General features: G+C 56.3%; 1 protein-coding gene across 1 annotated transcript; it reads left to right on the plus strand.

Annotated features, from left to right (window-relative positions):
* Window positions 1-882: 882 nt before the first annotated feature.
* Window positions 883-40554, plus strand: LOC147600351 (axonemal central pair apparatus protein HYDIN-like). Its single transcript, XM_086751241.1, has 42 exons — window positions 883-955; window positions 4007-4070; window positions 4252-4510; window positions 6414-6557; window positions 7717-7860; window positions 8696-9009; window positions 10619-10766; window positions 11470-11679; window positions 12563-12700; window positions 14378-14555; window positions 14745-14875; window positions 15935-16068; window positions 16550-16686; window positions 17542-17669; window positions 17778-17969; window positions 18356-18505; window positions 19167-19406; window positions 19685-19853; window positions 20396-20581; window positions 21421-21597; window positions 22235-22411; window positions 23585-23754; window positions 24111-24170; window positions 24516-24668; window positions 24968-25151; window positions 25609-25750; window positions 27013-27163; window positions 27926-28339; window positions 28484-28699; window positions 29182-29394; window positions 29667-29869; window positions 30047-30229; window positions 30476-30595; window positions 30968-31127; window positions 31233-31405; window positions 31533-31731; window positions 32659-32766; window positions 33105-33686; window positions 38246-38311; window positions 38886-39549; window positions 39650-40298; window positions 40410-40554. The coding sequence occupies exons 1-42, from the start codon at window positions 883-885 to the stop codon at window positions 40552-40554; spliced, it is 8448 nt and encodes a 2815-aa protein (XP_086607367.1).
* The last annotated feature ends 14959 nt before the right edge of the window (window positions 40555-55513 follow it).

Here is a 55513-nt window from a genome sequence, read left to right on the forward strand (position 1 = left end):
GGGTGAAACGCATCCGTTTGAAGGGAGCCCCGGTGCGCAGAGCGATGGAGCGCGGAGGCCGTGTGGAGCTCCTGGGTGAGGGAGTCAGGGGGAGCCTGGGTTCAGGAGAGAGTGGAGAGCTGTGTGTGTCAGGCTGTGCTTCTCGGGGTGCTTCGTGAGAGCGACAGGGCCGGCTGTGCTGGGCTGTGCGCGTGGGTGTCAGCCTGTGCCCAGAGCCCTGCCACGGGCAGGCTGGGAGGTGCGAGGTGCCAGCAGAGCAGGGCAGCGGGCTGAAGCAGGGTCCAAGTTATCACCAAGCGTGCTGGAGAGAAGAGCAGCTGGCCCCTTCTGAGGGCAGCGCTGGCACCTCTGTGGGCTGTGTGGGACTTGGCTTTTGGCATATTGGGCCAGAGTGGGTGTTTGCAGGTGGTGTGTGGCTCTGCTCACGGTCAGTCCTGCAGGCTAGCTGGCTTGGTCTGAGCCCTGGCACAGGTGATAGAGCTGGGAGGAAGCCTTTGGGTGCTGCCATGAGTTTCTCTGGCCGCTGCTGTGTTTCAGGGTAACACCCCGAGGGATGTGGCTGTGCTGGAGCGGGGAGGCTGTGCTGGCGGCAATGTCAGAGATGCCTGCAGTGGCCATTGTGTGCTTTCCCTGAGCTGCTGTTGCTGCTGTGAGATGAGGCCCTGCTAGCCAGGCGCTCTGGTGTGCCTGCCCCAGCAAAGGAGGGAAGTGCGGCTGGTTTCTGTGGCGCTGGGGCAGCAAGGAGCGGGTCAGAGATCCCTGCTGATGGCGTGCGCTGCTCCTGCGGGAGTGGGTGGGCGCTAGCGTCCCCGTCCCCTCTGCCTCCGTGTCCGCCATGTTGTTCCGAAGCCACCTCCTCCCCTCTCTGTCCCTGCTGTCGCCATGGCGGTGTTGGGATGCCCTTGTTGCTACGGGAACGAGGGCAACAGTCCGGCTGAGAGCTGGGATCAAGCGGGTGAGTGTGCCTCGGTGTCCCCGCGGTGTGGGAAAGGTGAGGGATGCTGGTGAGCACCCCCGTGCTGACGTGGCTGCGTCTTGTCCCCTCTGAAAGAGGGAGGGCAGCCGTCGGTGCCGCTGAGCCCAGGCTGCTGAGGGTCGGGAGGAGGGGCTGGGGAGCGCGGCTGGGCAGAGACCCAGGGCTGTGGGGGAGCTCGCGGAGGGCTGACACCCCCTGTCCCATGCAGCGGTGTGGGGGCACCCCTTGTGTGAGAGGGGGGAGAGAGGCAGGGCTGCGCCTGGGCCAGGGCCACCTCGGGCCTGACAAAGCTCTCCTGGGAGCAGGTTGTGCTCCCCTCCTGTGGGATCCCTTCCCCTGCGACCAAGCTGCTTTTCTGGGGGAGGATTTGAGGGGTGAGGTGGCCTGTGGAGCAGAGTGGGGGCTCTGCTGCTGCCTGAGAGGCACCTGGGGGCGGCAGCGCTTTCCGTGTCAGGGCCTGGGAGCTGGAGCCCCTTCTTCCCCCGCAGAGCTGGACAGGGAGCAAGCTTTGCTCCCCAAAAGACAAACTGCCAAAACTTCTTCCTTTCTTCCCAAGGGATGCCCTTGTGACTGCATCCAGGCTGTGGGTTAAACGTGGAGGGGACAGAGGCTGCCTGCCTCGCGGCTGCTGCTGTTGCCCTCCTCATCTTGCACGTGGCCTTTTGCATGTTCTGGCTCAGCCTGTCAATGAGGGGTGAGATTATTTGTGCTTGCTCTGTCTATGAAATGCGGTGAAGGCTTATGATGAGAAGTGCAACAGCTGGCCCAGCTGGAAGGGACTGCAAAGCTGACTCACCGCGACTCCCCTTGCGTTTTAAACCCGTGGGTGATTTTCTGGGGAGCGGTTCCTGCGTACACCTAGGGAAAACAGCAAGGCTGGACTGCTCCAGGAGGGTGCAGATTTCTCAGACAATCTGATCCCCACAGGAGTCTTCCTGTGATTTCCAGGAACTTGGAATGGGCTCTTGACAGGAGCCCCTCAGGAGTGGTACGGCTTCGCTCACCTGCTGCTCTGGATTCAGCCATGCACAGTCAGCTCTGACCGCGCGTCTGGCTGCTGGCTGCTGCCCTGGGGATCCACTCATAGTCCTTTGGGTTCTGCTCTTCCCTTCCAAAGTCGCCAGCTGCGTGGGAGCTCTGATGCATTGTGAACCAAAATGAAATGTGGGCCAGATGCCCGGCCAAGAGTGAATAAAAAGGCAGAGCTGGTGCAAGTTGGGAAGGCAGGAGAGCAGAGGGAAATGCTGGGAGAAGAGACAGTCGTAGTGTAAGGCCTTAAGGCAGGAGCCATAGCTGTACATGACAGCATGTGGAGCTGTGGATCTCCAGCAGCCTCTTGGAAGGGAGCTTGGTCCACCTCAGTGTCAGCTGAGAGTCGGCGTTTGTTTAAAGAGCGAGCAGGAAGGTTTAACACCAGGCTCCTGGTCATTCTCTCAGCTGTGCTGGAGCTTTTGCACTGAATTGCAGGGTGACAGTGCCGCAGGGAGAAAGCACAGAGGAACTGGAATAAAAGGTGATAACAAAAGGGAAATCGTGCTGCTGTGGAGTGGGCCGTTGGCCTGGCAGGGCATGGTGGTCTGCGCTGGGTCCCCCTGGGGAATGCAACGCCTGGCTCCATCCAGACAGCCTAGCACCATTCCTCTGTAAGAGTTTCTCGGGTGCAACGTCCTGCGCGGCTCGTTGGCAAGCTTTGATAAATGAGCTTTGCCAGTTAGCAGCCTTGCAGATTCACCTCCGGAGCAGAGCCATCAGGTCTCCTTTTCAAGCGAGCTCCCCTGTGTCAGCATGAATCCCAGGAGAAGTTGTACATTAATGTCAATGAAAACCTGCCAGCTGCCAGCTGGGTATGAAGGTGTTGGCTGGGTAGCCCTTGGCTGATGGCAGAGCAGTGGGTGCCTCTGAGGCTAGTGATGGGCTCCGCACGGGATGCAGAGACAAGAGAAGAGGGCTGGTGGGATCCTACGTGGTCGCTGAGGCCACTTCTCTTGTCTGCCTTCCTGGGGTTGTGTGGATCCCTGGCCTTTGAGACAAAACTGCATCTGGTGCTGATGTTTGGGTGGTTTCAGGAGGCTCAGTGGCTGTGGTCTCTCTGTGGGAGCAGGCAAAGCTCTGCTGACAGGTTTTGCTTTGGTTGTCGTCTTCCAGAAACAGAAGTGAGTGCTTCAGTCCTTCAGGGGCTGTTGAGAAGCGCTACCTAACTCTTGGGAAAGAAGACTTTGGTGCTTTTGATCAACCGGTTTTGCAGAGCTGTTCTTCATGCTCTCAGCAGTATCGCCCAGCCACGTGGCTGCTGCGGTGGGATTTGAGCAGTCCTGGCTTCCTCTGCCCTTGAGCCTTTGGGCAAACCTGGCCACCCTTGTTGGGGAGCCAGCAGCGATAAAGTAGCTTCCCTTGGCGCGCGCTCCAGAAGAGAGACTGGAGGGGGAAATAACCTTCTCCTGAGGATGGGCATCCCTTGGGTGGGCAAAACCGGGTTATTGAGGTGAATCTATTAAAAGACACAGTGAGTGTTTCTTGTACACGAAGGAATCCATTTCCATTGCATATTCATTTTGCTTTCTGTCTAGCTGTAGTTATTTATCTTACAATGTCACTGCAGCGTTAATCTCGGGGAAACGTCTGTTGATCCTGTGTTCTCACAGTGCGTCGTCCTAAAGCTCAAAGCAGCTGCACTGTTGAGGCAAAGGGCGGTAGGTGTGGGGCAGTGGCGGTTGGCTGTTCCCTAAGGGATGGGGGGCCGATGTGGATAACATTGGTGCCAGGGCAGGGACCCCACCACGGGGGCCAGCCCAGCATCCAGGTGGGCAGATGAGGCTGCAAACCCTGCAGCTCCCAAATAGCATCTTCAGAGGAAGCCAGCTGAGGCAGCAGCTCCCAAGGGGAAGGTGAAACGGCAGCCAAGCTGTTCCGCCATCCACTTGCAGCCAGGACAGGCCAGCTCGGCATCCGAAGCAGCGAGACCTGCAGGAAGCACCTTGGAAAAATGCTCTGGGTCTCAAGCGCCAAAGGCTGGTGTTGCTCTGTCCACAGCAACTGAGATGATGTTCTTCACGCAGCTTTTCTTCCGTGAGGCAAACAGACCAGCTAGTGGATGGTGATGAACTTAGGGGCAGCCAAGGTCTGGCTTTTGCTGAAGCTCTGAGCTGGGTCAGCCTTTTTGGAGGTGGCTTTATTGCGCAGTGTGCAGTGCGCTAAGGCCGTGGGGGTGCTGAGGCTGAGGGACTCCTTGGAAATGGCAGCTCCCATGACATTTTCCATCTCTGCTTCTCTTCTAGCTTGGTTCCGTGCTGCTGTTACTCTTTCAAGACAATGAAGAAAGGAGGACACACTCATCATCTCTGTGGGACAATGGAAGGTTTTGCCCCATCTCACCGGTGTGACCGTCTGCCTGCCATCACAGACACCAAGGGCAAAGCTTCCTTGCAGAGCCGCAAGCCTGCCTGCCCTGTGTTTAAGCTCCATCCTCTGAGGATGGAGCTGATGCCAGGCCAGAGCATGGAGATGGTGCTGGAAGGCTTCTCCAGCACTCCCCAGGTGAGGTTGCCCCGAGGGCTGAGCCTTTCCCATCAGATCACCTGCGCTGGGACTTCTTCTGCAGCCCCTTGACATTTCCCTGAGAAAATGAGCAAGTGCTTTCAAGGAACTGTTGTAGTGGCACAAGCAAGCTGCCACCATGGCGGTACCAGTTGCTTTCCTTGCTGGCCACCATCAGTTGCTAAGGCTTTTTCATGTTTCTGTAGCTACCATAAACCCACCTTGCTGCTAGCAAAAGATGGGCAGAAGGAAGCATTACTAGCTCAGGGGCAAACGGCAGGTTACGAGGTGTCACGTGCTGAGGTGGAAGGGAAAGGCAGAGAAAAGATGCTACACTTTGACTAGGAGAAAGTAAAGAAAAATGCAAAAAAAAAATGCAAAGCTTCTGGGGGAAGCAGCGAATAAAACAAAACACCGGTGAAGGGAGGGAGTGTCTGGGAACGACATTTTTTTCCTCTGTAGACAAAGATGGACAGAGGGCTGCTCTAGCTCTAAGTCCTGGAGGAGAAAAACAAGCACATTGTGCCAGCTCTGGTGATCACAGTGACGGTCCCCACGTGGGAAACTGTTCCCAGGGATCACTGTATTTGACAGCTTGACTTTTGTCAGTGTTTCCATAACTGCCTGCCCCAGTCTCGCAGCCAGCCCCGCTGTCCCAAGGGCAGCCAGGTCTTGCGGCACCCTTGGATGGCAGCTCAGAGAGGGAAATGTCAGCAGGATTGCTGGCTGTTCTCCTCCCAGGCCCCTTCTTTCCAGGGGAAATCCAGCTCCGCAGAGAAGCTGCCGGCTAACCCTGCTGCGCATTCCCTGCCTGCACCATTCCTGGGCACAGATGTTTAAGCGAATGGGAACTAAATCTGCATTAAGCTCCTGCTGGTATGAGTGGTTTGAAGGTTGTTTGAAAGCGTTGCCTCAGTGGTAGCTTGAAGAAGACTTGATTACTCCCCTCGCTGACTGTGATGAGACTGTCCCAGTGCAGCTCTGAGCCCACAGGTTTAGCTGAAGAGGAGACAAAGGTACCAGAAAGGAAATAAAGTGCTCAGGGCACTGGTGAGGGTGTCTTGCCTGGAAAGCTGAAAGGGCATCTGTGGGCACAGCTGTGGCTTTGTGGCTCCTGCAGTCAAAGCCAAGACTCTGGGAGTGGGCTTTCCACCTTCCTTGGGTCTTGAGAACTTAATACTCCTCAGGCTGGTCAGAAGCCCAACTCCCTGCCTTGCCCGTGCGACACAGATGATTTGGAAGGCTGTAGGCTCAGAGGAGGAGTTGGGTTGTGGTGTTGTACAAGAAGGAAGAGTGAGAAACGAAAGGAGGAATTGGAGAAGTGAAACCATGGGAAATGAGGAAAAAGTCTTGAATGTAAGAGCATCTGGCTTAAGCAGAGGCTTTTCTTGTGAAGGGCAAGACCTCTCTTTCCTGGGGTGCTTTAGGAGGGCAGAGTACACGAGTGATCCCCTCTTGACCTGAAAGCAGGCTGGCTCCTTGGGTTTTTCCATGGATCCTTTCCACTAAGCTTCCAAGGCAGGGTCTGCTGGCGTTGGCCCTTCCAGCACCTCCTTCCCTTCATATGGTTCTATATTTTTAATCAGCTCCAACAGCTCTCCGTACGTATTGTGCTTAGCAAGGGGGCACATCAAAGCAATAATCCCTTGTGGCAGGGATTATTACGGCTGTAGGCAGCAGGTGACTCACAGGTGCCTTTTGTGGACGTTGGGGTGTAGCATTATGGACACTGGCGTGCAGAATAAATAGGAAGCAGCATCAAAAGAAAAGGGGGCTCTTGAGGAGACCAGTGGCTGTCACTTCATGGCAGCAGTACGGTCCGTGGCTGGGTGATGGTAAATGCAGGGTGTGTTCTGGATGCCGTGCTAGCACCCGCCGGGTGACCTGCGACTCTTGCACACAGGTGGTGAAGGAGCGGCTGCTGTGTCACGCCATCGTGGGAAGGGAGGGAAGGAAGAGGCAGATAATGCACATGGACGTCACGTGCGAGTTCATTGCTCCCGTCCTGCAAATGTCCTCCAGGGCAATCACTTTCCGGGTGGAGAAGGTAAGTCTCGGGACTGCATCCTGGCATTTAATAGCGTGGCCGAGGCCTGAAAGCCTGTGGGGTGCGTGTGCTTGTGCTCAAGGAGGAAATGAAAGAGCTTCTCCAAGTCAGAGACGGGACTTTTTTTTAACTTCAGCCAAGTAAACCTGAGATGACAGCTGCTGCGCTGAAGGGGATCATGGCCACATCCAGAGAGACACAAGGTTCTGCAGTCAGTGTGAAGGGAGGTTCTTGAGGATCCTCCAAGGCACGGTGAAGTCTGAACAGCAGTCCTGTAGGGAAGCAGAGGAAAACTGAGATTGCTGTCAGCTCCTCAGGGTGATGAGCAAAACCTGTCATCTCTTGTCTCTCTTTGCCTTCTCTGACATTGGTATGGATGCTCGCTCTTTGCATTTCCCCAACACTCACCTTCTTCAAAGGACCTGCAGACGACTTCAGCTGCAGCGCTGAGAACAACCCAAAGCAGGTGCCCTTTAGTCTCTGGATCCCAACTCCTGCGTCAACTTTCCCTCTCCCATGAGATAAACATGGGTCTGACAAAGAGAAGATATTTCAGTGTTTAGTTTCTGTGTTTTCAGATGTCTCCTCTGGTTCCCAGGCATCCTGAGAAGCACAAAATCCTGTGAGCTGGCAGATTTAATTAGAAGCTTTTCAGCTCTCCCTGATGTCTGCCTGTGGTGTGCTTGACGCCACGCGCTCCGATTTATGGAGGGCTATGGCACTGCAGCTGTTTGATATCAGCACGCACAGCACTAGTTTCCCAGACACTGTCTGGTTTCTATAAACCATGCAGGAAACCCAGAGCAATGCCCCCTGTAGCAGGGGCCTCAGGAGACAGGTTGCTACCGGGCAGCTGAGGTTTCTCGCTGACTGTGTGTGCGTGTAAATGTTCCAAACTAACCTCAGGCTACTGCAGGCTCTCCACTACAGGGTAAATCCTATTCCCTCCGCTGTCCCCACACGGGATGCTGCAGTTTCTGAACATGGAGAGCATCTGATAGTCTTAGAGGAAAAACTTTTGGAAGGATACAAACTAATGAAAATCGTAAATAGAGATGTATGCATGTCTGGGGTTGAAAAAGTTGCAATGCGTCAGAAAGGGAAGGAGGTCCATGGCCACTTGAACTTGACTTTTTCCCCTTGTCTTCTGTTTCTGTAGCAACCCAGTGATGTCCTTTGCCTTCAGTACAAGTCTCTTTCTTTAAAAAACGACTCCTCCCTGCCAGTCAGCCTTGTCCTGGCCTTAGAGCAACCCTTCTTCATCTGCGATGCGCACCGGCAGCCCCTCCCTGCAGATGTCCAGGTGAGCAGCCGTGGACCTTCCTGCTGGTGGGTGTTGGAGAGGGAGGAGTGTGGTGGCGCGTTTCTGGTGGGAGGCCCTCCAGTAGAGAAGTTGATACTTTAGAGTCAGCAGTAGACTGGCCTGAACTAAATCAGATTTGAAACGAGCTGCTGAAGGAAACAGAATATCATCTGAATTGGGGAAACACACCTGGCTCTAAGACATGGAGAGAAGGCAGCAGGCAACTAGGTCTGGGCAAGCCGGGTAGTAAAGGCGTCTCTTGGAAGCCGTCCCAGCTCTCCAGCCGCCATCCTCAGACCACTTCTGGAGCTGCTTGCTCTCTTGGAGGGCAGCTCTGCCTTCAGCCTGGTGCCTGCCCTGCTGTTAGTGGAAGGTGTGGGACGTGGACCCTGCTAAACACGTGTTGTTGTAGGCACGGCCACCACTTCTGTGCCGTGCTGGTGACTAGCCCCGGCAAGGGTGAGGACGCAGTGCTGTTGTGCTTGTGTTGAGTGTGAGGATAAAGAAGTTTTTCTAGAGTCAGGGGAAAAGGCCCTGGCTTGCCAGAGTGCTGCTTTGGTGATGTACTCAGCATACAGCTTTGGTGGGTTCCGAGTACAGTAGAACAATATTTCTTTCCCCCTTGTATTGCTATCGATGCAGAGCACAGAGATGTGAGCCTGAGGCAGTCTCAGAGAAGACTGCTATGGTGCTTGCGGTCAGGTGCACACTGTCCAGAAAATGAAGCATGACCTGAAGCCCACGTAGGGGTCACACTTTGAGCATTGACACGTTTTATGCCCTCAGACCTTGGGACTTCATCAGCTGGTGGTGAATGCTTTTCATCTCCTTGCAGCCCATGAAGCTGGAGGTAGGGGAGGAGCTTCATCTCTTCATCAGCTTTAACCCTGCTTATGAAAAGGATTTGAATAGCCGGGTAGCAGAGAAGACTCTGAAGATACAGTTTCTAGAGCACCCGCATGTGGAGCTGGTCCCCGTTAGGGGAGAGGTCTACTTTCCCAGTCTCCGCATCCAGACCACGTCCCTGGACTTTGGCGGCATCTTGAATGACACCGAAGAGGAGCGTTGCGTCGAGATGACCAACTGCAGCCCGCTTCCTGTCCGGTACCACTGGATGCTCCTGCCAAACAGCCACGTGAGCCGGAGGAGGTATGTGCACCTCTGCCCTCTCCTTGAAGCTCTTCTTCCTGATGTCCTGCCTGTCCTTGGCAAAGACCAAGGCTGTTTGCCTGGGACCTGACAAACTGCTTTCCACTTTGCCTTGTGGAAATAACACCTGCCAGCTGTGGTCAGGGGAGATGCTCAGCAAACAGGTGATCTTCACCAGTTTGATGCTGGGAAGGAGACAATGTTCTCCAGCCAAGCAGGGCCTGTAGGATACTACCAGCACGTTTTGCAGAGCCGTAAGCTAGAATCCTGCTTTATTTCTGGAGCTACAAAGCCATGCTTAGGCACTTGGACAAGCAGATGTATCATGTGGCCTCTTTTCCTTCCCTGCCAACTCTATTTGTTGTCGTCTCGTACTAAGAAGCTACAACGGCACTGCCACCAGCACGCTGTGCTGCTGTCCCAGCCTCTTGCTGCTGTTTGGCTGTAGCCTCTGTACTGGTTCCCCTGGGAAGGAAAGCTGGCGTGGAAAGCTGCTTTCTCAGAGCTTGGTGGCCTGAGGCAAACAGCACCTTGGTGAAGTGAGTTTCCATCTGTTAACGTGCACGTCACCTTCACGAACCAGCTCTTGAGTGTTTCACAGCAAACGGCAGGTTCTGCTGTGGCTTCGGGTACAGCTGTAGATGTTGGCGGGAGGACTTGTCTGAGCATCCCTGGCGAGCAGGGCTGTCCAGCGCTGGCCTGTGGGTTCCAAGCCCAGGACCAGTCTTCCAGTTGCGCTGGAGCCCATCTCTCAACACATTGCTAGCAGTTCCTCCCGCTGTGGCCTCTCTGCACAGGGCAAACATCTGGTCTGGACAGTTTTAATTACAGCAGCAAATGGTGTTGCTGTAACGCTGTAGGAAACAAAGCCAAGTTTACCATTGGACATGGAAGTGCTGCTATTGCAAATACAAGAGATCACCACGAAACAGTTTTGTTGAGGGAACTGGGATCTGGCCCGGAGGAGACGAGCTGTTGGAACTGGAAATGAGCTGTTGCTCCGAGCAGGGCTTGGGGGAGAAGTCCTGGGAACTGGGGTAGCCCGTTCACAGCTGAGCCTTACCAAGTAACAACAAGTCTTCAGTGTGGCCCTTCTTGATGCACGGCGCCTTCAAGAACAGACCCTAAAAGGCAGAGGGAAGTCTGCAAGAGCAGGTGGAGGGAGGTGGGCAGGGAAGGAGGAGCAGGGCTGTAAGCTCTGCTTGGAGGCCTCTGCCATCTCCTGCTGAATTAGACTAGGCTAGTTTAAGTACAAGCAGGCTCCATCCCTGCTCCGGCCTGATCGCACTTAGAGAACGCTACCAGCACTGCTGCTTGTTTGGACGGACCTACAGCTGTGGGTAATTGTCAAGGGAAATTTCAGGAGAAATATCCAGTAGAGCTGCAGATTCTCTCACTTAGGCCCTCTGGGTGTGGAAGGCACGGTCTGCAGGGGTGGGTGCTTTCAGGAGGGCACTGGGGGGTCTGTTGTAGCTCATCGCTGTCCAGATCTGCCCCTTTGTGTCTCAGTGTCACCTTTTTGCACAGTTCATGTGTCTTTTCTTGCTGCACTTCTTACCTCCCCACAAGGCGTTCACCTCTGTCCTCTTCCACTTCTCCTTGCAACCAGTTACCAGCTGCCCGCACCAGCGCTATTCCAGCAGCGAGGCACGTCATCCCCGGGCAGCGTGGCGAGGATCAAGACTCAGAGCCCGGTGAGGATGAAGGAACTGAGGCAGCTGGGGGAGGCAGAGCCCCTCGCCTTGAGAGCAGAGGATGTAAGTAGGAATGTGTCTCTCTCCTGCATTTCCAGTGTGGCAAGCAGTTACGCAGCTCCCGCTCCCACGGGTAGCTCTCGACCCTGCTCACAGAGCAGCTTTGCACCCCTCCAAGCACATCCCACAGCACTACTGCAGCGACTGGTCACTGGAGAGGCTGTGCGGGACGTGTCATAGGATTGATGGAGGGCATTACCTCTGCTGCACCCATGGAGGGCATTATCCATCTTGTCTCTAATCGAGTGGTCAGCAGGAAATTTCTGCAGTAGATTTTGCTGTAGCGTCTTGAGAGAGAGCAGCATGCAAATCAGAGAGAGAGTGCAAAGCATCAGGAGTCAGAGGAGCTGGGCTGGAGTCTTCCTAGGGGCTCCTAGGGCTCTCACCTCCAAGTCTTTGTGTTTCTCTAAAGGCAGTAAAACCTGTTTCTAAAGGCAGCAGAGAGAATTTGTTGCTGCCAGGAGACCTCCAAAGTACTTCAGTGTAGTGTATTAATGAATGCCTTAATGAGTGAGCAAGGGAGAAAAATTTTCCCGTGGTTACTGTGCTGGAAAGTGGAATGGATGCAGGCTGAGATGAGGATGATTTTGCCTGTGTTTGAGGGAGAGGTCCCTCCAGCCATGTCTGTCCTTTTCTCCAAGCCACGGCTCCCCTTCTGCACCCATTTCAGTGCTCGACATCTTGATCTCTCCTCCCTCGCTTCCAGGTTTTCGACATCCTGCCGCTGCACGGTGTGCTGCAGCCAGGCGAGAGCCAGCGAGTCACCTTCACTTTCTTTGGCCACGCCAACATTGTTGCCCGCGCCATGGCGCTGTGCAGGGTGGAGGGAGGCCCGACCTACAAGATGGCGTTGAGTGGGGAGGCTTCGCTCATCAGCTACCACCTAGACGTCATGGAGATTGACTACGGGCTGCAGGTACCGTGCACTTCTCTTGGCAGAGGTCCTTGTCACGAAACCACCACCAGCGCGTTGCTGCCCACCTAGGTCCAGGGCTCTCTCCCCTTCCCAGCTACTTTTTGAGTGATACGTCCTGCATCCAGGCTGGGTTTTGATGGCCATCTCCACCCCTGCTCCCCCAAAATTGGCAGTTCCTCCTCTTCAAGGTCACTCATGCTGCCTCCTGGGGCAGGCAGGATCCCAGAGGTGATCTCCAGGGGGACATGCCCCAAGACATCCATCCACTGATCCGCTCCTAAAGCCTGAGGTCCAAGGAGATGCTCTCTTTCCATGCTCTTGATTAACCAACACAGTAAACCAGGGAGGAAGTGAACTTGGGCTTCCCGTCACTGTAGCTGGAGAGAATGTCCCACAATGATCCCTGCTTTGCTTCTTTTCAGCTCAAAACCCCCCAGATATTTCCAGCTGTTGGCCCTGTACATGTTGCACGTCCATCTCCCTTTGTCGCTGTCACTGCAAGCTCTGCAAATACTTGCGTGCGGGTGCCTGTTCTTCTGAAATGTCTTGGTGCCTCCTCCTTTCTTTCAGCCAGCTGTTAGATGACACCTTGAAGTGCAGAGGGCTGGCATCCTCTTTGGTTTCTTGATTACTGATCTGTCTATGGTTGGTATTGCCCCTCTGCATGCCGCCATCACTCTCTGTTCCTGTGCAGGGCTAAGAGCTACCCTGTGGCTGTGGGCTCCCCAGCCTGACCTGGGAGAGTCAAGTGCCTGTATCTTCTCTGCAGTCCCTGCTTCTCTCTTGCGTTGTGTTCATTTGCTCTCATCCCAATGCAAGCAGCAGGAGACTCCCAGCAGCAGACTGGTGTGTGTAACTTCCCGCTCCTCTGCCCTCTCTTCAGCCGTTTCACAAAGTCGCGGAAGCAGAGCTCACCCTGCAGAACAGCGGCAAGGTGGGAATCACCTACGCGGTGCTAAGCCCCAGCACGGCCACTGCAGACAGCCCGCTGCCCGGCGTGCCCCTGGTTGTGCCCAGCACGGTGAGTAGCACAAGCAATGAACCCTGGGCCTGTCTCAGGTTGCCCAGGAGAGGGTGAGAGGGAAACAAGGGAAAAAAGACAAGACCCACAGAAGCAGCCAGGAGAGACAGGGCTGTAAGCAATTGCTGCTGGGGGGCAGAGAGGGTCAAGCAGGTGCGGGCCTGAGAGAGTTCCTTAACGGCCGCTGCTGGCGGGTGGCCCTGCTGTCACACAGCACCCACCGGCGGGAGGCACTAGTGCTTGGGAGCTCTCTGGCCCCCAGCTGCTGAGCTCTCTGCTCATGCTGGCGCTGGAGCCGGATGGCGCAGACTCTGCTGAGGGTCGCCTTCCCCCGGTTGTGTGATTGGACAGGACTTATTCCTGGTGCGAGCCTGCACAAACCCTGCCTGCCCCCTGCCAGCACTAAGCAGGGGAGACTGAAATACTTTCTTGTTTGGGCGTGAAGGTCCTTTGCCAGAAATGGTGACAGCCCCTGTACTGGTCCCTCACTGCTCCAGCTTTGCTGCTCTGCAGCAGCTTTGTGGGGCAGTGAGGGGGGCCAGGGAGGAGCGGGGCTGTGCAATAGCAAGGAGAGGAGTTTGCAGCACCCCACCATCCCAGCTTCTCCGTTCTGCGTGGGTGTCTTTGAGCTGAAGCAGTGTTCCTATCTATGTCCCTTTGTGCAATGGGAAGAGGAAGCCAAATGGCTTTCACATTTCCTCATGCCTGTCTCCGAAAAGGGCTGAGACGCTGATGCCCCCTTCCCGCGAGCTCCCGAAAGCACAGCTCTGCTTGGGCCCGGGCAGTGGTTGCTGTAGTTGCTTCATGGGCCCGGGCAGCTTGGCAGGGCTGGCTTTCGCTGCAGCTGTGTTGTGTGCTGCAGTAAGGGCACAGGAGACCAAGTGGCAGGATGTGTCCCGCTCAGCAGCTTCTCCCTGCAGCGTGGAGGGGAGCCGGGAGCTGAGGGTCCAGCCCAGTGTGCAGAGGGCGAGCTGCAAAAGCTGAGACCATGTCCTGTCACCTCGAGCAGTGGTGCTGTCTGCTTGTAGTTGCTCCTGACCTGGCTGGCGTCAGCCCAGCCCGGGACTCCGACAGCCCTTCTGGAAGCCCAGAGAGGAGGTGGCCTTCCTGGCAGCACCTTCTTCCCTGGATCTCCTCCTGCACTGGGCTCCTGCTTCTCCAGAGATGTACGTTTGCAGATCACTGTGAGTCTGGAGAGACTCGAGCACCCTGGGTGCAACCACACAGGCAGGAGACGTTTGGTTGGGATCTGTGAATACGTCGGCGCTCAACACCAGCCTGGGCACCACTGACGTGCTGGGACAGGAGCTGCCGGCCCGTCTGAGAGTGCGGGCACTTCCCTCATCTTGCGTAGCGGCTGGCAAAAGAGCCTTTCTTCCCTCAGCTTGGCTCTGGCTGGCAGAGGGCACACCTCGTGAGCAGAAGAGCTGTGCTCACGCTGAGCAAAGGGCAGGCAGTGCTGTGGGAATGCAGCCTTAGGAGCCCTCTGAAGGACACAGTGCATCCTGGTGCAGGAGATGTGAGCTTTGGGACAGAAGAAGGCCAGAAGGCCATGTTGTCTGACCCTTTCTCAGCCTGGAGAACATGCCTTCTCTTGGCAGCATGTCTATCGTCTGAGCCATCCCTCCACCAAAGCCTCTTTGGTGCATTCCCTCCCTCTTCTCCCGCGCTCTGCAGGGTTACGTTGGACCTGGCACGCGGAAAGTTCTCAAAGTCTATTACCTGCCGGGAGTGCCTGGAGGCTTCTGCAGGACTTTCCAGATCCGAGTGGCTCACCTGGAGCCAGAAGAAATTTCCCTGAAAGGAGAGGGGAGCTTTCCCAGGATCTGCTTGGACCTGCCCAGGAACGTCAAAGGTAAGCACTGCCCGTCTGCTCCCCAGGAAGGCCCTGGGGTTTTTTTCCCCCATGTTATATGTCCCTAGGGCATCTTGCTTGAGGAATGTGTTTCTGGGAGAGGCCAGTGTTAGGGGAATGGGGCTTCCCAGCTTGAATGGGAATGGCGCTGTGCCCACACTTGTATTTGTGGATGTTCTCTTCCTTCAGGAAATGAAAAATATGAGAAGCTGCTCAAAGAGGCGAAAGAAAAGGTGGAATTAGACAGCCAGAGGGACGAAGCAGTTGTTCTGAGGGAGGCTGCGGCAGCGGAGCCACCCATGGACAACTCGCAGAGTCTGGTGAGGAACAACTGCTTCCCTCTTTGGCACAGGGTGCTCCCCCTGTGTCCTTTGGGCCCCTTGCACCCCACAGCAGGCTTCCTGGGGTCCTGCTGGCACTTGGGACCTCCCTGCCCACACCTGCCCATGGTCATGCATCAACTCAGCATTGCCCATGGGCTGCCCACCTCGGGGCATTGTCCCTCCCGTAGATGCACCAGCTTCCTGACTGCCCCAGGGAGGGATCCTGAAGACCCTGCTCAAGGCATCGAATTGATGGTTCTTTGTGCTGGCGCTGCAGGTCATGGCTGGGGTGTCTGTGGCTCACAACAATCGGGACAATCTGTTTAACAGGGCCTGCAGCATGACAGGACAAGGGGTCATTGTTTTTAACTACAAGAGGCCAGATTCACACCAGGAATAAGGAGAATTTTTTTTTATGATGAGAGTGTTGAAGCAGTGGCCCAGGTTGCCCAGAGAGGTGGTGGATGCCCCATCCCTGGAGACGTTCAAGGTCAGGCTGGACAGGGCTCTGAGCAAGCTGATCTGGTTGGAGATGTCCCTGCTCGCTGCAGGGGGTTGGACTGGATGATTTCTGAAGTTCCTTTCCAACCCAAACCATTCCAGGATTCTAGGATTCTCTGAACCCAAGCCCTGCCAGGTTTACAGAGTTAATCGCAGCAGCCTGACTTGTGCCCTGGTGTTGTGCTGTCGGTGCTCAGCTCCAAGTGGCACCGGCCCAACAAAAGGTTCCCTTTTCAAGAGAGCTTTTGTCCAAGCTGCTTTGGCACCGGCTGGGCGTAGGCACTCGGAGCACTGGAAGGTTCCTGGCTTGTCCGTCTGCCTCTCTGACGAGATCAGCTTTTGTAACAGTGACGGGCAGGCGAAGGCGCTGGAGTTCATTTCCCTAGAGATAAGGTCCTGGCTAAGAGAGCAGGAGGTGTCACAGACACTGAGCAGTGAGCCAGGAGGACCCCATCACCCCTCTCCACAAGAGCAGGCTGGGATCCTGTTTCAGAGACAGGGTTGTGCCTTGGGAAGGACCTTTGCTAACCAGCCACTGTCTTTCCTTGTCATCAGTTGGACACTCGGCTGCAGATGCAGATGGAGCAGATGCTGGTAGAGGAACACGCCCTGGCACAGCAGAAAGCTCTTGCCTCCCATCCCCCGGAGGAGACAGCCTTTGACCAGCCTTCTCGTCAGAGCCTTCTCAAGTCAGTGGGGACTCTCATAGCCTATCTCCAGGCACCCCGAGGGTAACAGCCAGAGGCGCAGCCCTGCTGCTGCTGTTTTGGGGACAGATCTGGTTGCAGAGCGGTGGGGGCAAATCCTATTTCAGGGTCCTGAAGCAAGTTCAGGCTTGGGCTGTACCCCTGGCTCAGCAGTTCCACGGAGACCAGTGGAGGTCCAGTGAACTTGTCTGCAGTGGCTTTTCATAGCACACGAGCGGTGACCAGTATCCATTTTAAAGTAACTTTATTTTAAGGTCCCTTTGCTAGTTGAGGAAGCCTAGAACCTACACTCCCTGGGACTTGCCAAAGTCTTACTACCAGATAGTCAGGCCTTGGGATTCACTGACTAGAGCTGAGTTTCTACAGCAGTGGACACAGAAATACCCACATTTTTTGCATCGTCCACCCACTTGGAAACGTAGCCAGGCTGTGGTTTAAGAACTGTCCTTACTCGTCCTTTCAGGGCTCAGCTGCCCGAGTACATCCTGGACCTTGGCTCCGTCATTCCTGGTGACATCCACACGCACAGCGTGAAGATCACCAACACTGGCCACTTCCCTGTGTCCTTCCACGTCGATGGACAGGTCCTGCGTGACACAGGTAACCAGTGCTGGAGAGACTTCTCGTGGGCTTGAAGGAGCCTTGTCTGACAAAGTAGCTTCAGCTGCTGGCCATGGGGAGTTTTTTGAGTGCTTCTTTGTCTAGTTCTTCCTCCTTGCCACCCTCTCTACCTGCTGCTTTGGAGCCTGACTTCTCCTGGCCAGCAGGACCCAGAGACCTGGCCTGCCTGTGACTGCCCTAACACTTCCCTGGGGGCTAGATGGGCTGATCAGCGTGGTCCCCTCTCAGCAACCTCTGCTCTTGACTGCCAGGAGTGTCATCTGAGTTTCTTTGTGCACTCTGGGCTTGTGTTACAAGCAGACGGACTCTTTGGGGTTTGGAAGTGCTTTGCTTAGAGTTCATAAAGATAAAGGCTTGTGTTCAGCCTTTATTGAGAACGTGGCCTGTGAGGTCCTGTGTTGTATGGAAACAGGCTTCTGAAGCAGGCCTTTGAGGTAAGGCTGCACTGCCATCCAACGGTGACTCGCTGTGTCTGAGGGGTGGTCAGGTGTCTCCTCTAAGTTGTTTTCCAGGGAGCACCATGGCATGGAGGGATCTTAGTTGGAAATTCCCCTTTGGAGAGGTCTGTGCATCCTTCCGTGGGATGCCTGAAGAAGAAATTGCTGGAGGTCCTGAAATGATAGATTTCCTTTTTACCGTGTGGACCTTGGATTCTGGCTGTGAAAACCCTTTGTCCGTGTGTGGTGAGAAGGGAGAAAGAGTGGCAGGCTTCTCCGGAGAAGCCAAGGGGTCCTTCAGAGAGCCAGCAGCCAGGACACTCGTATGGCCTTAAGACGCTTGTGACACATTGATGTGGGTTGTGCCTCTCAGCTGCTTTATTTTCATCTGTTCAAGGTTTCAGTGTGGAGCCTGCCCGTGTGAAACGTCTGCCCTGCTGGGAGACAGAGACTTTAGAGGTGCGCTTCGACCCACAAAGTGCCAAGCTGCCGCTGGGAGAGGTGGACGTGCTCCTGCCCATCAAGGTACCGCATGCTTCCTCACCTCCCTCACCACCTTTCAGGGCAGGTGGCAGCTTGGGACAGCAGCAGATGTCACCTGGGCTTTCAGCGGGATGCTCTGTCCTTCACTAGCTAACAGGGGGCCCCACATTTCACGTCCGTCTCCGTGCCAACGTTGCTGTGCCGTCCCTCTGCCTCTCCAAGGATACAGTGGAGTTCTCCACTGTCCAGTGCGGACAGTGCCAGGAAGAAACCATCCAGCTCCACAATCCACTCCAGGTCCCCTGCAAATGGTTCACCACCAGGAGTGAGCCTGTTAAGAAGGTAAAGCACAGACTCCGTGGAACGCGTAACGTCGTGGTTGGGCTTTCTTTGCCCCTCTTGCCCTTTCTGCGCCTGTGGCTGCCTGAGCCCTTGGGCTACAGCCCACCTGAGGAAGCTTTAGAGGTACAGAGCAAATCTGGTTTGCCTGCACCTGTTCACTAGCTGATGCTTCACTTCTTTGCCAGCTTCACCCATTGCTCCTCTTCTGACAGTGCATCTGCGCACCCTGCCTGCACATTTTCCCTCCAGTTCTAGGCCAGTGGTGGCTGTGGCTGGTTTGGACGTGGGTGCTCGCAGCACCATGACAGTATCTCAGAGCACTGCAGGAACCGAGAGTCTGTCCTCACAGACCAAGGAGACCTCACACGATTGGTTTCTGTGCTCAGGTGGACAAACGTTTGTCGGTGCGCATGCATCGGAAGCTGCTCCAGGAGTTGAAGGCCAAGCCCTGTGTCTTCGAGGTGCTGCCCCCAGCTGGAGTCCTCGCTCCAGGACAGCGATGCCACGTGCAAGTCAGGTTTTCACCTGTGGAAGAGGTGAGATTGGCGAGGCAGAAACACCTGATAGACCAATTTAGGTCCATCTGATAAACAAATATGCGGTTCCCCTGCACACCAGGACTCATCCTGCTCACTCACCCCCAGGAGGTCTGTCAGGGCAGTGTGGTAACGAGAGCCCAGCGTGGGGAGGAGGAGATGAGGTCTACCTCCGCATGGAGCTTTCTGCAAGCCCCGTCCCCACTGTGCCTCGGTTTCCCTTGCAGCACAGCCTTCTGAGAGGGGCTTTGAAATCCCCATGGGGAGCTTGCACAGCGAGCATCAGGGCACTGCAGTGTGGCTACCTGTGGGTGCATGATGGGGAACTCTGCCTCTTTCCCATCATCTTCCCCCTTGCCAGGACGTATTTGCAGGCTGCATTGCCCTGGTGCAGAGCACGTGGCGTGCTCACAGGGGATAACGCTGGAAGGGCCCATCGAGGCTAATCCCGCTGCTGGTACCAGCAGACAAAACAGCCGCCAGACACCCTCCTGGGCACGGCAGGACAGTCACCTGCAGTGCTGTGCTGCCAGCAGTCCCCATGGCCCTGGCCCAGCCTGTCTGCATGTTCCCAGGCAGTCTGACCTTGGGGAAGGCTTGAATGGGAGGCCCTGTCACCTGGGGCTTCATGGAGGAGCTTTCTGTGCTTCTCTCTTTGCAGAAATCCTACAGAAGCAAGGTGAAGATTAACATTTGCCAGAGCAGCCAGCAGCTCGAGCTGCAGATGTCGGGGCATGGGCTGCAGCCACAGCTGGAGTTCAGCCCCTCGGTGCTGGAGCTGGGACCATCGCTGCCGTGCAGCCGCGGGGCAGAGGGGACAGTGGTGGTGAAGAACCCCTGCGATTTCCCCATCGAGTTTTACTCCCTGGAGTTCGACCAGCAGTACCTTGCTGAGGAGCAGGTGAGAGGGAAGGTCTGGTCCCATGGGCACACTCCCGTCGCTTCCTAGCGCTCCAGCCTTCCCAGGCTCGTGCCAGGGGGGTGGAGGCAGTCCCCAGGGCAAAGCCTGGTGGCATTTCAGGGTTGGCCACCTCTGCTGGCAGGTGTGTAGGGGCTTGGATAGTCCGTGCCGTTGGGAGGAAGGAATGAGGGAGAAGATGGGTTGGCTGGGGAGTCTATTCGTGTGATGAAGGTCAAGAATCACATCCCACCTACGTTTTTTTTTCCCTATGCGCACAGATCCTGCGGACGCTGAAGGATTACGATCGCCACAACACCTTGTTGCTGCCACCACGTGCCCCGGGTGAGAAGCTGCCCCCAGAGGTGCTGGAGTACTATGAGGACCAGAAGAGGCTGGAAGAGGAGCAGGCACAGTCCAGGACTGGGGAAGCAGCAGGCCAGGACAACGGTGAGGGATTGGCATTGGCTCTCCTGAGTGTGGCCACAGCAGGGAGCTCAGCCCACACACCCTGAGCTCCCCATGACCTCGTTGTCCGTGGAAAGCCCATGCTTTTAGCAGCTTCCCATTCCCTAGCTTGGTGGAGGAATTTCCAGGTGGAAATCTGTGGCTTGTAACACGCATCCTCTGCCAGCCCTGAGTGCAGCCAAAGCAAGCTCGTATCTGCCTGCCGTGGACTGGGGCAGTAGTCAGGATGTCCCCTTGTGTCCCTCATCCACAAAGAGTAGGATGGGATGAGTTCTTCAGACAGTCGGACCAGGTCTAATACCACTGGCTATGTCCGATTTGTTTCTTCCCAGCAACAAAAGCACAAGCTCAAAATTCCCCTGAGGGCAGCCAGAGCCTGGACAGACTTCCCTGTGCCTTGGGAGTCTCCCTCCTTGGGCAATTTTGTGTCTTTTGCATGTGGCTGTGCAAAGTGTCAAATGGCAAAGAGCAGATGCCTGAGCATGTTCACTCTCTTCTTCCCTCCCTGTGTCCTTCCTGCTGAGCAAACTTTGAAAGTGTCCGGTCTCTGTCAGCTCAAGGAGGGAAGCACTCTGCTGGGATCATTCACACCATCTCATCCCACAGCTCGGTCGTTCCCTCCTCCATTTTTGATGAAAGCCAGTCCAACAAGGTGGACTCTAAAGCTGAATGTGGAGAAGAGGAGGAGGAAGGCGTTGAGAAAAGATGCGGGACAGATAACAACCCTAAGCTCGTCACCTGGTTTATGTCCGTTGTGGCAAAGGGGTCTCAGTGGAGGACTTGAGTGTCACCTCCATCACTTCCCTGCAGCCTGGGGCCACCTTCACTCCTGTAGGCCCGGAATGCGCTCTTCTCTGGGAAGTCTGCAGGATCCCGGGAGGAGTCTGGGGCAGGGACAAGGGAGAGGCCAGGGAGGTTTTCCCCAGCTTTGCCACATGAGCATGTTTGCCCCCAGGAGCTGCTGGGATCAGGATGATGCTGTTCCCTTTGCTAGGCAGGGCAGGGCAGGGCGCTCGCTGTCCTACGTGGCATTGCAAGCTGAGTTGTCTTTTGGTGACCTCCTGAGGTCAAAGGTGGGAACTCTTTGTAAATGCTGTTCTGGTGAATTCAGAGCCCGGCCAGATGTCCTGCTAGTAATATTCCTCAAGCATCCGGCTTTTGGATAATGGCTTGATCCTCAGCTTGCGATCTGCCTTGGGACTGAGTAAGATGCCTGGTTCTGCCTGTGTCCCCTTACTCAGCAGGACCTGAGACCAATCTCCCATGACGACAGTTCATGAAAGATTTGGCCCAGGCCTTTCAGGCATTGCTGGCTGCTTGCTTTGTTCTCTTTCTGCCACCCCATTCTGCCACCCCATTTCCTGTACCCTGAAGAGGCACCTTCACCAGCATCTAGGGCAGACCCTGATCTGCACAAGTCTAAAGGAAGGGCATGGTGAGATCTTGGGTGTGACGTTGGTTTCAGCAGTCTCCTCTCCCAGGACCTGAGGGGATGGGAGGATGATCAGGATGACAGGTAGGCAGGAGACCGACTTTTCTACCTGCTTCTGCACAGGAGAGCATCAGGAAAGCACCGCCAGCAGCAAGGAGGCAGCGGGAGAACTGGACAACAGCCCTGTCACTAAGGCCATTGCCCGCCACCTTGGCATCGATCTCTCTGCAGAAGGGCGCGCAGCCCGAAACCGGAGAGGGATCGTCGTCATCGTCCATGGGGCACCCCTGACAGGTACATGAGCGGCAGGCCGTGGCTGCCAGGATGGGGGGCAGCAGGAGAGACATATATCTCCTGGTGGACCACGGTGCTTGGTTGACCAAGTGAAGTGAAGCAAGGTGAGCCACAGCTCTGCTGGTACATGAAGCAGCCTCAGGCCTTCGCCTAGCTGGTGCAGGTGGTGTGGCTCATCTTGTGTCCCTGCTAGGAGCTGGGCTCTCATTCCCGCAAGCAGTGTGGCCATGTTCCTGTTGCTTTGTGGGACCACATTGCCTCGGGTCCATGTTGCCTCGTGGGAGCAGTCCCTAGCCCACACTGACCCTCAAAGTGTGCCCAGAGGTTGCCTGAGACAGCAGCGAGCAGCACAGGCTAGCGAATAATAGTCTGAGTGGTGGTGGGACAGGGCTGGAAGCAGTGTTCTGGCCCAGGGTTGAGGTCACCACAAGGGACAAAGTCCTCAGCTGAAGATGAGGTGGAGATGATCCACATTTCTAACCATGCTCAGGCTGCCTCCCTCATGGTCTCTCCTTAAGGGGCACGTGCTTTCCCCCTGCCCTTGAAAATGTGAAATACTTTTTGGGGCATTTCCAGAGCCTGTCCCTGACAATGCCTCATGTGCAAGTGTCACCAAGCAGTCTTCCTCTCTCTCAAGGCAAGACCACGGCAGCGGTCGCGCTGTCCAAATACTATGGCGCTGCCTGCTTGTCCATCGATGCCGTGGTGGAGGAAGCCATCTCGAAGAGGAGCAGCTCAGCAGGGCTGTGTGCCCAGGAGCTGTGCATCAGGGCTGCCATCGAGCAGAAGAGCCGCAAGGAGACAGAGCGTGCGGGTAAGGAGAAACGCTGGACCCCCAGCAGCGCTTCAGAAACCCACCATGACCATCCACCTCCCTTGCTCCAGAGAAGCAGCTTGACAGCCCTTGGGTCTCTTGGGGAACATGGCTGCAGCGTGTAGAAATGCAAAGCCGTTTCTTCAAACATCTCTGGGTATTAAAAAAATTCTCTATTTTCCGGGATCCGGCAGGGGCACTTTTCCTGCTCCTGAGCTTCTTGGCACGGGTTCCTTTCTCTAGGAGCAGTGAAGCACACTTGTTTGTGTCTTACTGAGAGTTCTCCTGTTTCCTCAAAGCTGAATCCAGCTTGCTCCTCAGGGCCATCAGGCAGAACTGCTGCCCACTTTAAGAAGGAAAAAGGTCTCTAAAGTGGCTCATGAAGCATTAGACGACTGACTTTGAGTGTGGCTTCACAAACATGAGAGGAAGGGAAGGATCACCTTCTGGGGCAGTTTCAGATGAGAGAGATGCTGCAGATGAGCTCTTTTCTCCAGAGATGTTCCTATACAGGCTGTCAGGTTAGGCAGCTGGTGCCAGTTGTGCTGTTCTCCGTTGTGAGACCGGAGACTTTAAGGAAACTTTATTGGGCAGCTGGTGCTCCAAGCTCTGCAGGGTGAGGCCAGACCCTGTCTGTGGTGGGGGCAGTTTTGCGTTGCTCAGCTTTGAACTTGGCTGGGTTGGGAGCTGGTGGAAGGAAGAAGGGCCTGGGTCCCCGGTGGGGTTATCCCATGTGGAGGATTTAGCTCCAGCAGAGATGGGTGATGCAGCTGGGGCAGGGCTGCGTGTTACGGTCTCTATCTGAGAATGTAGGATGGGGGCAAGGTACAGAAACAATAGTCCTGGAGGACAAATCCTTGGCTTGACCCATGGGGGGAGTGACTGTGGAAAAGGTGTTACTTGTGTGCACGTTTGTTGGGACGGACACAGGGCTGTGAATTAAAAGCTCTCTAGCTTTCCAATCTAGTTTCAGGTGGTGTGCTTTCTCGTGCTAATAAGAGAAGCAGGGAGGGAGCTGCTTCTGGGAGCAGTGCTGCCAGTGCCAGGCAGGCTGGGGGACAAGTGCTGTGTCCCTACCAGGGCACAAGTCTGTGCTCATGGAGGTGCGAGGTGCCTGCTTGCTCCCCACAGCGCCCGTCGCCAGCCCCACTGAGCCGTTTGTCCCCTCCACAGGTCAAAACGCAGATGCCTCCCGCCGCCGGCAGTTCCGGGCCCATGGCAAGCGCAGCCCAGACAGGAGCCAGTCGCCCTCTGCCAACAAAGTCAGCCTGCAGTCTGTCGGTTCCCAAAGCTCTGCAGCGGCCAAGACAAAGAAAAAGGAGCGCCTGTCCCAGAAACAGCATGTAATGGACCTGACAGGCTCCCGGGTGAAGCGTGATCGGCACAGCTTAGTGCATGGCACCTTTCTGTTGCCTTTGAGAATCATAGAATCTTAGAGGGGTTTGGGCGGGAGGGGACCTTTAAAGGCCACCCAGCCCAACCCCCTGCAGGGAGCAGGGACATCTCCAACCACATCAGGTTGCTCAGAGCCCCGTCCAACCTGGCCTTGAATGATTCCAGGGATGGGGCATCCACCACCTCTCTGGACAACCTGTTCCGATGTTCCAGCGCTCTCATCATGAAAAATGTCTTCCTTCTGTCTAGTTTGAATGTCCCCTCTTTGAGTGTAAAACCGTTACGTGTTTTCCTGTCGCTACAGGCCTTGTTAAAAGTGCAGGGGCTGCTTACCGTGGCGGGGCTCTGTGTCACCCAGAGCCTGGTGTGGGGAACGATAGTGCAGAGAGGCAGCTGGGCAGGTTGGGGATGGCGTGGGGTGGGAACAAAAACCTGTGTTCTGCCAGAAAAACTCGACTGAGTCGTATGGTTTGTTGGCAAAGTGGCTGCAGGTGGTGAGCAAAGCTGTGGGACGCTGTGCCAGGGGCTTGCAAGCTTGGGTCTCTTGTGGCCAAGGGATGTGACCCCCAGGGTTGTCCCCTGGAGCTGCTGGCCTGCCCTTTGGGTCTATTGTCTTGCGAGCGAGAGACCTGAGCTGCAAGCCCAGCAGCTGGAAATGTTCAGGGGGTTCCAAGGTGGTTTATTTCTCTCGTGGTGTTCAATGTTGCAGGGCTCATTGAGTTCTGAGCTCAGCTCAGCCCTTCCCTGCGTTCCTGCGCAGCGATGGCTGAGCATCAGTGACAGCGCAGCGGGAGAGCTGGGCTTGATGAGCTGCGTGCTGCCTGAGGACTTGCTGGTGGCCATCCTCTCGGAAAGGCTGCAGGTACGTGGGGTGGGGGCAAATGATACGTTCCTGCTACAGAGAGACAGGCGGTGAGGTACAGTTTGCAGAGGAGGGGATCTGTATCTGCTGTTGGAGAAGTCCTGGGCTGCGTGCAGGCACGCCTGGGTCAAGCTGCAGATGCTAGAAGCCAGCAGAGCGCAGGGAAAGATCAGAGCTTGTCTGAGCCGATGCTCTTGGAACGACGACGCGCTGCCCTTTGCCGTTTGGTCTGACTGAGTAGCTGAGAGCCCAGCGCGTGCCATCGCTGACTTTCTCTTCCTTTGCCACTTGATTCACAGCTGAGCGACTGCTTCCAGGGAGTGGTGTTTGATGGCCTGGAGACCTGCTTTGCATGCAGCACAGCATCTGCGCTCCTCTGCCTGCTCAAAGCTGTGGGAAATCGGCCTCACATCTATTTTGTGAACCTCTTCCGGGATTATGCTTCTTTGAAAGCCAGGGAGACAGCCGCGAAAGAGCAGGAAGGTAAGAATCTTCATCTCCGCGCCTTTCCAATCTTCTCTCAAGCCCTCAACCTTACCCGTGTGTATCTGTGTCACCAGCAGAGCTTGTAAGAAACGGTTTTATGAATCCTTCCGCCTTTTGCCTCAGTGTAGCCAGCACTCAGCTCACAGTTGCTTAAACACAGCCGAGCTGAGGCTGTAAGATTCCCCTTGGTCTCTGCCATTAAAGCTTGGGCACAAGTGCAAGCTGTTGTGGCTCAGTAACTACCCACCCTCCAGCTGTCCACAGCGCTGGTGCACGTGAGCCAGGCAAGGTACAGGCGACAGTTTGGGGGATTCTCTGAACGCTGGAGCAGGGATATGAGCTCCCCAGGATGGCCTGGCAGGATGATAGGCTGGGTCGGGACAGAGCTGTGAATCCTTGCAGCTCCTCCAGAACTTGCAGTGGCTAATGGTTTCACCTCTGGTCTGTGCTGAAGAACGGGAGCGGGAAGAAGCTGCCAGGAGGGAGGAAGCACGTCTCTGGGAGATGGATGAGGAGGAGTACGATGCCCTCATGGAGGAAGAGAAAACTCAATTTAATCAGAGGCTCCTACAAGCCCGGCGTGAGAGGAGGAGGAGGTCTGTAAGCCTTCCATGGACAACTCCCCAGGATAGTGTCCCTCAGGGCCTTCCCTGCTCCAGAGACCTTGGTTGAGCTAAGAGGGCTTTCAGAGCAAACGCCGAAAGTGTCTATTCCAAGCCGCACAAGGATGGCCATTTCCATCTCCCTGGCTCCCGACAGGGGAGGGACTTTGCGCTGGGAGAGAAGAGAACATCTTCTCTCCGATTCAGCAGTGAGCCCTCTGGCGTAGACGCTGGCTGCAGGCAGCTGGGCTCTGTGCTTGCCTTGCCGCTGCACCCACAAGTGTCTCTGAGTTAATGCTGTTGATGGCCATCTTCTTCATCCCCCTTCCTCACCAAACCAGAGGGGCTGTGGTGTGGGCTGGTGTGAGGTGCAGCTGTGCTGCCTTGGTGTAGAGAGCAGTCCTGCTGTAGGTGAAGCCCGTGCAACGCTGATCTCCCAGGGTTTTCCTGACTGAGCGCCGCCAGCCATAGAAGCTGGTGTCTCTTCGGCTCCCCTTCGCCTGCAGCAGCAGGGGCGCCTGGGAGAAGCTGTGATCCAGCAAAGCAGCCCTGTCCAGGAGGATGCACAGGGGAAGTGTCAAACTGGGAGGGGGACCTGCTTCAAGTGAGCATGCGTTTCAGCTTTTCTGTCAGCACAGGCCCCAGTTTGTTGCTCTGGGAGGAGATGGCTAGGGCTGCTTCCAATCTTGATTTCCAGGAGAGACGGCACAAGTTTCCCGTGGTGACGGCTGGGTTCCAGCAGGAAGCCTGGTTGATGAGAGCCTGTTTTGCAGGAGGGGAGTTACCTTTGCTTTCTGACTGATGTGAGTGTCCTCAGTAAGGAGCAGGCTATGCCCAGGGAGAAGGGCTGGATAAGCCTCGTAGGTGTTGGCGCAGGGATAAGGAGGCGTTAGTGATTTGTGAGCTGGTTGAAACTGGGAGAGCAAGAGAGGGCTTCTGGCATCAGTGCGCAGAGATGGTGGATCCGTCCTTGGCAGTGTGCTGGAGGGGTCCAGGTGGACCTGATTGGAGAAGCAGCACAATTTAGACTTTAGGACAGCAAAGCCTAGATCTGGCTGGCCCTGGAGGACCCCTCTCACCTTGCCGCCCTTTGGATGTTCCCAGGCTCCCCAGGTTGAGGGAAGTCCATGGCGATGGCCTAAGAGTTCTGTCTGGCCTCAGGGTCAATGAATGGCGTGCAGGGCCAGCTGGGATTGCAGCGAGCCCACATTTCTGGTGGTGACTCACAGGGCTGTTTTCTGTTTGGCTTCCTGAAGGGCGATGGAGCAGCCTGACGAAAAGCACCGTCAGGAGCTGGAACCCCTGAAGGAGGAACAAGAGCTGGAGAATTCCAAGAGGAGTAGGAGCGAGCTTGGAAAAGACCAAGTTAACGCTTCAGGGAAGAAAATGCAGCCTGGAGTCAGACAGGTGGGTGGCTGTGTTTGTAGAGATGAGTAAAAGCCCTGGGGAGCTTCTTCCCACGGAGCTGTACCATTCCCCGAGAAGCCAGCAGCCACACGCGGCGCTGGGCCCAGGAATGGGCCTGAGTGAGTAACACGTGGGGTTGTGCTGGGAAACAAGAGCCGGTGTTTGCTCATGCTGCTGCTTCGCCAGGGATGTTTTCCCATGGGTTTGCTGGGGAGCTGCATTTGTGGGATCATGCTGCCTTTGAGTCTTGGCTTCACATAACTCCAGACATTCACTGTGAAGCCCTAGATAGTTTTAGTCCAGCATTTCTCCCCACTCTGCACATGACTTACACCTCTGGGCCATGATCCGTCTGGGATGGGGTGTCTTTTGCTACATGCCTGGCAGGAGATCCCGCCAGGCCTTAGGTATTCAACCAGACTTCCTCAAGGGTCAGCCAGGCACAGGGACGCTCAGCACACCAGAATGGAGCCCAGAGGACTGCACAGGAGTACGGAGGTGTTTTAATTTCCCGGTTTGGTTCGGAGAAGCTTTTCTACTTTTCATCTGGTGGGCAGGACTCCCCATCAGTCTGGCACTGGGGAGTTTGGTTTCAGTTGAGCTACCCTGGGTACCAGCTGTGTTCTGGATTGGGATTTGTGGAGCACCCAGCACAGGTCTCAGGCGAGGCTTGGGGTGCTGTTGCAAAGATCATCACTGCCCTGCAGCATCTGAGTTGGTGCTTTGAAATGCTCACTGCTTTTTCCTGCTCCTCCTGCCCAGAACACGAACGCATCCGCCAGCAACACCAGCATTTCCACCAGCAACCAGTTGGATGCCACCAAAGGGGTAGACAAGAGAGGATCTGTAAAGAAGCACTCAGGCACTGTTGGGAGTGACAAGGAAGAGAAGAGAAAGCAGAGCAAGGTTTCCCTGATGGATGCCTGCCCAGCCGTGCGTGTGCAACACTCAGACGCAGAACAGGGGGCTCTGAGTGACAGCGAGAACTTGGCCCTGAGGTTTAAGATCTATGAGGCATCGCAGAAGTATGTGGCGCATATCTTGTCATTCTGGGACAGGGTTCAGGGTATCCTGCTGTCCCCTCTGAACCAAGCGGAGGTGCGGCACAAAGCAGAAGCCCGGCGCCAGCCTGCCTTGAGCCACGGGAGCCAGCAAAACAGAGGGAAAGAGCATCAGGTGACACTGGAAAAGGAGTGCAGGAAGAAAGAGCGCCTGGAGGAGTCTGTGAAGAAAAAGCGCATGGAGAAGGAGAGCACCAAGAAAGAGCGCCTGGAGAAAGAGGGTATGAAGAAAGAGCGCCTGGAGAAGGATTGCTCCAAGAAAGAGCGCGTGGAGAAGAAGCGCACGAAGAAGGAGCGGCTAAAAAATCTGGAGGCTCTTGAGGACTCCGCGTTATCTGAGCTGGAAGGGGAAGGTGCAGAAGGGTCATGCAGAGGCCAGCGTGGCAGGGTGCCCTGCTTGACCATCGAAGCACTGGGCTCAGAAGATGTGACCAGGAAGATCCTGGAGAGCAGCAAGCTGCCAGTGGCAGAGCAGGTAAAGCCCTGTGAAGCTCAGGTGCTGAGCCTGCCATGCTCTGCCCTGGTGCATTGCGTCCCACGGACAAGGGCACAGAGCCTTGTCCAGGCCACTGTTCCACAACGGCTCCGGAGCAGCCCCGTGGCTGGAGAGGTTCTCACCATCCCTCAGACGGGTGCAAAGCGGGAGTGCTCTCTCTTCAAGCATCCTGTCCGTTCAGTTTCCCAGTGTGGAAATCATTCCAGATGGTTCCAGGGCAGGGCAGCTCACGGTCAGTGTTGCCTTCAGCTGAGTCACTCAGAGGAGAGATTTCTCTCTAGGTCTCAGCTGTAGGTCCTGGCACTGCTCTGGAGCCTGCCCACCCCACTGGGCGTAAAAAAGCACTGTACTCCCTATAAATAATAATTTTAAAAACCCCATTGCCAAAAGCTCAGTGCCTTTAAGGAAGTGGGAGGTTGAAGGTGACGGGAGTATAAAGAGAGTTTTCTCTTCTGCTTTAGATCTTGGATGAGCTGGGACTGGGTCCCTCTGGGCCTCCCATTCCCCCTCCTGCTTTGTACTCCGTGATCCGCTACCCAGAGAAGCGAACGGCCCCTGCAGCAGGAGAAGCCCTCCAGCACTTCCAGCTTGTTGTGCCAGAAGGTGCTGTTGCGGAAGGAGAACAGGCGGCGACTGTAAGTGTCGTGGATGCCCCCGCTGTGCCCGCAGTGAAGGTTTCAGGGCAGGGGCCAGGCTGCATGGGGGCACGGGGGGCAGGCGAGATGGAAAAGAATCACTGTGGAAGGGCGGTCAAATCATGACGGGGCCACGTGTCTGCAGGCATCCCTTCTGTCTGTCCAAAAGAGACAGCTGTGCTGTCTCTCTGCTGAGAAATAGGATGGTTCTTTATCATGAGAGAAAAGAGCCACAGCTTTCTTTCCAGGGTGGGATGTCTCCAGGCAGGTCTGACCTCTCTCTCTCTTCTCTCTCTCCCCTTGCTGTTAAGACCTCCAAGAAACAGGTCACTCCAACAAGGGGGCGGTCGAGGAAGGAGAAAGCTGTGGGTAGCCCGAAGACTCTGAGGAAGAAGCGCAGCTCCAGCCGGGGCAGCAGAGATCTCCAGAGGCCGGACACAGGAGCACCCACATGTCCTCCCAGGTTGGACCAAAGTGATGTGGACACGGTTCCATCCCCAGGGAGACCTGTCAGGCGAGCTGTGAGGCAGGAGGTGACCCCTCTGCTTCGCAGCCATCTCGCCAGACAAGGTCCCTCATCTCCAGCTCTGCAGGCACCCTCGGCCGGTGCCTCCATGGCATGGCAAGTCCACAACCCTCCGTTCCTCATTTGCTTCTTCCCAGTGTTTGAAATCTCCTTTTTAATTGCCAGGCTGAGCAGCTGTCGGTGGATAGTGCCTGCCCACGGTGAGGTGCAACTGAAGGTCCACTTCAGCTCCACGGAACTGGGCCAGTTTGAGCAGACGCTGCATTTTGAGATCCTGGGGACAAAGCGTCTGTACCAGCTGCCCTGCAGGGGCACCTGCCTGTATCCCGCCATCAGCCAGGACCCGCGGTAAGGCTGGCGCATGGGAGCCCTCACGCATGGCTCCCCCTGAACTCAGAGCCAGGGCTGCCCCTTGTACCCCTGTGACCTTCTGGCTTGGGCACAGCGTGCTGCCTGAGCAGCCCAGCATCTTCCCGTGCTTGGAGCTGGGAACCAGTCCTGGTACCTCAGCCACCCAGAAGGGTTATGGCTTTCTGACCAGGTTTCCTACCTAGGAGCATCTCACAGCTCCTCATTCCCTGTTTCTCTCCCCAGGCTGGTGTTTCCCCACCAGAGGGAGAGCAAGGAGGATGAGGACATCATCTCCAAGAAGTATGTCATGGACACGGGTGTTTTCCACTTTGGACCGCTGCTGTGTGGGAAGCCAAGAGACGGGTACGTGCTCCCAGCCCTGAGTTAGCAGCTGATGCTCACACAGAAGGTGGAAGAAGCCATGTGCCTGGCATACTGTTATTTTTCCAGGTGCCTTTCCACTTAGATTTTGTAAAACGCTCTTTGAGTGCGTGACTGCATCGTCACACCTCTGGCATGGAGGCACCAAGTATAAGGGCAGACATCAAAGCAACGCAAGGATGAACCCATATTCCGTGCAATGTGCCCCAAAGTGATCCTTTTTCTTAGCCTGCTCGTGGGAACATGGTCTTCCAGTGCAGCCTGCCGCTGCCCGGACACGGTGCTTTCCTCAAGATGTGATCAAGGCTGTGGTCCTGGCATCTCCTCTGCAGCCTTTTCCCCTTTTGTGGACAGGTACAAGGAGCTGCGCTATCCCAGCAACTGCGAGAAGATAACCATCCTGAACGTCAGCCCCTTGGAAGCAGAGGTGCATTTCTCCTTTGAGCGCGATCTCCAGGAGAGCACGTTCCTTTTAGAGCCTCCCAGCATGAGGCTGCAACCGAACGAGAAGCAGGTAGGAGACAGGCAGGTAGGACAGGCAGCGGTGGCAGTGCCCAGGAGCTGTTTCTCTTGCTGACTGAATGCTCTTGTGTGTTTGTTCTTGCGGGGATGGGGCTAGGAGCTGAGCGTTTGGGCGTACCCCACTTCAGCCGGCCTGGTGGAAGACAAGCTCATCTGCTGCGTTCAGGGGAACCCAGAGCCGGTGGTCTTCCGCCTGTGCTGCCAGGGGGTGCAGGTGGAGCTGGGGGTCAGCCCCAAGGAGCTGTCGTTCAACACGCTGCTTCTGCCCAGGTCAGTCACCCCACAGCCCCTCGCCGGGGACGAGAGCTGTCAGCCAGGGCTGCTCCAAGTTCCATTCAACTGCAAGACTAACATGCCCATCAAGCAGCTGGTGCTGAGTGTCTCTTTTTGTCTGCAGGAAGGACAATGAGACCCTGGCCCTGCAAAACCGCACACCGCTGCCCGTGGCCTGGCGGCTCATTGGGCTGGAAGACCTGGGCGAGGACTTCTCGGTGTCAGAAGACAGCGGCATCGTGGGTCCCCACACGGAGTTTGCTGTGCAGCTGCATTTCAAGGCCACAAAGGCTCTCAGCATTCTGAAGACCATCCAGCTGGAGGTGAGGGGGACTGTGCCCTCCCTGGCAGAGCAGGGCAGAGTGATCAGCCCTGTGCTCTTAGGGATGGAGGCTGCTTGAAGGGTACCCTGCAAAGAGGGCAAAAGGATGAGCTTCCAGAGATTCTTTCCTTCCTGCACTGCTGGGGGGCCGTGCCCTTAGCAGCAAGGGGCTCTTGGGGACGAAGTGACTGCTCGGGTGCCCTGGTAGCTGAGCTCCATGGGGCAAGTATATTGGGGAGTCAGGAAGAGATGGGCCTGACAGGGACAGGGGTGCTACGACCCCAGCTTCTGCTGCCTCCAGCTGGGTTTGCCAGCACACGCGCTGCATCCCCGGGCATCCATGTCACCCCAGAAAACCAGCCGCTGCCTCTGCAGGGCTTACGGCTGGGTTATGAGGCTGCGCCCTGAGCCCGCGCTACAACCACCTTGCTGCTGTGCCAGGTTGAACGCTGTCCTTGGGTTGTCCAGACTTTGGCATGCTCGCTGCACCCGTCCTGGCCTCTGTCTGGGGCTCTTGACAGAGAGCGACAAACTCTCGCCCTGGGAGGCTGTTCCCCATGGTTTCGGGGATGCATTTCAGTGAGGACGCTGGGTGATTGAAGAGGAGAGGGTTGGTTGTCGATGCCCCCTGCTCTGGGACACCTCACGCCTGTGGTGGCTTTAAGATCCCTTTGCTTCCCAGGGTGCTTTAGCAGCCACGCGGCTGCTGGCGGAGAGAAGAGTTGGGCTGACAGGGTTTCTTACTGCGGCAGAACCCCGCTGGGTCAGCCCGGGAGATGAACAGGTTAGGAAAGCTTGTGTGCTCACAGCGCTTGTCACGCAGGGGAGGCCATGGGGGAAGCAGCCTGTAGAGACAAGGACTCAGATATTGTCTAGCAAAAGAATGGAGGAGAAGGGGCTAAGCAGTGCTTGTTTCTTGTCACCTCAGGTTTCAGATGCAGAAGACATCTTGGGGGTCGTTCAGACCGAAAACATCAAGATCTCTGCAGAGGCCTGCGAGCCTGCTCTGAGCACCAGCGTTTCTCAAGGTCAGGGGGTGCCCCCGAAACAAAGTAATGCGGGTGCATGGCAGTGCCTTTGCAGATGGGCAACCAAAGCACTTCTCCACTGCTGCCAGAGCTGGGCGCTGAGGTCCCCCAGCGTTTGGGTGCGGGGTTGTCCCTGCTGGGCACGTTTGGGCAGCAGCCCCTATGGCCATTCATCACGAGCACTCCCCAGGGCTGTGGTGTGAGGGGTGGGAGGGTACAGGTGGGTGATGGGCAAGGGAAAGGGACCCCAGCCAGCATGATGGCAGGGGACCAGCGGTTCCTTCCCGAGCTGCTGGCTCTGCTTTGGTGATCAGCCCCTCCACTGTCTCTTCTCTCTCCTCTGCAGAACAACTGGGCCAACTTCCAGTCAGCGAAAACCATCAGCATGGCCCGTGCCAGCCAGAGGAGGTCAGAGAAGAGCATGGAGGTGACCTCCAAGCCCCACCAAGTGTGCAGAGCCAGGGCCGGGCTGCAGCTCTCTATCCGGCTTGGTGGGGAGTCCGGCGTATCCCTCTTCGGCCTCATCCTCCTGCCCAAGGCCCAGGGACCCCTCACCATCAGCATGGCCCGTGCCAGCCAGAGGAGGTCAGAGAAGAGCATGAAGGTGACCTCCAAGCCCCGCCAAGTGTGCAAAGGCAGGACCAAGCTGCAGCTTTTCCCCCAGCTTGGTGGGGAGTCCGGCGTATCCCTCTTCGGCCTCATCCTCCTGCCCAAGGCACAGGGACCCCTCACCATCACAGCCGGCGGCACCACTACCTCCGTCCCCTTCAAAAACCTCTTCCCGCAGCCCCTGGCCTTTCCAGACCCAGTGGAGCACCTGGCCTTCACCATCAGGGGCCCTGAGAGCTGGCGTGCCAGGAAGACCGCCTCCATCACCATCTCCTTGGAGGGCGGCCTGTACGCTGACGAGGCCCCTTTCACCAGCAAGGTGCTGCTCTCCTGCCCGGGGAGGGGCAGGCATCTCCTGGGTCTACCACCTCAGGGGCCTCCCCCCTCCCCAGTGACCTGTGCCCCCTTGGGAGGTCCCTGGACAAAGCTGCCCCTCACCCATAGTCTATTAAAAGAGTTCTCATTGGTGTCTATTCATCTTAATTTAAGCTGGATCCATCAAATTAGTGGTTGTAAAAGTAGAGTATGTTGCAGAGTTGCATTCTAATAGAGAAACAATTTGGGACTTAGCGGCCAGAGATTAATATTGCCCATGTAGAAAATCAGAGCAAAGAAAAACACACCTTGATTTCTGGCAGCTGAGCTGGGTGCGCTGGGATGCAGAATAACACCAAGTCCTTGACTCCCTGGCAGCAAGGGTTGACCGGTAGCGGAAGCCCCAGAGCCCTATTGCTTCCTGTGACCATCCCGAAAAACTGTCTTTTGAGATCTCGTTGATCTATGGTTGCTTTTCAGCATGTTAGTCCTTCATGGTGAAGCGGGGCCAATCCTGGGTGCCTTGCCTTACCGTTCTGGGTGGTATGAAATGGGTTTGTTTGTCAGCACTTGCCCCCTTTTCCCAGTTGAAAACACAGCCTCTCAACATCACTTGTAGCCTTTGCGTGTCGGTCTCTTCAGGGGTTTTTAGCACGTTACTGAGTGAAGACTGAGATCAAATTTCCTTGCCAAAGGCTGGTAATGGTTTTCCCATCTCATTTGTGCAACTATCCCCACGAATGCCGTGCTGATCTCCCGAGTTCCAGTTCTTTGTGCCCTTCAGGCACTGACAGAAGGATCAAACGGAGCCGTTTCTGCCAGCACTGCGCTGAGCCCGCGGCTGTTCAGTGCTCACTCGTTAGGCAAGAGTTTGGATTGCCATCGAGCCCTGTCTTGTGACTCCTGATGGGAGCAGAGCTGGCTTCAGCTCTTAAGAATGAAATTTGCTAACAGAATGAGCCGGTGGCTGTAGACGCTTATACCCAGCAGGACCTTCAGGAGACATTCAAGCGCAGGAACCCTTTCCACCAGCCAGGAGAGGCCAACAGAACACGCAGCTGACGGGGTGTGCCAGCCGTTCCTTGCTAACAGTCCTTTAGAAAAGGCTTTGGGGCACAGCCACCCCAACAAGCAGTTCACCAGTTGTGTGCCGCCTTTCTTGTGCACACGGGTGTGTTCCTGTTTGCGTGTGTGGAAATCCCCAGGATCGAACAGCTTTTGCTGTGCAGCTCATCCAAGTGCGCTTTTGTTTTGAAGGATATCTGTATTTTTCTGAGTAGATGAAGGGATGTTGTTTTGCCTGGCCATTGCATATTTTCATTTGTCCGGCAAATGAGTGCAGGTTTTACATGTTTCTGTTTCTGGGTTTCTGTACCAAACATGGAACAAACGTGTGAGGCAGAGGAGGGAGAAGTCTGGGGAGGTTTGAGAGTTCATTCTCTGGAGCCACGGCTCCCTCGTCTTGCCGTGAGGGTCCGACCTTGGTGAGCGACGGCTACAGGGGCACGGGAACAGCCTGTTCAGCGGGAGTGGTGCTGGGTTCCCACCTTCTTGGGCGGTCTTTACCGTTGCTGTTTCCTGGTTCAGAGAGAGACTTCAGTTGCAAACGTGGTCCAAGCCGCGCGTGGGAGGCCTGCACGCAGCTCCCTTGGCCTTGTCACCGTGTGTGACAGTCCAGGTCCCCTTGTGCGGTGGCTGTAAGCTCCTTGAACAGCAAGGGCTTTGTCTGGAGGATCTGTAGTTTCTCCTGGCCGTGACAGCCACTCTGGTAGGACAAGCCTGTCACACACTGGACTTTTATCTGCTAGCCTGTTATTAATCCTTACCCAAACGTTTTCATTCTCAGCGCTTGCCGTCACGGATTGGTATTCTTCAGAAGAAGCTGTGTGCCTTTTTCCTCAGGGTTGGCTCTGCTGCACTGACAAGGGTTCCAGCTGATGGGCTGTGGCTCGGCTTTCTGATCTATCTTGAGACTGCTTGCTAACGAATTTTGATTGCAATTATTCATGCCAAGTGTTTTTTTCATTGCCTTCCTGCTTTGGAAGCGAGCTCCAGATTCGGGAGCTGGAGGAAACCCTTCTGTGTCCTAGAGTGTGGTGGTTTAGCCCAAGTCACCACACAGCTTCTCACTCACCCTCCCCCTGCCCAGTGGGATGGGGGAGAGAAGCTGGGAAGAAAGGAAGACTTGTGGGTTGAGATAAAAACAGTTTACTGAAATACTAAAAACTACAAGGATAACAGAATATAAGGATATTAATATCTACAAAATATACAAAATGGACAGTGTAGGATTTCTCACCACCCGATGTCCGAATGACCAACACAGCCCGTCCCGAGCAGCGATCACGAAAGGACACCGAGCAGCAAGCAAAGGGGGAGAGCAAGCCAGCAAGGGAGAGGGAACGATGCCAGCAAGCAAGAGAGATGGAAAGAAGATGGATGCCAAGGGTGCATGCCAGAATGGAATGCCCGAATGGATGCCCCCTCCCATGGGCAACCCCCCCTTCTATGCTGAGGATGATGTTCATGGCATGGAATACTCTCTTTGGCCAGCTTGGGCCAGTTATTCTGTCTGTCTTCTGCCCAGCTTCCCACATCTGCACGTTAACGAGACTTTAACGAGACTTGGCAAGCCAGACAGTGTCCATGGTCTCCTTCACAACAGCTCCTATCATCAGAGTGTTTTTGCCAACAGTCTTCACAGATGAAATCCAAAGCACACCAGCTACTGAGACGAAAATTAACTCCATCCCTGCTGAAACCAGGACACAGACGTAGGAGATGACGCAAGAAATACTGCTCAGATACCTGAATTTCCTTCCAGCTGGAAGGTCTTTGTTGGGGAAGTCTTTACACTGCAGGCGGTGTTCAGTGAAGCTGATTTTAGAGATGCTCTAGACTGTCCGCATTGGCTGTTGGTGCAAGGAGTTTGGAAGTCTCATTCAAAGGTCTTTGACATGAGGGCTGGGTTGGAAGGGCCTGTGAGAAGGACTGTCAGGTTGCTTTTGGTGGAAATAGCGTTGCATGTGGTTTTACTGAATGACAGGGAAATGGCAATGCTCAGAATTGTATTCAAACTCACAAACAGTTCTATGAAATGTTTGTGTTCCCAATATAACCGTACAAAAACAGCGCCTAAAACATCGGGAATGGCAGGTTAGAAAGGAAAGGGAAAATGTGGATGTCTGCGTTTTGCTGCTACAGACCTTAAAAACGGACTTCTTCAGTCCTTCCAGTCAACTTAGACACTGCCCGCTGGTGATGATAAACCTTATTTGAATTTGGATAGATCCTAAGATGCTAGCCTGCCTGCCCGTTTTTGAGTGTCCATAGTTGGTGTTGAAAGCCAAGCCAAACCACTGAGCACAAAGCAACTCAGCTCTCTCTCTGCCTGAGCAGGTATTGAGCAAATTCTCTCTTCCCGTGCTGTGCCACGTTCTGTTCTGGTTTTGTTTAGTGAGGGGGGACTACGCTGGCAGCTGCTCTAAGAAGCTTCTAGAAGTTTCCCCCTTGTCCAGTGGACTCGGCCGGGCCTAGGGCGGACCTGCTGCTGGCCAGGGCCTAGCCAATTGGTACCAGAATGTTCCGTGATAACGCCTCTGCGATAACGTATTTAAGAAGGGGAAAAAAAAAAAAAAAAAAAAAAGAGAAGATGTGAAGGAGCTGAGCGGGGGCAGGGAGGCGGAGGCACGAGCCCTGCACCCCTCACCCTCTGGCCTCCCGTCGGGCGGCGTCTGGGCCTGACTCGGCCCGGCCCGGCTGCAAGGAGCGGAGAGGAGATGAGATGGGAATGAGATGTGAAGAGACCCTGAGAGGCGTCTGCCTGCCTGTTGTGAAGGATTTCTGTGAGAGGAACGGCTGCAGGTCAAGGCATGGCCGGGGAGCTGCAGCTAGGGCATGAGACTGTTCCAGCCTGCTAAATAAACGCCTCAGGAGGTCAGGATGGGATTCAGACAGCAAGAAGAGAGTAGGGTCAGTCAGCTCTCCACATCTATATTCTGACGTATTTTATGGAAAACCGGTAAAGGTCAGGGAGATGAGGACAAGAAGGAACGCAGACACTCACCTGCCCAAAAAAGTAAAAACCAAGGACCGACAACTTCCTCTACTTGTTTGCATGAGGGTCCCAGTTTTAAGCAACCCTGTTACTCTGGCCAGGACAAACAATCCTTCAGGATACACATCCTTGTTAGGTTCAGAAATGTTTGCAGCACGAGGTTCTCAGAGGAGCCAGACAATTCATTCTCTGGGTCCAAGAGGGTCCAAGCACTTGCTCTACATTTTTAGGGCTTTCTCTGCACAAGAAGGTCTGTTCTGGGGGCAAGCTGCTTCAGGTCTCTACCAGAAGAGAGACAAGGACAACTCCCAGGTGCCTGAGCCCTTCTCTGGCAGCAGAGACAGGGAACTGCAGCAAGAGCGACTCCAGGGATGCCTGGATCAAGAAAGAATCGGCTGACGATGCCACAGAATTGGAGTTGCTTTGCAGAACAAGCAGAGTGTGGGCGCGCATTCAGATGCACAACTGCAAGAATTCCTCTTGTGATGCCGTACTTTGCGCCCCAGCCTCTCTGCTTGGATGGCACGGGCCAGCTGTCGCATTTTTGTGACAGCTCCCATCGTGTCCGCACAGTACCGGCACCAGTTCCACCACAGCTGTGAACAGCAGTTGCCCCACTGGGGCAGAGAGGGACAGGGTCACAAAACCTCAAAAGTGCCAAAACCAGCCCCATCCCCACTGCCAGGGCAGGAGGGAGCAGCACACAAAGGTGGGCATGGCCAGGCCACGGGTGCTGGCCCCATCCCTTCCCCTTGGACAGAAAATTCACCTCCCCGCAAAAATCACACTTGGGGTGGGAAATGGTGGGGATGGGAGACTGTTGGAGTAGGAAACCGTGACAGGGCTGAGAAGTCATGGCTGGGTTGGGAATCCATTGTGGGGATGGGAAATGAGCACTGGGGACAGGAAATCATCAGCGGGACAGGAAATCCTTGAGCTGGGGAGTTGCTGTGGTAGGAAAAGTCAAACCCTAGCAAGGCTGGCTGAAGCAGGTGCTGGCGCAGTGTTCGCCATGGGGACGCAGGCTGGTTGTCCCCCAGAAACCTGACTCTGACCAGCTGCCATGGCAGGTACAGCAGCAGGCTCCAGCTCCTCCTGGGGCTCCTGCCCTCCAGGTAACCCCCTGTCGGACCCACCTGCCAACAGCTCACCCCATCGCCCCGCTTTGCTTCCCCCACAGAGAAGCTCCCTCTCCAGCTGTCGATGCCGCCCAAGGTGCCCGGTGTGAGCTTCACGGTTCCGGGCGTGCCGCCGCCGGTCCCCGCCTGTGTGCTGCCCTCTGTTCCAGAGCTGCCGGGGTCCTGTAAGCCTGCCCAGGTCCACCCCGTCACCTACCAGGTGCCACAGGCCAGCGTCTGGCACGGGGTGCCAGGGCCCCTGGGGGCCGCGGGGAAGTTGCAGCAGCTCCCCAAAAGCTGGCATCTCCCTCCCGTGGTGCAGCTCCCCTCCATGCCTGCTTCCTGTCCCCGTGCCCATGGCTGGGAACAGCAGGTGGTGAGGGGGACACTGGTGTCCCACCAGCCGACGGGGCTGGGGCTGTGGGCTGTGGTGCAGGGGGAGCCCCTCTACCCCACAGGCTCCTGCCCGCTGCATATCGCTGCCTGCCACGGGCCCCCGCCACCCTGCCGCCCTGCAGCTCAGCATTGGGTGCAGGGCCCCCCTGCGCTCCGCACCCTGCCTGGCAGCACCCAGAAGCCATCACAGGCCTCCAGCGAGGACGGGGAGACCACCAAGAACAGCATCCCTGCCACCAGCCCACGCCAGCCTGTCCTCGCTCTGCCCACTGGCAGAACCACAGCAAAACCCCAGGGTGAGCTTTGCGGGGTGACGGAGCCTGCAGGTGGGTGGCCAAGCCGAGGAAAGCTTGCATCGCCCCGCGGCTGGCTCGGCTGTGTTTGCTTTTCCTGCAGCACTGAGCACGCTGGAAGCTCCGGGCAAGCCTGCTCATGTGCCCGAGAAGGGGCCAGCCGCTCTCACCCAGCCCTTTCTGGAGCAGCCAGCGCACGCCACCAGCAACAACACGCTCAGCCGACCCCACGCTGCGCACCCTGAGGACACTGTCCCCAGTGTCCCCGACAGCCCCAGCTTGGCCGCTTTCCTCCACGAGCTCCCCGACCTCTCCCAGTACGGGGCGGAAGGCGGCTGCCATCAAGAAGGAGTGGTGCTGGCAGGCCTGGGGGACAGCAAGGACACCATCCCTCATGTCCCAGACTTTACCGCCTTCCTCAAGGAGCTCCCCGACCTCTCCAAGTATGTGGCTGAGTGCAGCTGCCCACAGGAGCAAGTGGCACTGGCAGGGCTGGGGAACAGCCAGGGCACCGTCCCTCACATCCTGCTTTTCCCCAACAGCCTCGCCAGCACTGCTTTCCTTCCTGAGCACCACAACTTCTCGGGGGACGTGGTGGTTGGCGACTGCCCCCAGGACCAAGCTGTTGAGACGCAGCGAGGGGACAGCCAGGACACCGCCTTGACCGCCAATGTCGCCAGCTTGACTGCCGAGGCCCTCGCTGAGCTCCTCGACCTCTCTGAGTACGTGGCGGAGGGCAGCTGCCTCAAGGAGTGAGTGGGGGCAGCGGGGCTGGGGAATGCTGAGGACGCTGTCCCCGATGTTGCCAGTGTCCCCCGCTTGACCACCTCCCTCAACAAGCTCCCCCACCTCTTGGAGTGCAGGGCAGAAGGCGGCTGCAACAAGGAGCAAGTGGTGGCGGCGATGCTGACTGCGGGATACAGGGCCAGGCGGGTGGGAGGTGCCTGCGAGCACCACGGGGCGGACCTAGGGATCACAGGGTCAGGGGGCGGTCGGGTGTACGAGTAGCGGGGGGTATATAAGGCTTTGTGACGCAGCAGTAAATTGGCATTCAGAGCTAGACACCATGTGTCCGTCTCTTGTGTACCTGCGTAGGGAGTTGCGCAGACGGACGGGCGCCTAAGCCGTGCTGCCGATCGAGAGGTGACAATTGGTGACCCCGACGTGATAAGGCAGGCCTGCATTGGTGAGGGAGGCGCGCAGTAAGGCGTCTCTGTTTCAGCTGCTCGATATGGCTTCGATGGAGCAAGTGGTGAGTATGCTGAAAGGCGTGGGGCAGCAGGTGGAGAGCCCTGTGCATAAGAAGGACCTGGACCCGCTCTTCCGTTGGATGGTGCGGACAGGTATAGCGGCCGCTCCTTCTCACTGTGTGAGTAAGGGGGCCCTTGAACAAACAGCAGAGGAACTATTCCAGAGAGCCTGTGTTGGGAACAAAGAGGCTCTCTCTGGTCTTCTGCCGGCATTAGGCTCCCTCCGGGCCATGCTGGAGAAAGCAAAAGACTGCAGGGGTGCGTGGCAGGCGGCATGTGCTTTGCTGCGGCCTGAGGCTTGGAACTGCCCAGGAATGTCCCTTCCCAAGCCTCTAACAAAGGACCAGCAGGAGCCGTGCCCAAAGGGGTTAGTGGGTCCGGGCGCCAGGCACCGCTCCCCAGCACCCACTCGGTTGCAGGACGACCGAGCGAGAAGGCGGGCAACGGACAAGGGTGCGGGGAGGGACAGGGTGGGGGAACAAATTGTGAGAAGGTTTGCGTCCCAGCTAAAGTCGTGGAGGGAAAAGAAAATGGCGGCGGGGAAGAAGATGGCGGGAGGGGGGCCGGAGAGCCGTTACTGGAGCCATTTACAGTGCCGCTCCACATGCTCCCCTCTGGCCCTTCAGCGCCGTCTGAGTGTCAGATGTGGGGAAGAGAGGGTGGTGGTGCGTACTGGGGTTTGGGAAGAGGGGGATTGGTCCGGATTCCCGAGGCGCCTCCAGAGGGCACCGGCTCCGGAGCCAAGGGGACGAGTCCCCTCTTCAGTGCCCCCGCCATATGGGGTACCGATAGCAGGGCGAGAGGATAAGGCGCTGCTCCCAGAGCGAGCAAGGGAAGAAATACAGGAGAAAGAGGGAAGAGAGAAAAGGCTTGAGGAAAAGGTAGAGGAGTTACGAGAAGAAATGAAGCGCTTGGTGTGCAAAGAGGGGGCACCGAATAAGGACAGGAAGCGAGCAGCAGCAGAACGCTGGACGATCACCGCACGGGAGTGCGTGCTTGCTGATTGCACGCTGCAGCCTGAGGAGGGGCCAGCGCGAACGGCATATCCAGGGCTGATCCAACCAGGGGGAAACCGTGCTTGGAATCCGCTTGATTACAAGCTTTTAATGCAGTTGCGGAAAGCTGTGACAGAAGGGCGTATCATGGGACCCTCTGCACAACTGCTGTTGGACACCATCGCCATGGGCGGCCCATTAATATTTGATTGGCGACAATGCGCTCGTGCTTGCCTTACTCCTGCTCAAGTCCCCATCTGGGAGCAGATGCTGCGAGAGGAAGGGGAAAAGCTGCTATTGCAGGCGAGAGATGAGCCAGACCATCCCATTTATGGGGCCCACATAGATATGTTGCTAGGCACGGGACCCTGGCTCGCTCCGCAAGATCAAGTTGAGTTGCCACTTCCTGTGCTGATTGCTGCAGCTGGGCTCGGGCGACAAGCCTTTGAGCGTATGAATCCTGTGCTCTCAGGGACACCGAGTTATCTCCATATAAGACAAGGCTCAAATGAGACTTTCGGCCACTTCGCAGACAGAGTGCAAACTGCAATAGCAGGGTCCTCTTTCCCAGCAGCTGCACAGGAAGTGCTAGTGCGAGACTGCTTGCGTACAAACTGCTTAGCGGCGTACACGCAAGCTCTTGCAGCGCTCCTGGCTACGGCTAGTGTGAGGGATATCATCCAGCGAGGGTGTGAATTTGGTCGCACATAGGAAACAGCACCACTAGCTGAGGCCTTGCAAGCTTTTGCAGTGCAGTTGACTGGCTCCAGCGGGGGGGGGTACTTGTTTTAATTGTGGAAAAGCAGGTCACCGAGTAAAGGAGTGCCCAAAGAAGAAAGGACGAGGAAACATCGTTTGCTGGGTGTGTGGAGGCCCTCATCGAGCACGAGAGTGTCCGCAGAGGTTCCGAGGTGATCAGGGAAATGGGGGGGCCGGACGGAACAAGGGGTCGCCTGCCCGGCAAAACGCCTGGACCCCACAAGCAGCCGCATGGACGGGCCCGTGGGCGGGGCCCGAACCCGAGCAAGAATAGCAACAAAGGCAGCCCAGGTGGGGGGTGGCTCCTCTACACTAGGGCCCCTCACCAATCAAGTTGAGGCCGGGGCATGGGTGGCGGGACATACGGCTCTTGAACAGGGGTATGAAATACCACCACAAAAAACCGATGGACAGAGGGTGGCAGTTACATCCCTGCATACAGAGACTCAAGAGAAAAAACCCTTACCCTTGATTGCACTGACATTTGACATGACTACTCGACCCAAGGTACAGGTTCAGGTTTCTCTGGTAGGTTCACGACACCACAAACCTGCTCAAGCTACGATCACCTTCTTGGTAGACACTGGGGCTGACGTGACTACCATCTCAACTACTGACTGGCCCCGAGATGGGCCTTTGGACACGGGATCAGTAACGGTGGGGGGCGTGGGAGGAAAATCCGTGGCTCATCATAGTGCTCTGCCCCTCACCCTGCGGTGGGAGGATGGCGGGGTGTCACGCACCTCCGGCCCATTGCGTCCTTATGTTCTGAGCATACCGATCACCCTTTTGGGCAAGGACGCCATGGTCGGTGCTGGCACTGTCATACCTCTTGGTCCTCCGCAGGGTTTTCGTGGGGGCCGCTGGGGACATCCCTTGTTGGCGTCTGCAATGGCGATCGGATGACCCTCTGTGGATTCCTCAGTGGCCCCTACCCCAAGAAAAATTGACTGCCCTATGGGACCTTGTACAAAGAGAAGTGCAGCAGAGGCATTTAATACCATCAACTAGCTCCTGGAACAGCCCGGTATTCGTCATAAAAAAGAAATCTGGTAAGTGGCGACTTCTCCACGACTTGAGAGGGGTCAATGCCACCATGGAGGCAATGGGGGCATTGCAACCAGGCTTACCTCTTCCATCAATGTTACCCCAAGATTGGCAATGTCTTGTGATTGGCCTGAAAGACTGTTTTTTCAGCATTCCTCTACATCCGGAAGAGACGAAGCGGTTTGCCATGACCATTCCTGCCGTGAACAACCAGACGCCGGCTCAGCGCTTCGAATGGGTGGTGCTGCCACAAGGCATGAAAAATTCCCCAATTATTTGTCAAATGTTTGTACATGCTGCTTTGCAGCCGGTGAGAGAGCGTTATCCTGATGTAGTTATCATCCATTATATGGATGACCTCCTCTTCGCAAGTGCCTGTCTGCCTCCGGCCCTGTTGACCACAATCAGACAGGTTTTGGCCCGTTTTGGCCTTGCAATAGGAGAAGAAAAGACGCAGACAGTGCCACTTTTTAAATATTTGGGTACTGAGCTCTCTCCCCGCATAGTAAAACCACAAAAGCTCTTAGTACCTACAACGACTGTGACCTCCCTCCATCAGCTACAAACACTGGTGGGCGGTATACAGTGGTTGCGGCAGTTTGCTCCCTTAAGTCCGCAGGAAATGCGTGAATTGACAGATCTCCTAAAAGGTGACACGGATCTGGCAGCTCCACGAAGACTGACAGCAAAACACCGACAGTTGTTAGCTGTTTTCTTTGAACGCCTACAACGCAGTGCCTTACGGTGGCGGGATGCCACACGGGGCATCCCAGCGCATCTCCTACTACAGGCGGCGGGAGCTGTCATTGAGCTGCATCAGGGGGAGGTTCAAGCCGCATTGTTGTTTGGCTATGTCGCTGCACCTAAAGTTGCTTTGCCTCAGTGGGATACGCTACTTGCCTTAGCGCTTCGCTGGGCTAGGGATCGGGTGCTTGCTGTTGCAGGGTCAGAGCCTCAACGAATCACCGTAGAGGTAGACCCGATCTCCTTAGACAGCATGCTGCGATACTCCTTGCCTGTGCAAACCGCTCTTGCGGGATATCAGGGCTGCTTCGCTGCCTCACCACGCACACCTTATGCAGACCTGTTCTCCCTGGCGACGGTGATGCCCATACTGCCTGTCTTAGACCAACCGGTGGCAGGCCGCACGGCGTTCACTGACGCTGCAGGGAAAACAGCACGCTATGCTGTTACCTGGCTCGACCGCGGCAAGTGGAGATCTGTGGTACAAGAAGACCCTTCCTGTTCATTGCAGCAGCTTGAGCTAAAAGCAGTATGCTTAGCTTTGGAGGCTTTTCAGGATGAACCCCTTAACCTTGTTACCGATAGCCAGTATTGTCTTCGCTCTGCTCGTCTCTCTTGTTCCTGCACTGAACCCCGAACACAGACGGCAGTACTGCTATACAATGCCTTGTCGCGCCGGCGACATCCTGTCTTTATTATGCATGTCAACAGCCACACCCAACTCCCAGGTTACATTACAGCAGGGAATGCTCAGGCCGATGCAGTCTGTTATGTGGCCCTTTGTGACTTGCAGGTAGCCAAGCAGTCACATGCTCAGTTCCACCAGTCGGCCCTTGCTTTACACCGCATGTTTGGCCTCCCCCTGCCTGCTGCCCGGGAAATAGTACAGGCATGCCCAGGATGCCGTACGGCACCGGCATTTGCCCCGGCAGTTAACCCAAGAGGATTACACCCCAATGAGATATGGCAGATGGACGTCACAGATTACCCAGAATTTGGCCGCTTTCGCCATCTGCATGTAGCAGTAGACACTTGCAGTGGAGTGATATGGGCGTCCGCCTTGACAGGGCAAACAGCGCATCTTTGTGTAAAGGCACTTCGCATGGCCATCGCGGTTCTGGGAGCACCACAAGAACTGAAAATGGATAATGAGCCCGGGTACCGCAGTGCCACCTTTGAGAATTGGTGCACTGCATGGGGAATCCGGCACGTGTTTGGGCATTCCTGGAAACAGCACGGGTCAGGCCTATGTTGAGCGGGCACATCAGACCCTGAAGACACGGCTACGGGCTCTTAAAGAGGGGGGAAACCTGACGGGACCTGAACTTTGTCCCCATGCGGTACTGCTACGTGCCCTGTACAGTCTCAGTCACCTAGAACGCCATGCCCAAGACCATCAGTTGACGGAGAGGGCTCCCATGGGCATGGTCTTTGTCCTCAAAGAGGACGGGTCGTGGACCACAGACCCTGTTCCCCTGCTGGTCCTAGGACGAGGATATGCCTGTGTGCAGACCCCTGCGGGGCCACGGTGGTATCCTGCTCGATGGGTTAAGCCGGCACTGGGTGACCGCCACTGTCGTAGTTCAGCCCCGAGTGGGACCAGACTACGCAGTTTCTCTCTCACTCCCCCCACCCTCCGAGAGAACAGGGAGAGATGATATAAGAAAAACGGCTCGAGGTTTGAGATAAGGACTGGGAGAAATCATTAAACTTACCGTTACGGGCAAAACAGACTCAACTTGGGGAAAACTATTCATTTATTACTACAAACAGCAGGAGAATGAGACAGAGAACAAGATAACCTCCCTCCACCCCTCCCTCTTCCCAAGCTTAACATTATCTCTACTACCTTCGCCCCGCCCCCACCCCCCCCCCCGCGCGAGCAGCATAGGGGGGAAGAGGGAATGGGGGTTGCGGTCAGTTCATCACACGTTGTTTTACGCCACTGCTTCATGGTCGGGGGAAGAACTCCTCACATTCCTCCCCTGCTCCGTTGTGGGGTCCCTCCCATATGCCACAGTCCTTTGTGAAACTGCTCCGGCGTGGGTCATCTCTTCCACGGGGTGCAGTCTCTCCAGAACGGCTGTCCCAGCAGGCCCTTCATGGACCACAGCCACCTTCAGGCATCCACCTCCCCCGGTATAGGGTCCTTCATGGGCTCCAAGTGGATCTCTGCTCCTCCGTGGACCTCCATGGGGTGCAGAGGGACAACCTGCTCCACCATAGTCGTCACCACAGGCTGCAGGGGAATCTTGGCCAGGAGCCGCGTTACTCCTCCCCCTCCTTCTGAACTGACCTTGGTGTCTGCAGCCGTTCCTCACAACAGGCTGGCAGACGCCTCTCAGGATCTTTTTACATCTTATTCACTTCTCATCTCCTCTCCACTTCTTGCACCCAGGCCAGGCCGAGTTGGGCCCAGTCGGCTGCCCGGCGGGAGGCCAGAGGGTGAGGCCTGCAAGGCCCACAAGGCTCGCGCCTCCCCCTCTCTGCCCCCCGCTCAGCTTCTTCACATCTTCTCTTCTCCCTTTTTCTTCTGTTTTCCCCTACTTAAATACGTTATCGCAGAGGCGTTATCAGGGAACATTCTGCTACCAATCGGCTCGGCCTTGGCCAGCAGCGGGTCTGCCCTAGGCCCGGCTGAGTCCACTGAACAAAGGGGAGCGACTTCTAGCAGTTTCCTACAGAAGCTGCCACCTTAGGCCCCCCTCCCTAAACAAAACCACGACAGCCACTCATAATGAACAAGGCTGTTTGCTACTAACATATATTCCTGTCGTTTCAGATGATACCACTCCTGCTCTTAAGTGGTGGGGATCTGGAAGCGGGTTATTGGCAGAGGTATGCCGAGCAATGGCACTCGGACATCTGTATTCTGATGCATGGCCTGGCTGACCCAATCATCACCTGTGCAGTAGGTTTCCACACGTCCCCTAATGGCACCTGCATCTAAGGCGATGCCAGCTACAAGAAATGCACATTGGCTGACATATCCAAAGGAGTCAGCCTCTGGAACTGGAAATACAATTTCACAACGGTGGACGTTCAGGTCAATTTCTCAACGAACTGGAATGCCACGGTCCTCTGGGAAAATTCAAACAGCTTCAACATCACACTTCACAGTGACGTAAACAGTACAGCCAGCAAATGGACCAGGTCAGAAAAACGTGTCATGGGCGGCTGTTATCTGTGCGGCACCTTTGAGCTGCTAAGGAACGCTACTCCCATTTCAGCCGCGGAGCTCCAACCACCTTGGATCACGGAAGGCATGATCCAGAATCGCTCGGTACCATGGCTCTGGATAGGACCGCCTGGTCTGTCGAAGTGCCCTATAGACTTTTTACTGACAGACGGCGTGCATAGATGGTCTTTTCCGATGAAAAGCTCTAGCAAAGGCAGTGAGGTGGAGACTTCTATGCTTGTGCCTGGGTACCAACCCCCACAGAACATCCGCCTCCCAGAGCCATGGTGGCTATTCTGTGCAAACGGCACTGGCTGGAAGACGATAGCGAAGAACACAACCTACGGCCTCTGTTCTCTTGGGCTGTTACTTTGGCCCGACGAGCGTACGGCGGCCAGAAAAAAAGCGAGAGATTACAACACAGACAACAAGCATCGCGGCAGACTGCCAAGAGCGCGTCAACCTGCCGAAGTCCGGCCTCCGTATTTTCCTCTCCATGTTTCTGCCTCCTCTCCTTTCGGCCTGGACCGCCAATAATGTTGATAGCCTTGCCTGCATTGTGGCAAAGAACGCAAACCGTACGAAATAAGTTATTGATGTGCTCACGACAGTGTTGCAAATCTTGAAAGATGCACATACACAGGCTATTGATTATGCTCTTACTGCATTGGGCTCTGGTTGCTCTGCATCGCTGCCGCCAGCCCTGGCTTCCTACTGCTGTGTTCGCGCTAACGGCACAGTCGAAAATCTCTTAGCTCGTGCTACGGCAATGGGCCAGGAACTGGGCGATACCTCACAAAAAATTAGGTACCTAAATGGATTCTCTTGGAGCTGGACCTGGCTCACAGGACTCATTGATACCATACTGACGTGGGTTATCATTGGCCTCCTCACTATTTGCCTTTTGCCTATGCTTCTCCGATTCCTGGAAGGTATGATCCGCAAACACGTTGTAGGCATTCATTCTATGATGCTTCCGGTAGATGTTGACACAAATAAAGAGCGTGAAGAGTCAGAGGCACAAAAACCCGAGATAACTCTCACATACAAGCAGCTCTAATAAAGGCAATTTGCTCAATTAGGGAACTAGCAACAAGAATGTAGAGATTATGAAACAATAATGGGGGTACACCGCAGGGCATAAAGAGGGGGGAGATGCGGGATACAGGGCCAGGCGGGTGGGAGGTGCCTGCGAGCACCAGGGGGTGGACCTAGGGATCACAGGGTCAGGGGGCGGTCGGGTGTACGAGTAGCGGGGGGTATATAAGGCTTTGTGACGCAGCAGTAAATTGGCATTCAGAGCTAGACACCATGTGTCCGTCTCTTGTGTCCCTGCATAGGGAGGTGTGCAGATGGACGGGCGCCTAAGCCGTGTTGCCGATCGGGAGGCGACACTGACAGACAGCAAAACCACCTTCCCCGATGTCTCCGGCAGCCCGGCCAGCAGCACCTCCTTCAACCAAGTCCCTGACTTCTTGGAGTCCAGGCTGGAGGGGGGCTGCCCCAAGGACCGCCTGGCGAAAGCCATGCTGGGGGATACCGACCCCTTCTGGGGAGTGGCGGCCTCCCCCTCGCAGGACCCTGAGGGGAAGCAGGGCGGGCTGGCGGCAGACCTTCCCAGCTGGCTGCCACTGAGCCCCTGGGAGACTTCCCGGGAGAGCTGGCCAGAGACTTCTGCGGAGAGCTCTCCAGAGAGGTCTCCAGAGATTTCCGCCGAGACTTCAGAGGACAGTGCTGGGGACAGTCCCCAGAAGGCTCCTCTGAAGTACCTTTCAGAGGGTCCCCATCTAAGCCCCCTGCGCATCCCACTGCTGAGTCCCCTGCCCAGCCCCCCGGCTCCTCCCAGCATCAACCGCCATGCCTGGTCCAGCTGCTGGAGGAGGCGCTGCGGAGGAAGCCCCAAATTCGCTTGCCGCTGCTGCCGGCCAGCATCTCCTGCCAGCTGGCAACCCACAGCAGGAGAGGCGGGCGGCAAGAAGGCCAAGCGCCCCGCGCCAGCCAGCGGCTCCAAGCCACAAGAGACCTCCCCGTGGGACAACAGCTCACCCAAGCAGAGGAGGCTGTACCACGTGGGAAAACGCTCGGAAGCCCCGTGGGAGGGGAAGCCAGACAAGGACGGGGTGGGGGCAAGGAGCAGCAGGCAGCAAGCGGGCAGCAACAAGCAAAAAGCAATGGATGGCAACAACGTGCCCAACAAACCAGCCAGAACCCGGGGGGCTGCCGGGGGGAAAGGTGCCCCACGCCCCCCTGACCGCTGCTGGAACCTGGACAGAGAATGAGAGGAGCACGAATCCCCCACAACACGTCACCTGCACTCACCCACTTCAGCCCCAGCCCTCTCCCAGACCTCTGCTTCTTTCTTAACTCGTTACAGGTTGGATGTTTGTTTCCTAGCACCTCTGTCTGCGGCCATTCCTGCAACAGGAGGGCAGGGGGTTAACGCAGTCCCTGCCGCACGAGTAGATCTGACCCTCCACCTCTGCCCCCAGCCTAGGAGGAAACCCCGTGGGTCCGCATGGAGACGCTTCATCAGAACCTTAATGCCCAGACTTGGGGTAAGGAAACTAGAAAGAGCTCTTAAAAATCTTCCGCTCCCATGGAACCACAGACCATTGCACAGCAGATGCCACTTGAGCTTTGCAGCAGGAAAATTCTTCTGTAGCCCTGAGAGTAGGACCGACCCCTCTGGGACTTGAGGTGCTCACCCTGCAGCAAGGAGGTGTCTGTGCATCCATTCATACCGCCTGCTGCACCCGCGTTAACAACTCAACAAACCAAACGCCGTGTCCGGGCCATTTCAAACATCTTCAGCCCAGCTTCAGTTTAATCTCTGCTGTGAAAAGGCCCAGTAGTGGGGTCCTCAAAACCTCCTGCACCTTCCGGGGGACAACACAAATCTACAAGTGGGCTGTAAGCGCAGGCGGTGCCTAAAGGAAATGACAGGAATTCAGCTTCAGAGCTGTAGATTTCCAAGGACTGCTTCACTCCAGCGCCAGGCCACCAGGCCAGGCCAGTCGTTATTCATTTTAAGCTTCATCGCACTCTAGGAATTGCTAACTGCTGCTTCATTCTTTCCCCTCACGCTGCGGAGACCGCTGCTGCCACTCTTTCCTTCAGGAAGCCGTTCAGGTCACTTCACAGCCGCACAGAGCGACGGGATGAGTCAAGGCAGCGGCTGAAACGTAAATAGGCAGTCTCAGCCGCGACACGCGCTCAGAGCCAAACCGCTTCTGAGCTCTGCTGCACTGACTGAGCGCACTGGTGAGTCAGGGTCACCCTGGGGAAGCCACCAGAAGCCGGTACCTTCTGCTCCAGCCCCGCTGCAGCAAACCCCGCTGTCCCAGCATCCAGCCCAAGGAGCAGCGGCTGTCCTGGCTGTCCCCTCTGGAACCCACGGACACACTCGCTGTCCTGGTTTCGGACGCTGCGGGCGAGGAGAGAGCCCGTGGCGCGTGCCCAAACGTGGGCCTGAGCCATCAGCAGCCCGAGCTGCGCCCCCCTGGCCAGAGCAGGCAGCCCCCCCAACACGAGCAGCCCTCCCCGGGCCGGGCACCGCGCAGCAGCACCCACAGCCGGGCCTGGCGCCGCCGCCACAGCCCAGGTTCCGCCCAGAGCCGCCCTGGCCGCGGGGATCTGAGGAGCCAGCGCCGGCCTGGGGCACGCAGCCACCGTCGGGGAGCGGGCGGCCACAGCCCCGGGCCTGCACCTGCGGGGGTGCTGGCTCTGACTGGTGCCCTGGGCTGTCACTCTGCCTGCATCTGCCTCTGATTGGTATCCGGGGCTGTCATTCTGCCCTAAGCTGGCTCTGATTGGTCTGCTGGGCTGTCACTCTGCCCTCCTCTGCCTCTCATTGGTTCGCTCGGCTGTCACTCTTCTCTTTTCTGGCTCTGATTGTTGCCTAGGTCTGTCACTCTGCCCTCGTCTTGCTCTGATTGGATCCTTGGCTGTCACTCTGCCCTGGTTTGGGCCTGCCCTTCCCTGTGTGGATGCTGCCTCTGATTGGCCCCCGGGGGGGTCAGGCTGCTGGGCTGCAGTGCCCGCCCTTCACCTGAGGCGCTGCGTCCTCTGATTGGCTGCGTGGGATGTGCCCCTTGCCCCTCCCATCAAGTGATGGGTCAGGCAGCTTATCAATCGTGCGCGTGCTGCTCTCCCGCCAGCCGTGATTGGTGCCGCCGGCACGCCCCGCCCCGGCAGGCGGCCCAGCTCTCCTGGCTGTTCCCACCTTTCCTGTGGGCCTCCCAGCCTGAGCGGGCGTTTGGGTTTTGTACCCCCTGGCTCCCCGCGGCGAGAGCCGCATCCTCGGCCACGCTCCCTCCCTGAGAGCCCCGGGCCCTCCCCTCAAATAGGCAAACAAGTGCATCTGCAGGAGCCCGGGGGCAGCTGCGCCTGCGCTCCAGAGACGCCTGAAGCTGCCCTGAGCCCCAGGAGGCCCTGGCGCCTCGGCCTGCGCTGGGCCCTGCAGCCCCGCGGGGCCTGGCAGCGCTGGGGAGCCCCCGGGACAGAAGGGAGGGGCCGTGGTCGGCCCCCCTGGGGAGAGCGAGGGCTCCGTCCTTCCTTCTGGCCGCAGGAGGGTGCCCGGGGCGGGCACAGGGAACTGACTGCCTGCGAAATAGCGCTTGATTTGGGAGACTGACTGCGAAATAGCGCTTGATTTGGGAGACTGACTGCGAAATAGCGCTTGATTTAGGAGACTGCCTGCGAAATATCGCTTGATTTAGGAGACTGCCTGCGAAATAGCGCTTGATTTGGGAGACTGCCTGCGAAATATCGCTTGATTTGGGAGACTGACAGCTTGCGAAATATCGCTTGATTTGGGAGACTGACTGCGAAATATCGCTTGATTTAGGAGACTGACTGTGAAATAGCGCTTGATTTGGGAGACTGACTGTGAAATAGCGCTTGATTTTGGAGACTGACTGCGAAATAGCGCTTGATTTGGGAGACTGACTGCGAAATATCGCTTGATTTAGAAGACTGCCTGCGAAATATCGCTTGGTTTAGGAGACTGCCTGCGAAATATTGCTTGATTTAGGAGACTGACTGCGAAATATCGCTTGATTTAGAAGACTGCCTGCGAAATACCGCTTGGTTTAGGAGACTGACTGCCTGCGAAATATCGCTTGATTTAGGAGACTGACTGCGAAATATCGCTTGATTTTGGAGACTGCCTGCGAAATATTGCTTGATTTGGGAGACTGACTGCGAAATATCGCTTGGTTTAGGAGACTGACTGCCTGTGAAATATCGCTTGATTTAGAAGACTGCCTGCTAAATATCGCTTGGTTTAGGAGACTGCCTGCGAAATATCGCTTGATTTAGGAGACTGCTAGACAATGCCTAGCAATCCTGTTTGCCTTGAAACTCACTTCAGCTTGTCAGGGACTGGAATTTGTCAAGAAACTGGTATTTGTCAAGGACTGATATGTCTAGCAAAGGACAGAATGTCAGTTCAGATTCGGTCAGAAGTCGGAAACTGCTGAAATGCCCCAGTGAAAGGAGAGCGTGGGTGAACAACTGAAGCTCATCTCCAGGAAGATCAGACCCCTGGAGAAGGGAACGACCACCAGAGACAGCTCTGAAATGCTAACGCAAGTGGTTTTTTAATAGCCCCGCCTCGCTCAGGCACATGTATGTCTGTATTGTGCAATCCTATGGATGTGTGTACCTGCACCAGATAAATTTTGGATAAAATGTGCTGTCGGTGTGCGTGCTTTTGGAGGAGCGATCCCCCACGCACCCGGCGCCAAATAAACATGCCTGCTTTGTAACTCACTCCGACTTGTAGAGTTTGATCCGCGCGTCACGCTGACCCGGGGTGTCCTTGCAGCAAAGCCCCCGTTGCCCTACTGGAGCACAAGAACCCGGAGGGGAGGAAGGGGAGAGGCGCGTTAGGCAACCTGCCCCCTCCTGAGACAGCCCACAGCACGAAAAAGCACTCGCATCCTGCCAAGTTTGTCCCCGTGCACAGAGGTGGACACCTCCTGTGTGCTCTGGGCTGGCACAGCCTCCCCGAGTCGTGATCTGGAAAGTCTCATTTTTAAGGGACAATGTGTCTTTCATTACCCACAGCAATTTATTTCGCTGTCCCGTACCCGCGGTGTCAAAAGGAGGGCAGGAAAGCTGGTGGCAGGGCTGGCAGGCGTGTCCCAGAGGAGCAGCTGAGGGCTCTGGGTGGTGCACGGCGCGGAGCCATTGGGCACCAAAGCCAGCTCGGGTCGGAACCAAGAGGTTCCCCTCGTTTTCAGGGCCCAAAGCGCCATTTGTAGCACCAGCCCATCCTGTCAGTGCCCACCGCCCCACTTTTAGGGCCAAAATCCTCACGATTCGGGTCCCAACCCGTCTGCTCTGACCCCCGGCCTTTTCTGGGGGCCCAAATTCCATCCTGAGGGCCTAAACGCGGGAGGCCCAGCCCGTTGCCTGGCAACGCCCGCCCAGAAGTCAGGGGGGCGCCAGTGGGCCCAGGACAGCCAGTGCCATTTGAGTAGGCGGGGCCAAGTCACGTGATTGACAGTGAGCAAAGAGCCAATCCCAGGAAGCATCGCCCCAGGGCAGGGCGGGCACTGTGCCTGCAGAGAGTGACAGCCCGGGCCGCCAATCAGATGGAGGCCGAGCTGTGCAGCGCAGCGGCCTGGCCGGCAGAAGAAAGAGGATTTCTTGCGCGCTGAGGCCAAATTCACCCGCTGGCCTGTGCTCCTGCAAGAACAGCTGGGCGCAGTGCTCTGCAGCGCACAGCGTGCCCATCCGTCCCCAGCCTTTCCGTCTGCAGCGCCGTCGGTTGGTGTCAGACCAGGCCAGAGGCCGCTGCTGCTGCTTCAGCCCCAGGGAGGTGGGGTCCCTTGAAATGAGAGCGCTGGCGTGTGGGCAGTGCCAGCCACGGCGTCTGTGGGGACACAGAGCTGTGCCTGTGGCTGAAACGGCCGCTTCTGCCAAGCTCGTGGGCCCCGAAGGGCCCCTCTGGGTCTGGATTTGTGCTGTTGAGCCATCTGAATTCTCCAGGTCCTGGCCCAACTGCCCTTGTGTGAAGCCCTGCCTTGTGCCTACAGATCCTTTGGCTGTGTGACCCTGCCCCATGTCATGAGCCAGGAGGAGTTCCCAGGGGAATACTGCTGCCCTGAAGAGAAGAGGTGAAGGTGCTTCTCTCTGCTGCTAATGTAGCTCCCGGCCAGAAAGACTGACCTGCCTCAAGCTGCTGCAACCTCTGTCAGGTCTTGAGGGGTCTTCATCTGGATGAGAACATGCAGGGAAATAACCAGGCCGTGGTATCCAGATGGCAATGTCTGCCTGGTGAAACGGGGCTGAAGGCGCTGTCCTTTGTCTGCTGCTCTGAGGCTGACGGACGGAAAGCAGTGGCTGGGAAGAACTGCAGGTCATATCTTGCCCTGCTGACCCGACCTGGGAGCCCTGTGTTTCCCTGTGTCTGGCTCATCTCTGCAGCAGCGTAGGGAAGAGAAGGAAAAACGGATTGGCCCACAGGTAACATCTGACTCTGAGCTGAAAGGATGGTGGGCGGAGGATGAGCTCAGGCCATGCTCAGGATCGCAGTGCACACGCTCCCAGGGGAAGCGCGTTAATGACTGCGGTGCTACTCAGGGCCAGTTCTTGAGGCAAGGCCTTTTTGTCTGAGAGGAAACGTGGGGAAGATGAATAGCCGACGCGCTGTTTTTAAGTATTTGCCACTTGGACGTCCCGTGGGATTTGCCCAGGGCTCAGGGTTTGCAGTGTCGTGGACGGAGTCTTACTGAAATAGCGGCGATGCTCCCTGTGAAGCAGAAGTTAATCTGCAGAGACCTGGTTTGGAAGTGCTCTGGTTTGCCATCTTATGCAACTGGAGTTTCCCGCTGTGCTCGTGACGGCCAGCCAAGCAGTTCTGTTTCCTTAGCTGCAGAAGCATCTCTGGCCGTGAGATGAAGATGAGGGATCTGAGCCACAGTCAGCAGGCACTGACCTCCCTTGAGCCCCGTGCCAGAGCCTGCCCAAGAGCCCTGGGCAGGGGC

This window comes from Chlamydotis macqueenii, chromosome 6 (genome assembly GCF_036417535.1).
Source record: "Chlamydotis macqueenii isolate bChlMac1 chromosome 6, bChlMac1.mat, whole genome shotgun sequence".
In the NCBI taxonomy this organism is placed as follows: Eukaryota; Metazoa; Chordata; class Aves; order Otidiformes; family Otididae; genus Chlamydotis; species Chlamydotis macqueenii.

Bases quoted from the DNA above. Each gene is read 5' to 3' on its own strand.
- LOC147600351 (XM_086751241.1), top strand. From the start codon at position 883: ATGGCGGTGTTGGGATGCCCTTGTTGCTACGGGAACGAGGGCAACAGT. The intron at 25,152-25,608 runs GTAAGAATCTTC...TCTGTGCTGAAG, and splicing joins AGCCGCGAAAGAGCAGGAAG to AACGGGAGCGGGAAGAAGCT. The intron at 31,732-32,658 runs GTGAGGGGGACT...TTGTCACCTCAG, and splicing joins TGAAGACCATCCAGCTGGAG to GTTTCAGATGCAGAAGACAT.